Source organism: Natrix helvetica (genome assembly GCF_964273705.1).
Source record: "Natrix helvetica genome assembly, chromosome: 2".
Taxonomy (NCBI): domain Eukaryota; kingdom Metazoa; phylum Chordata; class Lepidosauria; order Squamata; family Natricidae; genus Natrix; species Natrix helvetica.
Genome location: NC_138552.1, coordinates 297,533,757 through 297,602,598, shown reverse-complemented (window position 1 = coordinate 297,602,598; position 68,842 = coordinate 297,533,757). Strand labels below are relative to the sequence as shown.

General features: G+C 45.7%; 3 protein-coding genes across 3 annotated transcripts in view; all 3 read right to left on the bottom strand.

Moving 5' to 3' along the window:
• Positions 1-13,941, bottom strand: part of LOC309387978 (dehydrogenase/reductase SDR family member 13-like) — a 21,360-nt gene extending 7,419 nt beyond the window's left edge. Inside the window, exons 1-2 of the mRNA XM_081944928.1 lie at positions 13,784-13,941; positions 3,167-3,285 (exon numbers count right to left, since the gene is read on the bottom strand). Of these exons, the coding sequence (XP_081801054.1) occupies positions 3,167-3,285; positions 13,784-13,919 (255 nt within the window). The 5' untranslated portion in view covers positions 13,920-13,941. The remainder of the gene's footprint in view (positions 1-3,166; positions 3,286-13,783) is intronic.
• Positions 13,942-24,143: 10,202 nt separating this feature from the next.
• LOC309387985 (dehydrogenase/reductase SDR family member 13-like) lies at positions 24,144-38,747 on the bottom strand (the record flags this gene model as incomplete). Its single annotated transcript, XM_081944937.1, has 5 exons — positions 24,144-25,156; positions 25,705-26,016; positions 28,502-28,625; positions 31,642-31,760; positions 38,612-38,747. The coding sequence occupies 5 exons, from the start codon at positions 38,745-38,747 to the stop codon at positions 24,897-24,899; spliced, it is 951 nt and encodes a 316-aa protein (XP_081801063.1). The 3' UTR covers positions 24,144-24,896.
• Positions 38,748-44,622: 5,875 nt separating this feature from the next.
• On the bottom strand, positions 44,623-55,100 carry LOC309387983 (dehydrogenase/reductase SDR family member 13-like; the record flags this gene model as incomplete). The annotated part of the gene is made up of 5 exons (XM_081944935.1): positions 44,623-45,525; positions 46,411-46,722; positions 47,593-47,716; positions 50,822-50,940; positions 54,965-55,100. 5 exons carry the CDS (start codon positions 55,098-55,100, stop codon positions 45,266-45,268), a joined length of 951 nt encoding a protein of 316 aa, XP_081801061.1. The 3' UTR covers positions 44,623-45,265.
• Between the last annotated feature and the right edge of the window lie 13,742 nt (positions 55,101-68,842).

The window sequence follows — 68,842 nt, the reverse complement described above, 5'->3', positions numbered from 1 at the left end:
AGACCTCTCGGCGGCTTTTGATACCATTGACCATGGTATCCTGCTGCGCCGGCTGGAGGGGCTGGGGGTCCGGGGCACCGTTTTGCGGTGGTTCGGCTCCTACCTTTCTGACCGGACGCAGCGTGTGTTGACAGGAGAAGAGAGGTCGACCCTACGCCCCCTTACCTGTGGGGTGCCACAGGGGTCGGTCCTCTCGCCACTCCTGTTCAACACATATATGAAGCCGCTGGGTGAGATCATCCGTGGTTTCGGGGTGGGATACCATCTGTACGCTGATGATACTCAGCTGTACTTTTCCACCCCGAACCACCCCAACGAGGCCATCGAAGTGATGTCCCGGTGTGTGGAAGCCGTACGGATCTGGATGGATGACAACCGACTCAAGCTCAACCCTTCCAAGACGGAGTGGCTGTGGGTACCAGCCCCCCGGTTCAGCCAATTAATTCCATCATTGGCCATTGGGGGCATCTATCTTGCCCCCGTGGAGCGGGCGCGCAATTTGGGCGTCCTCCTAGATGCCCGGCTGTCCATGGATGACCATGTGACAGCCGTGGCAAGGGGGGCGTTCCACCAGGTTCGCCTGGTGCGCCAATTGCGCCCCCTACTGGACCGGGATGCCTTGCGCACAGTCACTCATGCGCTGGTGACGTCTCGCTTGGACTACTGTAACGCTCTCTACATGGGGCTTCCCTTGAAATGCACCCGGAGGCTGCAGTTGGTCCAGAACGCAGCCGCGCGGGTAATTATGGGGAGTACTAGGTACTCCCACGTGACACCGCTCCTGCGCGAGCTGCACTGGCTTCCTGTGGCCTATCGGGTGCGTTTCAAGGTTTTGATAACTATCTTTAAAGCGCTCCATGGCTTAGGACCTAGTTACTTGCGGGATCGTATTCTGCCCCATACATCCCTGCGACCAATTCGCTCGCACAGAGAGGGGCTCCTCCAGGTGCCGTCCGCTAGACAATGTCGTGGGGCGGCGCCTAGGAGTAGAGCCTTCTCTGTGGCGGGCCCAGCCCTGTGGAATGACCTCCCTCCGGATATTAGGAATACCTCTGACCTCCGCTCCTTCCGTATTAAGCTTAAGACCCACCTATTCCAAGCAGCTGGCCTGGCTCAACTTTGATTTAACCATATCGCTCCTGACGGGTTTTTAACTGGGTTTCTTAATTACATTTAATTTCTAGGGGTTTTAAATACAGTATTTTAATTGTTTTTATTAATCGATCTCCTCCTTATATATATGTATGTATGTTTTAGTGTACCTTGTTATATGTTTGTTTTGTTTGCATATTTATTTCGAATGTTTTGTTGTACGCCGCCCCGAGTCCTTCGGGAGAGGGCGCGGCTAAGAAATAAATATATTATTATTATTATTATTATTATTATCTATCTATCTATCTATCTATCTATCTATCTATCTATCTATCTATCTATCTATCTATCCTATCTCTTTCATATCTATCTCTTTCATCTCTCAATCATCTTTTCCATCCATCCATTTTACACACACACACACACACACTGAATATCGAATTACAACATCTATCCATTGAGACTCTATATTTAGCAATAGCATTTAAACATATATACCTGCTTCACAGTGCTTGACAGCCCTCTCTAAGTGGTTTACAGAGTCAGCCGACTGGCCCCAACCATCTGGCTCCTCATTTTACCAACCTAGGAAGGTTTTTATTATGGTTTTTCTCTAATATTTTATCTTGTCTATTGTATTGTCCACCTATTATATATGCACATTTGAATGTGTGTATGCGTGTGTAAGTATATACATATACATACATGTATATATGTATGCATGTATATACACACATACACACCCAACACAGATAGCCTGGCAGCTGCTGCGCAATTCCTCAACAGGAACAAACAATAACAATTTAGTCCCAAAATGTCTTCTTAGGAAATTTCAAGGTAGCTGAGATGATCTCATGCAGTTATATAGTTAGCTTCCCTCGGGCATCGAATTACAACATCTATCCATTGAGACTCTACGGTGCCATATTATAGCAATAGCATTTAAATTATATACCGCTTCACAGTGCTTGACAGCCCTCTCAAAGTGGTTTACAGAGTCAGCCGACTGGCCCCAACCATCTGGCTCCTCATTTTACCAACCTCGGAAGGTTTTTATTATGGTTTTTCTCTAATATTTTATCTTGCCTATTGTATTGTCCACCTATTATATATACAGGTAGTCCTTGAGTATACTAACAATTGAGCCCCAAACTTATCTTGCTAAGGGAGACAGCAGTTAAGTGGATTTGCCCTATTTTACAATCTTTCTTCCCACAGCTGTTAAATGAATCACTGCAATTGTTAATAACATGGTTGTTAAGTGAATCCAGCTTCCCTATTGACTTCATTTGTCACAGGTCACAAAAGGTGATTGCATGACTCCAGGATACTGAAACCGTCATAAATGTGAGTCAGTTGCCAAGTATCTGAATTTTAATCCCGAGATCATCAGGATGCTGTAATGGTCATAAATCTGAAAAGCGGTCATAAGTGCCTTCAAGCTTTGAACAGTCACTAAATGAACTGTTGTAAATTGATGCTACAATGGTCATAAATGTGAAAAGCAGTCATAAGTGCCTTCAAACTTTGCAAAGCCACTAAATGAATGTTGCATGTTGAGGATTACCTATATAGCATCTATCCCATTCTGACTCTGTAGCACCAAATTATGGGAATTTTATCATGGTTTTACAATAACTTAATATTTTATCTCACCTATTGTACTGTCCAGTGATTTGATATACATGTATTTGTTGACACTTTATTTAAACACACATTTGCATTTGTACGTATAGTGTGTTTCATCTGTGTTGCATATCAGGATGGCATACCAGTGGCTGCTTGAAGCAGCAGCCAGGGTACCGGAATGGTGCTTTGGAGGGCTCGCCCGCCTGCCCACATTCCTTTCCTGTATTTAAGGCAACCGGTTGATTTGTGCATGTGCACGGTGGGTGTGCATGTGTGCACAGCGCGCATGCCCATGGTGGACAGCCCCTTCGCAGAGTACCGGTTTGGACGGGATCCAGAATTCATCACTGTGCCGTACACTAAGTAGATGAATAAAAGCCATCAAAAACCACCTGGATGCAGAAGAAATCGGAGGAACAGAGAGAACCGCACGACAGGCACTTACCCGTCTGATGTCGTACATGGCGGATTCTCCTCTCGCTTTGTTGCGGCAGGCCAGAATGACGCGGGCGCCTCTCCGGGCCAGATCCACCGCTGTGGCCTTCCCTATCCCAGTATTTCCACCTAGGAAAGGCCAGAGAAAGGATTCACCAAGATCGCCCAGCAGGAGGGTGGGTGCATTTTTGTGCCTGCAGTTTTTGTGGTGTTACAAAGTGAAGCATTTGTCTGGCAGTATTTCTCAACCATGGAAATTTTAAGATGGGAGGACTACAACTCCCACAATTAAAAGAATGCAACATCTTAAAATTGCACAGGTGGAGAAATCCTTTAACTTTTGCCGGAAGGAACGGAGGTCGGTGGTAGTTCGAATGTCTGGGGGGAGGTCATTCCAGAGGATTGGGCCCATCACAGAGAAGGATCTACTCCTAGGTGTCGCCCGCTGGCATTGCCTAGCAGACGGCACCAGGAGGAGCCCCTCCCTGTGTGAGCGGATAGGTCGCAGGGACGTATGTGGAAGGATGCGATCCTGCAGATAACTAGGTCCTCTGCCATGGAGCGCTTTAAAGATGGTGATCAATACCTTGAAACGCACCCGAAAGGCCACAGGTAGCCAGTGCAGCTCGCGCAGGAGAGGTGTTACGTGGGAGTAACGTGTACTTCCCATAATAACCCGCGCGGCTGCGTTCTGAACTAGCTGCAGTCTCCGGATGCGTCCCAAGGGAAGCCCCATGTAGAGGGCATTGCAGTAGTCCAGGCGAGACGTCACCAGCGCATGAGTGACCGTGCGCAGGGCACTCCGGTCCAGTAGGGGGCGCAATTGGCGCACCAGGCGAACCTGGTGGAACGCCCCCCTTGCCACGGCTGCCACATGGTCCTCCATTGACAGCCGGGCATCAAGGAGGACGCCCAAATTGCGCGCCCACTCCACAGGGGACAATTGTTCGCCCCCTATGGCCAGCGATGGGGTCAGCTGGCTGAACTGAGGTGCCGGTAACCACAGCCACTCGGTCTTGGAGGGGTTGAGTTTGAGTCTGTTGTCCCCCATCCAGACCCCGACGGCTTCCAAACACCGGGACATCACTTCGACAGCCTCGTTGGGGTGGTTTGGGGTTGAAATATACAGCTGAGTATCATCAGCGTAGAGATGGTACTCAACCCCAAAACCACGGATGATCTCACCCAGCGGCTTCACATATGCGTTGAACAGGAGAGGCGAGAGGACCGACCCCTGTGGCACCCCACAAGTGAGTGGCCTCAGGGACGACCTCTGCCCCCCTGTCAACACACATTGCTTCCGGTCGGAGAGGTAGGAGCCGAACCACCACAAAACGGTGCCTCCGACTCCCATCCCCTCCAACCGGCGCAATAGGATACCATGGTCGATGGTATCAAAAGCCGCCGAGAGGTCTAATAGGACCAGGATAGAGGAGCAACCCCTATCTCTGTCCCTCCAGAGATCATCAACCAACGCGACCAAGGCTGTCTCAGTGCTGTGCCCAGGTCGGAAGCCGGACTGGCGTGGGTCTAGATAGTCGGATTCGTCTAGGTGTCGTGGGAACTGCTGCGCCACCACATTCTCGACAACCTTCGCCAAGAAGGGGAGGTTGGAGACTGGACGATAGTTAGCTAGCTCCATTGGGTCGAGCGAAGGCCTCTTGAGCAAGGGTCTCACCACCGCCTCTTTCAAGGCAGTTGGTAAGTATCCCTCACCCAGTGAGGCGCTCACCAGGCCCAGGAGCCAGCCTCGTGTCACCTCCCAGGCTGCCAGTACCAGCCAGGAGGGGCACGGGTCCGTTAAACAAGTGGTGGGTCGCAGCCGTCCACGCAACCTGTCCAAATCCTCGGGGGCAACAGAGTCAAACTCCTCCCAGAATGGTCTCTCAAGACTCGCTGTTGGCGGCTCGTCTGGTCCACTGACGGAGGTCCACCCGCTCCGGATCTGATCGATTTTGTCCTGAAGATATTCCCCAAACTCCTCTGCTCTACCCTGTAAGGGTGTTTCCCGCGCCCCCTGCGATAAAAGGGAGCGAGTCACCCTAAACAGGGCGGTAGGGCGGTTATCCGCGGACGCAATAAGAGCAGCACAATATCTACGTTTGGCCGCTCTTATTGCCACAAGGTAAGTCCGCAAATAGGCTCTTACCTGTGTTCGGTCAGATTCGGAGCGTGAGGACCTCCACCTGCTCTCTAGACGTCTCCTGTGGCGCTTCATCACCCTAAGCTCCTCAGTGAACCAAGGAGCCCGGGTGGGTCGATGCCGCAGGAGAGGTCGCAAAGGCGCAACCCGGTCCAAGGCCCCAGTCGTCGCCCTATTCCAGGCAGTCACTAGGTCCTCGGAACGGGAGCGGGACAAGGCTACAGGTATTGGCCCAAGCTCCGTCAGGAATCTATCAGATTCCATCAGGTGCCTGGGGCGGTACCAGTTTATAGAGTCTGGTTCCGCCTCCTCGCGGTGGGGGATAGCGCCAGGGAAGTCCAGCCGGAGGGATGAGTGGTCTGACCATGACAGGGGCGTGATAGCTAAATCCCCTATTCCCAGATCACTCGTCCACTGTTCAGATACAAAAATGAGGTCCAGTGTGTGGCCCCCTTCGTGAGTGGGGCCCTGCACTAATTGGGTCAGGTCCATGGCCGTCATGGAAGCCATGAACTCCCGAGCCACCTTGGAAGCCGCTCCCGTTGACGGCAAGTTGAAGTCCCCCATGACCAAAAGTCTGGGAGTCTCAACTGCCGTCGCTGCGATTAGCTCGAGGAGCTCGGGCAGGGCTGCTGATGCATAGCGAGGAGCCAAGTATACAATCAGCAAGCCCCACTGCCTCCCTCGGCCCCAGCTCACACCAAGGGACTCACACCCGGGTATCTGAGGGACAGTGAACTCCCTCGGCTCTAAACATTCCCGCATAACCACCGCCACCCCACCACCTTTACCCAGGGCCCGAGGCTGATGAAATGCACGAAAACCCGGTGGGCACATTTCCACGAGGGGTAAACCACCCTCGTGGCCCAACCAGGTCTCCGTTATCCCTGCAAGGTCTAGCTCCCCCTCTGAGATCAACTCATTAATGAGGGGGGCCTTGTTGGTGACAGACCTTGCATTGCAAAGCATCAGCCGCAGGCCCTGGCTCTGTAGCACCTGTCCACCTAGACTGCAGGGGTTGGTACAAGCGACCGGGCGTAACCAGCAGCCACGGTCTCCCAACCGACCTTGGGATCTTATCCTGTCCTCGCATCCCCTCCTCCCCGCGACCGTTGTAATAAGACAACCCTCCGCTTTTGTGACCTTTATATTCGCCCCCTCCACCGCATCCCCGTCCTTCCTGGACTCACCTGTCTGTCCGGCGCTGGCTTTCCTCCCGGTCTGATTAACCCTCCCCCCCCCCCTGGAACCCCCTAAAAAAGATAAAAAACATTTTACTAAAAATCCCCTTAGCTTCCGGTTCCTGCACCTCTCGGGGTCCACAAACCCGTCCTCGAGGCGGGCCCTTGAAAGGGCCAAGGGCCAAGCCTGCGAGAGAGGGTAAGATTTTCACAACTGTTTCAGAGCAGTCTTACATCAATAAAGAATATGTTAAAATTATTCAGGTTTAATACAGTTAGTCCTTGACTTACAACCATTTATTTAGTGACTGTTTGAAGGTACAACAGCACAGGAAAAAATTTCCACAGGGTTTCAAACATATTCAAAAATATTCACGGCCACTGACTTGTTTTCCTGTTATAAGGTTTTATGCAATTCTGGCATACAACAATCCATGGGATGGTTTAAGTACAGATCAGCATTCCTGGCTGAGATGCTTTGAGTCCTTGTGGTCTTTGAAAGGGCCACTTTGTAGCAGGATGGGTGGCAAATATGTTTAATAATAATAAAAATTTAAAAATGAAAGGCATTTCAAAAAATGCAATTCTTCAGTCAGACCAGAAGATGGCGCAGGTCTCCCAACACTGGCTCTGCAGGATGTCAATTTAACAGAAGTTGCAAAACAACTTGAGGCCAATCATGAAGGCATGGATGAGAGACCCTCCTTTCTCTGTCTGATCCGGGGACAAATAGAGATACTTAGCAAGACACAAAAAAAGCCAAGTTAATACAGACCTATCCCTGCGTCCCCATTGTCACATGAGGGAAACTGCCTTGTATTTATGACAGTTGCAGTGTCCTGGTGTCATGTGTTCCACTTACAATATTAGACAACCCGGTATCAACAGTAGAGACCTTCAACCTCCTGGATTCCACCACCTCCAAGGACTTGAAATGGACACCTAACATTAGAGCCATCACTAGAAAGGCACAACAAAGAATGTTCTTCCTGCGCCAACTCACAAAGCTCAGACAGCCCAAGGATCTAGTGATCCAGTTCGGCAGAGGAATTATTACGGAGCCTGTCATTTGCACCTCAATAACTCTCTGGTTTGGCACAGCAGCCACGCAGGACAGGTGCAGACTACAGCGGATAGTTAGGACTGCAGAAAAAAAATTGGTTTCTTACGATTTATCAATTGTTGTTTGTAACTTATGATTAATGATTGTAGCCATGATTATGACCTATGACTTATTACTTGCTGATTCTATTCCATTGCATTCAAAAGACACTTTGGAGGTCTTCTAGACCAACCCTCTGCTTCAGCAGGGAAGACCTTATATCATTACAGACAAACAGTTGTTCAGTCTCTTTTTGAAAGCCTCCAGTGATGGACCACCCACAACTTCTGAAGACAAGCTGTTCCATTGGCTGACGGCTCTCACCATTAGGAAGTTTCTCCTTAGTCCTAGGTTGCTTCTCCTCAGTTAGTTTCCATCCATTGTTTCTTGCCTTGTCTTTTGGTGCTTTGGAAAATAGATTAACCCCCTCATCTTGCCAAGCACCTGAGGGTAGAACAAATCTTGCCAAGCACCTGAGGGTAGAACAAACCAAGCACCTGAGGGTAGAACAAGAAGCAATGGGTGGAAACTAATCAAGGAGAGAAGCAACTTAGAACTGAGGAGAAATTTCCTGACAGTGAGAACAATTAATCAGTGGAACAGAAGTTGCCTCCAGAAGTTGTGAATGCCCCAACATTGGAAGTCTTTAAGAAGATGTTGAATAGCCATTTGTCTGGAACGGTATAGGGTTTCCTGCCTAGGCAGGGGGTTGGACTAGAAGACCTCCAAGGTCCCTTCCAACTCTACTATTGTATTGTATTGTATTGTATTGTATTGTATCTTTGTAAGAGCCCCATAAATATTGGAATCCTGCTATCATGTCCCCCCACCCCTAGTCCTTCTTTAAATGAATCTAGACATACTTAATTCCTATACCTGTTCTTCAAGCCTTTTAGCTTCCAGCCTCCTAATAATCTTTGTTACTGACCTCTGCACTCTTTTCAAAATTTCAACATCTTTTTTGTATTGTGGTGATCAGAATGGGATTCAATATTCCGAGTGTGGTCTTACTAAGGCTTTGTAAAGCAGTATTAGAACTTCACATGATCTTGATTCATTCACTCTATCAATGCAGCCTAGGATTGGCTTTTTTGGTAGCTGCTGCACAGGGCTGGCTCAAATTAAAGTAATTATCAACTAGGACTCTGATCCCTCTCACAGTTACTGCTACCGTGTTTTCCCGAAAATAAGACATGCCCTGCTAATAAGCCCAATCGGGCTTTTCAGAGCATGCGCCATAATAAGCCCTCCTCTGAAAATAAGCCCACCCCTGCAACCGGACCCCGCCATTACCACTGTACCACCTACCGGTGGGGCAAAAGGAGGGTTCGCTGCAAAAACAGCGGCAGGTGAAGCAAAGTGCTTCCACCTCCCGCCCTTCCTTCCCATGCAAAAAAAGCCCATCGCAAAAACAGCGGCAGGCCAGCAATGCGATCACCCCCTCCCGCCTGTTCCTTCTTGCACAAAAAAACACCGTCCACCCCAATGGTAAAGGCAGCCTGTCTGGTTCCCTTCCCCGCCGTCCCTTTAGCGAGGGGTGGCAGGTGGGGAGGGGAGAAGTGAGGCGCTCCTCTTACCTTTCCAGCTCCATCGCGTTCCTCGCCATTGTGTTCAGGGAAGCCCCTGGTAAAAAAAAAAAAACCTCGCGATTTCAAGATGTTTGATTGAACTTGCGAGAAGGTTTTTTTTAACCAGTCGCTTCCCTGAGCACAATGGCGAGGAATGCAACGGAGCTGGAAAGGTAAAAGGCGCGCCTCGCTTCTCACCTGCCCCAGAAAATAATAAGCCCTCCCCTATAATAAGCCCAAGGCCATATTTCATGGGGCAAAAGAAAGTAAGACCCTGTCTTATTTTTGGGGAAACACGGTATTAAGCCATGTTTCACCTAGTATACACCTGTACAGTTGGTTTTTCTTACCTAAGTGTAAAACCTTACTTTTATCTACATTCAATTTCATTTTGTTTGTTAATTGATTAGCAAAAAGTCCATCTATTTCTTCTGCTTGGTTGGAATAGAATAGAATAGAATTCTTTATTGGCCAAGTGTGATTGGACACCCAAGGCATCTGTCTTTGGTGCAGATGCTCTCAGTGTCCATAAAAAGACAAGATACATTCGTCAAGAATCACAAGGCACAATAATTAATGATAGTCACGATTTCCTCTTCCATTTTATGCTTCAGGAGAAATTTATATATTCTCCCTATCATCTTTCTATCCAAGCTATGAATTATTTTATCCAATTCGTGTGGTTCTGTTTCGATGTCATATATTTTAGTATCATTATTGTGTTTAGTTTTGATTTGCAAGTAGGTTAGCCAGTCAACTTTCATGTTTTGTTCTGCCAATTCTTCAATTGTTTTTAAATTTCCCTGTCCGTCATCCCATAGGAATGTATGCCAACCTGCTTGCAAATCATGGCCTTCTAAGGTCAAAATTCTTTTATTCTTTAGCTCTATCCAATCTTTCACCCATGTTATTGTTACTGCTAATGTGTATAATTCCCAATTTGGTAATGCTAAGCCTCCCCTCTCCTTGTTATCTTGCATTGACTTTAGTTTAATCCTCGTTTTTCGTCCTTGCCAAATGAACCTAGCAGTTATTTTGTTTAATTCTTGAAAGAAAGTTTTACCCGGGTTAATAAGTGCGGCTTGCAACAAGAATAAGATTATTGGTAAAATATTCATTTTGACTGTGACTATACATCCCATTAGTGATAGCTGAATATTTTTTCCAGCTTTCTAAATCTTTATTTGTGTCACTAGTTTATTATAATTATCATCCTTAATTGTGGAACATTTTCCAGACACCCAGATGCCCAAATATTTAACTTTCTTAGTTATTTGCATTCTAGTTGCTAATTCCAGTTCCTCTTCTTGCTTTTTTGTCATATTCTTGGTTATCATTTTTGTTTTGCTTTTATTGATTTTTAATCCTGCCACTTCGCCATGTTCTTCTAATTTTTTAATTAATTTCAGACTGGATTCTAATGCATCTTCTACAACAAATACTAAGTCATCGGCATAAGCTTGGGCCTTATATTCTTCGTTTTTGAGTCTCAAACCTTTTTATTCCCTCATCCTTCCGAATTTCATTTAATAAAATTTCCAGGGTTAATATAAACAGCAAAGGAGAGAGGGGGTACCCTTTTCCCCTTTTATGTTGACCCATCTGGATCCTAGGAGGTTTTCACCCTTGGTTTTGTGCAACTCTTTGGGGAGAGGGGGCGGTATAAAAATCGAAATAAAGGTAAGGTAAGGATGTGTCCTTTAACATATGACGCAGCTCCCCCTCCTCTTTTGTTAGATCCCTTTTGTGTGAATAGTTTGCATTTTTTTATCAGTACATTCCTGTCATGAGCTTCATCCCACAGCTTTCTCTAATGGCAACTATATCCTATTTACCTTCATGTACTAGTACAGTGATGGCGAACCTATGGCACGCGTGCCACAGGTGGCACACGGAGCCATTTGTCAGGGCATGCGAGGCGCTGCCCTGTCAGCTGGCCAGCGCGCATGCGTGCACTGGGGAGCTGAGTTCACCTTTTTAAAAGCCATTTTTTGCCTTCCCCAGGCTCCAGAGGCTTTATAGGAGCCTGGGGAGGGTGAAAAGAGCCTCCCCCGCCCTCCCAGAGGGCCTCCGGAGGCTTCAGGGATCCTTTTGAACGCTCCGAAGGCTTCAGGGAAGCTTCAGGCTTCAGGCTTCAAGCCCTCTTTGCTTAGTAGGTGTCCAAAATATGTCACTCCTCCTACCCTAATTTGCATTTTATTTGGATTGAGTTTCTCTCACAACATCGATTGAGCAAAGCAATAAGGTTTCTGTCGTGCTCTACTTGATCCTTTCCATAGACCAACAAATCATCAACTATTACTTCAACACCCTGTAGACCAGCAATCAGTTTGTGTGATTTCTTTTGAAATATCTCCTGTGCCGATGCTGTGCTGAAGGGCACCCTTGTGAAGCGCCATCGACCCGCAGGGGAGTTGAAAGTAGTGAGGTAACTTCTGGCTTCATCAGGACTCAATTGCCAGTAACCAGACTGGGCATCTAGTACACTGAACACTGTTGCTCCTACTAGCTTGTGTGCTATGTCCTCCATGGTGGGGAGTTTGTAGTGTTTTCTCATTATTTGTTCAAATCACGTGGGTCAATGCATATGCAAATTGCACCTGTGTTCTTCTTCACCACCACAACCTTAGAACTGACCCATGCCAATGGTTCAGTGACTCCCAACTTCTCCATCCTAGTGAGTTCCTGTCTAACTTTATCCACAAGAGTTAGAGGTATTTTCCTTGGGGCACGGATGACAGGCTGTGCACCCTCCTTTGTACGTATGTGGCTTATGCCTGGGAGACACCCCAGGCCCTTGAACAGATCACAGTACTCACGTTTAATGTCAACTTCCGTCAGACCTCTATGCCCACCATCCACAGTCATTATGATCTTCACAAGTCCAATCTCCTTATTTGTTTTGAGACCTAGCACAGCTGGGGCCTGCATTTCTATCACAAGCAATTGTAAGACCCTTTCTGATCCCTTGTAGGCATTTTACATGACAGCGACCCATTACTTTCAGCTTTTCACCACCATATCCCATTAATTTCGGTAGGTCCAGAGTCTAAGGGGGATTCATTCCTGAGATGTTCCAGATATGTGTGGCTTGGCACATAATTTACTTGTGCTCCAGTATCTATTTTGAATGTGACTGGAGTTTTATTGGCCCCATCTGTAATGTTACATTGGCTTCATCTGCAGACTGATGTGCTTTCTGTATCGCTGCAAGATATATCGGGGAGCAGTCCGAGTTTGACTATGCCTTGTCATCATTGTCCTCTATGGCATATACAGCCCGTGTTTGTGGCCTTCCGGTTCGCAAAGACAGTTTACACACCCTGGCAAAGTGTCCTCTTTTCCTGCATTTGTTGCATGTTTGCCCCCTTGCAGGACAGACACTGTTTTTATGGTGCATATTTCCACAATATCCACAAGCTGCTTCTCTGTTACTTGTTCCAAAGCCATAGGTGCCTTTTGTTCCTTTGTGTGCCCTTTCTTGACCATATCTACTGCTTTGAGTTTCTATAGCATTAATCTGGTGCTGTGTTCCTTCCAGTATCTGCATGTCTTTTCTTGATATTTCATATACTCTAGCAATCCTTATGGCTTTCTCAAGATTTAAGTCTTCTTCCTGGACATCCTTAGACTTATTGCCCATCAAAATACAGTCTTTAATCATATCTCCAGCATCATAAAAAGTACAGTCTTTGGCAAGCAAGCGCAGCTGGGTCACCCATTCATCCACAGATTCACCTCCACACTGCTTTATCTCATAAAACAGTTTTCTCTGCACTGTGGAGTTTTTTCTTGGGTTGCAGTATGCTTCAAACTTTGCAAACAGTACCTCTGTTTTCTTTTTCTCCTCTGCAGTGATCTACCCACTTGCTTGCCAGGCTCTGCACACATCACATCCTTTCTGTCCCACACATATTAGAAAGGGTGCTGCTTTGTGCTGATTAGTCCATTTGTCTGCATGAAGTCCTGCAAACACAAGCTCTATCAGCTCCCTCCACTTTGACCAGTTTTCAGATATGTTCCGTGACTCCCAATCCAGGGAAGGAATGTTCTTGGCATTGCTGTTTGCTGCCATAACTCTTCTCACCCCACTCCTGGTACCATGTGATGATTTTTGGCATGAAGTAAAGGCAGAGAGCAGGGAGCTTGTCTTTATTCAGCGCCAGCCATCTTAAAACTTCCTTCTGCCCCAGATGACTGTCATTAAAAAACTCTTTCCTAACCTTCCTAACCAGCTCGGCATACCAATTGAACTTGAAATATAGCATAAAACATTCACATCATTACACCTACGGTCCCTCTCCTAATGTTTCTTTTTATTTGTATCCATTTCAGGTCTCCAAAATCATGTTTATACTTATATATGTTATCTAACACATGCTTGACAAAATAAATAAAATAATAAAAATATTTTGGGTCAAGCTGGACCAGGATGGGGCAGAAACTCCGCTCGCGTCTCTCTGGGACCTTCGCGCTGCGTTTTTGCTCCGGGAGTTTGATCTGCGCGGAGCCCCTGAGGTGGGAGGGGGGCTTATGGAAGGGAGGAAGAGGGAGAGAGAAAAAGAAAGAGAGAAAGGAAGAAAGAAAGAAAGAAAGAAAGGCACTGCCCCCCCTTTTCCTCCCTCCAGCTGACCTGTGATGAGCACCGTCTTGCCCCGCAGGCTGACCGCGTTCTGACACCGGGTGGCCGCCCCGAAGTTGTAGTAAATCAGCGCGTAGAGCCCCAGCAGCAACGCCGCCGCCGCCCCCAGCGCCCCCATCGCCTCCATGGCCCGATCCCCTCTGGACTCGCGGCCCCTGCCGCTTCCCTTTTATCCGGACAAACCCTCCCTGCCGCCCCGCCGCCCCTATGGTACAGGCATGGTCACCAGGAGCGCTGCCCCTCCCTTCGCCCTTCCCTCATCCCCTCTTGGGCTCTGAGGGTGGAAGGGAGAGAAAGAAAGAAAAAGGAAGAAAGAAAGAAAGAAAGAGAGAGAGAGAGGGAGGAAGAAAGACAGAGAGAGAGAGAGAGAAGGAAGGAGGAAAGATGGAAGGAAGGACGGACGGAAAGGAGAAGGAAATGAGAGGGAGAGAGGCAGGCAGGCAGAGAGGCTCCTCAGAGGGAGAGGAAGGGCTTCCCTCCAGAAGTTATGGGTCTCATCACTGGAGATTTTAACGAAGAGACTGGACAGCCATTTGCCTAAAACGGTATATAGGGTTTTCTGCCTGAACATAACAGGGTTTTTCAATAGAATAACAGAGTTGTAAGGGACCTTGGAGGTTTTCTACCAATAAAATAGGTCTAGCATGATCTGTTTTTGACAAACTCATATTGGCTTTTGGTTAGGACTTTCTTTGGCTCTAGATTCGTTGCTTGATTATCTTTTCCAGAATCTTCCCAGGTATTGTGGTCAGGCTGATAGGTTTGTAGTTTCCTGGATCCATTTCCCCCACCCGTTTTTTTAAACAAAGTTTTTTTTAAAAAAAATTGTTACATATTTTAACTTCTTTTATAAACCAAGTGCTGCCTGGGTTTTCCCCCTTCACATCCTCTTATGCACAGTTCATTTTACATCATATTCCCATTTCAAATTTCAGTCATCTTACTTTCTTTCCATCTTTTCCAATTTAACTTTAGTTTCTTCTGAATATATAAACAACATCATTATTTGCCCCTCCAAGTTAATCAAATTTAACATTTCCTTTCTATCTGTTATTCTGTTTTATTATAGATAACATATATCCTCAAATTTAATTTTGTGTGATAAACATTTCACTTGGTTAATTATCCACAATTAATAGTATTGATCGGAATCCCTCACATCATATTAACTACATACCATTAGCAGGGTTAACATATTTCGTTCTATTCTACTAGTAAATCCTTTTCCTTCTTTCTTCTTTTTAACCATTTTCTCTTAGTCTCTCATGAACTCCACTTCTCTTCTCTTCTTTTCTTTTCACCCATTCACCTAGCTTTTGCTTTTTCTTGTTTTTGTAGTTTCTATATTTTTTTCTTCCCACTCTTTTTTCTCCCTTTTGGTTCTGGTAACCTTCCCCAGATTTTTTCCCAGTCTCTCCCCACTGTTCCCACCTTTATTGTTTAGTTTTCCCTTTTGGGGGGGGCAATTCCCCCTTGTCTACTTTTAGTGTGTCACTGTAAATCCCAATATAATCATCTGAGTATTTTTCTTTTTCAATCTCTTTTTCTTCTGTACTATTTACTTGTTCTTCAAGTAGAAGCCTAGAAGCAAACAAAGTAATAGCCAAAAGCCAACATGGATTTGTCAAAAACAGATCATGCCAGACTAATCTTATTGCATTCTTTGATAATGTGACAAAATTAGTGGACCAGAGGAATGCCGTTGATATAGTTTACTTGGACTTCAGTAAGGCTTTTGATAAGGTAGACCATAACCTACTACTAGATAAAGTAGAAGAATGTGGGTTAGACAGCATCACCACCAGATGGATTGGTAACTGGCTGACCAACCGCACTCAACGTGTAGTTCTCAATGGAACTGCATCTACATGGAGGGAAGTATGCAGTGGAGTACCCCAAGGCTCTGTTTTAGGCCCAGTACTCTTCAACATCTTCATCAATGATTTGGATGAGGGAATAAATGGGGAACTCATCAAATTTGCAGATGATACCAAGCTGGCAGGAATAGCCAACACTCCAGAAGATAGGCTTAAGATACAGAAGGATCTTGACAAACTTGAACATTGGGCACTATCTAATAAAATGAAATTCAATGGTGAAAAGAGTAAGGTTCTACATTTAGGCAACAAAAACGGAATGCACAGGTACAGTATAGGTGATACCATACTCAGTAGTAGTAACTGTGAAAGGGATCTTGGAGTCCTAGTGGACAACCATTTAAATATGAGCCAGCAGTGTGCAGCAGCTGCCAAAAAAGCCAACACAGTTCTAGGCTGCATCAACAGAGGGATAGAATCAAGATCACGTGAAGTGTTAATACCACTTTATAATGCCTTGGTAAGGCCACACTTGGAATACTGCATTCAGTTCTGGTCGCCACGATGTAAAAAAGATGTGGAGACTCTAGAAAGAGTGCAGAGAAGAGCAACAAAGATGATTAGGGGACTGGAGACTAAAACATATGAAGAACGGTTGCAGGAACTGGGTATGTTTAGCTTAAGAGAAAGAAGGACTAGGGGAGACATGATAGCATTATTCCAATATCTCAGAGGTTGCCACAAAGAAGAGGGAGTCAAACTATTCTCCAAAGCACCTGAGGGTAGAACAAGAAGCAATGGGTGGAAACTAATCAAGGAGAGAAGCAATTTAGAACTGAGGAGGAATTTCCTGACAGTGAGAACAATTAATCAGTGGAACAGCTTGCCTCCAGAAGTTGTGAATGCCCCAACACTGGAAGTCTTTAAGAAGATGTTGGATAGCTATTTGTCTGAAACGGTATAGGGTTTCCTGCCTAGGCAGGGGGTTGGACTAGAAGACCTCCAAGGTCCCTTCCAACTCTACTATTGTATTGTATTATTATTCATTTAATCCCTTTTCTATCTCCTTTTCTCCTCTATCTTGTTCTAAGTGCTCCCTCTGGGTTTCCACTTTCTCTTTACCATTTAGCGTTTCACATGCATTTTTTAACATATCAAGTAGTTCATTATACATCCAAAATTCCATAATGTCTGCTTAGTTAATTTAACAAATAGTTTAAACTTTTTCTACTATAGCACATTTACTTAAAGTTCATTAATTATTTTTGTTTCCTTTCTTGTTTTCAAATTCTAAAGTTCAGTTCCAATTTCATTTTGTTTTTTCCCCTTCCATCACGATAGTTAGTCCAATCCACAGCACTGTAACGAAAACAAATCCTCCTTATTTCTCACTGTTTCAAAGTATCTTTATCTTGCTACAGTCAACGTCAAAACTGCAGCTGTATTTTTTCTGTTATTTTCTATTAAGTCTTGTAGTATCCCCTTCTCACCAGTAGATGTCTCCCTCTCCACAGTAGCAGTATGCTGTAATCAGCTGGCTGTCAAAAGCTGTCAAAATCGTATTTAATTCACACAAAATAGAAAAAGGTAGAAAAAGAAAGAAACCCCCCCCCCCGAGGTCTTTTGTTATTTTTATTGTTTCCAGATCCCAACTTGGGAACAAAAATCTTCTAGGGTTTCTGTTTTAGTCTCCGCTCTTTCTTTTTTCCTCTGTTAAATCCCCCGTTGCCAAATAGCTGCTAATTTCCACTCCTGGTCTCTTTTTGGATCCAATTTTAAAGTGTTGTTTTTTTTTTACCTTGGGTTGATCACTTTTTCACCCAGGTCCAATGCTTTGTTCCAGCACCGCTCCTGCTCAAATAGCTTGGTCCGGTTGTCTGACTTTGAAGCAGCCATTTGCATGGTAACTGCTGCTTCTGCTGTCAGTTTGGAGAGCATTATCTCCGACCTTTTGAGGAACTGCCAGTTCCTCTTTGGTCGTCAAGATGCTTCTCCGTTTTCCCCTGTTCCTCCAGAACAGATCTGACCCGAAGGTCCCCGACAGCGGTTTGTCCGGTTGGGTTTTCGTGGACCCCGACAGAGCTCTGCTATTTCCCAACGGGTCTCATCGCGGAGCTTCCGGCTTCTGCCCCCGCTCCCCCCTCCTTTTGAAGATGGGAATCACATCGGTTCTTTTGCAGCTGTATGTCCCATTCATGGGTTTCACCCCACCAGATTTCTGTAATGGCAACAATGTCATCGTATCTGCCCTCGTTGACATGAATTTCTAGTCCACCTAGTTTATTCCACCTAGAAATGGGAACCTTGGAGATCTTCTAACATAGATGTTAAGAATACCAACCTTGATGTCAAAGAAAACCAAGCTTTCAATAGGGGCCATGCCATGTGCCCTATGTGCACAGACCTATGAGAAGGCTTAGAATTGAAGGATGATAGTAGAAGTTATGTGTTAGTAAAACTAAAACTAAAAAGCATTTTTTATAATAAAAAGTAAAAAAGAAATGTAATTATTAGGAATAATACAAGGCCCATTCTACCTAGAAATAGGAAGGCCCGGGGGGGGGGGGGACCTGGAAAAATTGGGTGATTTTGGGCCTATCAACAGAAGAGAGTGAGTTCTAGTCCCAGTTTAGGCATAAAGGCCAGCTGGGTGTCCTTGGGCTAATCACCAGGTGGCAGTGAGTTCTAGTCCTACCTGCAAACAGAAACTGACTGTGGCAAAGTAAAGGTAGTCCCAACAGTTGCCCTGGGTGCAATCCCAACACATCTGGAGCACCACTTGAGGTCCATTGTCAATGACAGAATCCCCATCAATCAATTGCAAAAGGCAGCATGACTCAAAACAGCTTCCATCGTACGACAAGACCGTCATCACCATCAAACACCCACATCTGCCTATCCCAGGTCCTTGTGAAGGCCTCGAGTGTGGGATAAAATGCCAAATCCAGTCTGAACATCTGGCTGACTATGCAGCTAACCCAAACTCCATCTCTGTCCCTTCCCATCTTAAGCGGTCAGTCCCAGCAGCCTCTCACTGAATTCCCAGAGTTTCTTGGCCAGTTGGTCATCACAGGTCTGTGGCCAGTGTTGTAGCTGGTCACTGAGGAGACGGAGTCAGAATATAATACAACGCGTTTATTAACAAGAGAACTGACAGGAACCAAAGAACTAAAGCCGTCTGACAGCTATTTATACAACGAGCTGTCAGACGGCGAACCAATAGGAACAAAGGGATTCTCCCGCCGGCTAGCCGGCACGCCTGAGCCAATCAGAGGGCTTCTCCACTCGCCTGCCCTCTGCTGGCCAGGTCCACCAGTACACAACACCCCTTTCCCCTGGATTGCGCAGGCGTAATCATCTAAGTACAATGGCCGTCTGCGCAGGCGGGAGCGCCTCAGCAAAGATGGCGCCCCGCCAGAGGAGGAAGGAGTGTCGGTTCCGCTCTTGTGGCGAACAGGCCGCGAAGAGTCCTGGACGGGTCTCATCCCCGGCAAAGCACCAGCGGGTAAAGGTAAGCCTGCCAGCGCACCAGGAATGGCGGGTGAGAGATCGGAGCTAGCGGTGTGTGGTCGGTCGGGCCGGCAGGCGTCGTCGTTAGGGCCTGGTTGATTTTTTGCTGATGGTCTGTCTTCAGGCCCCTCTGGTCGCCGACGCATCTGATTTATGTGCTGCCGCCAATGTCTCCCATCATCGAGGAGGACCCTGTAAGAACAGGGCCCCGTAATGTCAGTTACCCGTCCAGGTAGCCACTTGGGCTCGCCGGTGTAATTGCGAACAAACACCCCCTCACCCACCAGAAAAGACCTGGGGGGAGGAAGAGGAGCAGGGGAGGGAGGGTGGTAGAGGGGTTGAAGGCGGTCGAGAAGGGAACGGAGGCGTCTGCCTATCAACAGCTCCGCGGGACTTTTGCCCGTAGTGGGGCAAGGAGTGGAGTGTTGGGAACGGAGGTAGGTGGCGATGCGGGAAGGCCAGGGAAGGGCAGCCATGCGGGCGAAAGCTTCTTTAGCTGAACGAACGGCGCGTTCGGCAAGGCCGTTGCCCGCAGGGTGGTAGGGAGCGACGGGGGCATGGCAGATGCCCAGGGATGCAAGGTAGGCCTGGAATTCTTCGGACGAAAATTGCGGCCCGTTATCGGAAACGATAACGTCAGGGAGGCCATGAGTGTTAAACAATGAGTCTAGGACGCGGATGGTGGCCGAGGAGGTTGAGCTGGGCATGGGAAACAGCTCAACCCATTTCGACCACGCATCCACCAGGAGGAAGAAAACCCGGCCGCCAATGGAGCCCATGAAGTCGATGTGTAGACGGCTCCATGGGCCCATAGGGGTTTCCCACTCCCGGGGAGGAGAGGTTGGGGGAGCAGCGCGCACTTGCTGGCACGGGGTGCAGCGTTGCACGTAGGCGGCAATGTCCGCGTCCATGGACGGCCACCAGACATAGCCGCGGCCGAGGCTCTTCATGCGGACAATGCCTGGGTGGCCGTCATGGAGGCGAGACAGAACAGCGGGGCGCAAGGAAGAAGGGACGACCACACGGTTGCCCCAAAGGAGGCAATCCTGGAGGATGGATAGTTCCAGGCGGCGTCGGAAGAAGGGAGAAAGCTGGGAGTCGGAGGAGGCCGTGGACCATCCACGAGTGACAGCTGCCATGGCGCGGACAAGAACAGGGTCAGCACGGGAGGCCTGAGCGATGTCCGAGACGGACACCGGAAGGCTGAGGTCGGCAAGGAGGCAGATAGAGTGGGTTGGGGCCGGGTCAGCGACAGGTAGTGGAAGGGGGCAGCGGCTCAACGCGTCAGTGTGGGCGATGTGGCCGCCAGGCTTGTAGGAGAGGGTGTAAGAGTAAGAGGACAGGAATTCAGCCCAGCGGGACATGCGGGGGGAGAGGATGGGAGGAGTGGGACGGTCCCCGGCAATAATGCCCAGGAGGGGCTTGTGGTCTGTGATCAGGGAGAAGGGGCGGCCGTAGAGGTAGTAATGGAAGCGTTTTACTCCCGCAACGGCAGCAAGGGCCTCCTTATCCAGCTGGTTGTAATTGCGCTCAGTCTTGGATAAGGTGCGGGAGTAAAAGGCTATGGGCGCCTCCGACCCATCGGGGTAGGCGTGGCTGAGAACAGCCCCTACGCCGAAGGGGGAGGCGTCGCAAGCCAAGGTCAGGGGAAAACGCTCGTCATACTGGGCAAGGACTGGAGGGGCAGTGAGCGAGCGCTTGACAGCCGCGAGCGCATGCGCCTCGCGGCTGGTCCAAGTCCAGGGGGAGGAGGAGTCCAGGAGGCGATGGAGGGGTTCGGCCAGGGAAGCTTTGTGGGGAATAAAAGAAGAGTAGAAGTTTAGGAGTCCAAGGAAGGCTTGGAGCTCCACTTTGTTGGAAGGGGTGGGGGCTGAGAGAATGGCTTCGACTTTTGAAGGATCGGGGTGAATGCCGTTGGCATCGATCAGGAAGCCAAGGAAAGTGACAGACGGCACGCTGAGCTGGCACTTGGAGGGTTTGAGATGTAGTCCGGCAGCACGAAACTGCTGGAGGACCAGGCATAATTTTTTGACGAGTTCTAATCGATCGGCAGCGGCGATTAGAACATCGTCAAAATAGGGGGTGACCCCGGGGATGCCATGGAGCAAACGCTCCATGAGCCCTTGGAAGATGCCCGGGGCCACGCTGACGCCAAACTGGAGGCGGCGGCATTTGAATGCGCCGCGGTGAGTGATGATCGTCTGCGCAAGCACAGTGGCGTCATCGACAGGCAGTTGCTGGTACGCCTGCGCAAGGTCCAGCTTGGCGAAAATCCGACCCTGGCCCAAAGAGTGCAGGACGTGCTGCACCACGGGCACAGGGTACAGATGTGATTGGAGGGCCTTATTGAGAGTGGATTTGAAGTCCGTGCAGATCCTAATGGATCCGTCGGACTTCAAAGGAACCACTATTGGCGTCTCCCAGGGGGAGAAGTCGACAGGTTCCAATACGCCTTGGCTGATGAGCTTATCCAGCTCCGCGTCGACTTTAGCTTTTAAAGCAAGGGGAAGCTGGCGGGCTTTAAGGCGAATGGGCGGAACGGAGGGGTCGAGATTCAGGGAGATGGGCGTGCCAGTATAGCAACCCAGGGAGGAATCGAAGACATCGGAAAATTCAGAAAGGAGGGAGGAGAGAGAAGGGAGGGGGTCAGGAGGGGAGGGAGAGAGAGAGTGAACTCCTGCGATAGACAGGCCCAGGGCATTAAACCAGTCTAGGCCGAGTAGAGAGGCAAGGGAGTTCTTCACAATGAGGAGGGGCAGTTTTGCTTGCCGGGAGCCGTAGGAGATTTGAAAGGGTCTGCAGCCAAGCAAGTCAATTACGTTGCCCTGGTAATCACGCAGCCGGCAGTCTGCGGCAGCCTTTAGATGGTGGGGCCGGACCCAGGGCAGGAGGGAGCGCAGGGTGGCCCAGGACATTATAGATCGGGCCGACCCGGTGTCCACCTCCATAGGGCAGGGAACACCCTCAATATAGATTGGGAGATGCAGCTTACCCCGGCCCTCCAAAGCTGAGGAGGCCGAGTCAACAAGCCACTCCGGGAAAGCCTCAGCTGGGTCCCCTACAGATAGTGAATGCTGGCGGCGTGAAGGCAAGGACGCCGGGGTGCGGGCAGGCGGTGGCTGAGGAAGTGGAGTGCAGCGATCTTGCGGCGCGGAGAGGCAGACAGCAGCTAGATGGCCCTTTCTGCCGCATTGGTGGCAGAGAGCTTGCCGGAATCGGCATTGGGAGCATTGGTGGCGGCCGCCACAACTGAGGCACTGACGTCCATCCCTGGTGGATAGCGACTGGAGGCGGTCGACGGTCTGGTCGACCTCTGTGCGGAACGAGGAGGCAGTCGAAGGAGCATAGGAGGCGGTGGGTGCCGCGTAGGGAGAAGGCGGCACGTAGGCAGCGTGAGGGTGCTGGCTGAGGTGGCTGAAATCCGGGGTGGATTGGTCAGCCATTTCGTAGGCTCTGGCATCATCGACTGCGATCTTCAAAGTTAGTTCGGGTCTAGCCAGGATGCGACGATGTAGCTTGACGTCGCGAAGTCCATAAATGAACTGCTCCAGCAGCGCCTCTTCGAGGTCGCTGAACTCACAAAGGCTCGCCTCAGCGCGGAGAGCTGCAACGTATTGGGCGATTGTTTGGCCCTCTTTTTGTATACAGCGGCGGAAATACTGCCGCCGGGCAAAGCGAGATGGCGCGGGCTCGTAATGGTGTTTAAGGCGAGTCATTAGGTCGGCCCACGGCAGCGAGTGGGCAGGTTCTGGCGCAGCAAGAGCCCGTGCCGTGGCGAACATCTCCGGCCCGCAATAATTAAGGAAGATGCCACGTTTCCTCTCCTGTGAGAGGCTGACGAGGTCATGGGCTATGAGGAAGCACTCGAATCTTTCGAGAAACGCTTCCCAAGCCTCAGCCTCTGGCCGGAACGGCGAAAAAGCGGCATTAGTAGCCATCGGTGGCACGGTGCAGGGTTCCACGTCGCCCGTCCTCGTCGCCCGTGTTGTAGCTGGTCACTGAGGAGACGGAGTCAGAATATAATACAACGCGTTTATTAACAAGAGAACTGACAGGAACCAAAGAACTAAAGCCGTCTGACAGCTATTTATACAACGAGCTGTCAGACGGCGAACCAATAGGAACAAAGGGATTCTCCCGCCGGCTAGCCGGCGCGCCTGAGCCAATCAGAGGGCTTCTCCACTCGCCTGCCCTCTGCTGGCCAGGTCCGCCGGTACACAACAGCCAGGGTAATTTCATCTGGCAGTCCACAAACTGTTGCCCACTCAGCCTCTCAAGGCCCTCCTCGATGGTACACTAGATGGAGACTTGAGCACCAACGTCGCAGCTTCATGAACCAAAGGGACCAAAATACCCACCATGGAAAACAGCAATTAATTTCAGTTCTAACAACTCCTGAAAACAAGAGAGTTGGTTGTGTGAACAACTCTGGACAGAAAGAAGAACCTTCTAGGGCAGAGGTCTTCAAACTTGGCAACCTTAAGGCTTGTGGAGAACTCTGGGAGTTGGTCCATAAGCCTTAAAGTTGCCAAGTTTGGGGACTCCTCTTCTAGGATGACTCAGATGGAGGAGGAGAAAATCCCGAATGAACCCTTCACATTCGTTGTCCATCTGGCAGCCTTGGGGCAACTTCTAAATATTTTTTGGAAGGCCCAATGCTGAAGAGAGTGTGCAATGATGCAAAAGGAGTGTGTGTGTTTGTGTATACATTTGCGTGCTGCATTGCACACCTAAATCCCTTATCATTGGGTGGCTAATAGATTCAAATAGATAATATTACGTAATGATCTTCGGTCTGTTCCCTGACTTGGTTAAAATAGTCTGTGCGTGTGTGTGTGTATTGTTGCACAGATGACAACACACAACTTGGTGGCTAATACATTCCAATGAAGAATATTATAGATAGTCCTCGACTTACAACCACGGTTAAATCCAAAATTTCTGGTTTTTTATTTTTGTCAGAAGGTCGCAAAAGGGGATAATAATTCAGCGTGGAAACAATGCAGGGTGAAAATAATTTTAATAACACAGAATGAAAAGTGTTCACTTGGACTGTTGCACTGACAGGAATGCAACTTTCCTACTGAAGAGCAAAAGGAATATTTGGATCTGGTACCTCCCCCCCCACCCCCAGCATCGCTATGGATTAATCCAGTTGGCTTCTCCTGGCCTCTTACATAAATCACTTTGGTCTGCCCTGAAATTTGGGGGTGCCCAACCTTGGGAACCTTAAGATGTGGACTTCAACTCCCAGAATTGCCCAACCAGCCATGCTCAGAGAGCACCAAGGATCTCACAGCCTCCTCCTGCTCCTTATCCTGCCTTCAGATGCTTCCCCCATTCGCTCTGATAACCCCTCAAGTATTGGAAGACTGCTATCGTGTCATCCCTCGTCCTTCTCTTCATTAGACAATCCCAGTTCCTGCAACTGTTCTTCATATGATTTAGCCTTCTCCAGTCCCTTAATCATCTTGGTTGCTCTTCTCTGCACTCTTTCCAGAGTCTCCACCTCTTTTTTTACATCGTGGCGACCAGACCTGGATGCAGTATTCCAAGTGTGGCCTTACCAAGGCATTATAAAGTGGTATTAATACTTCACATGATTTTGATTCTATCCCACACTTTAGGCAGCCTAGAACTGTGTTGGCTTTTCAGCCCTGGACTAATTGTAGAGGTATCTAATGTGATTTTGGGGTGATTTTGTGTCTGCTTTTCCATGTGATTTTTCCTGCCTTCACCTCAGAAAAATTAAGGAGTCAAATTTAAAGTGGAAATATTTAGCTGGTCAGTCCCAACAGCCTCTCGCTGAATTCCCAGAGCTTCTTGGCCAGCTGGTCATCACAGGCCAGCGGACTGGGCACCTTCGGCCGGCAGTCCACAAAATACTGCCCACTCAGCCTCTCGATGCCCTCCTCGGTGGCGCAGTAAATGGAGGTCTGGGAGCCAGCTTTGCAATTTCGGATGAAGAGTTTGGCGGACCAAACCAACCAAACTAGCCACCAGGGACAGGAGCGAGCAATTTCGGTTTTAACCACTCCTGAAATCAAAAGCAGAGAGAACAGGGATGGATGGTGGGGAGATCCCAAATGCATAATAACTGTTTCCTACCGGCAACCATGACACTCTTTGGGCAACATATTTCTTGCAGACATTTCATTACTCAACTAGGTAGCATCATCAGTGCTAAAAGGGAGGGGGTTTGCAGAGAGGAGGAGGAGATGTAAGAGAAGGAGGGGAAGAATAAGAGAAGGAGGAGGAGGAAGAGGCGGTGAAGAAGGGGGACAGAAGGAGCGGAAAATGCAGAAGAGGAATAAGAGACTGGGCCAAATCTCATCCCTGTCTTGGGCAGGGGGTTGGACTAGAAGACCTCCAACGGCCCTTCCACAATAGGATTCTAGGATTCTGGACTTTGGATGGTGGGAGACGCCTCCCTCCCCAGCTGAGATCGATGGAGGAAACTCCCGGGGTGGGTCTGCAGAGGGGTCAAGGGAGCTCCTAGTGGGAGAGAAATGCCTGGCAGAGCCCTATCCGGACTTGGGGGGGGGGGCTCCATCTGGGGCACCTTGGAGCCGGACTCCCACTCACCTGGATGAACCGCGTAGCAGGTGACATTGGTTCCTTCCAGCCGCTTGGCCAGCTCCCTCGCGTGGAGAATGTTGGCTAGTTTGCTATTGTCATAGGATTGTCCGGCCTTCATTATCCACATGTTCGGTTTGTTGGTGGGCTGAAAGTCAATCTTCCCAGAGGAGTGCGCACATGAGGACAGAATTACGATCCGGCTCGGGGCGCAGCGCTTCAGCCGGTCCAGGAGCAGGTGGGTCAGCAGGAAGTGGGCCAAGTGGTTGACCTGGAAGGCCTGGTCAAAGCCATCGGCAGTTTGGCCATGCTGAAAGACTCCTACCAGATAAATAAGCGGATTACAGGTAGTCCTTGGTGACAAGGTTCCACTTCCAAGTAATAAGTCCCCAGAATGAAAATTCCAAGGCTTCCGTATTTTATCAAAATCTCTTTATTAGGAACAGAGGTCTTGATTTAATTCTGGCTCTGACCAAACCCCAGAATTACACCCAGTGAAAAGCAAAAGTTGGAAACTTCCCTCCGAGTCACATTCTCCCATCAGCTCACAGTCCAACCGTCCAGTGACTCCACACTCCACCTTCAGCCAACTGCAGGCACCTTCTCAGTTCCCAGGGGAAAGAAGGCTGCCTAGCCATAACCCCCAACCCACCCATCTCTGCAACCCCCCCTTCCTCCTGCTAGAATGTGGCGAGCGTGAAGCCTCCTTTGATCTCCTTACAGAATACCAAGAAAAAGCTTGGAGAAAGAGTAGGAAATAAACTATGATAAAACATGGCTAGATATATTTCAGCTTCAGGGTCGACACTTGGGTTACAATGGATCATTTCCTAATCATCCGAAGTTGCAACAGATACCCAAAAGCAGTGGTGGGTTCCTACCGGTTCGGGCAAACCGGTAGTGGTTTGGAGGCCTGGGTTGCTGGAACTAGCAGTGACCCAGGCCTGCCACACCCCTGAACCAGTTCTCCGGGCGGCATTGTAGGTGCTGCCATCTTGTTTTTTGCTTCTGCGTAATCACATTTGAAACACTCAACAACTGGCCTGTATTTATGGTATTTTGCAGCATTCTTCAGTCATAGGACCAAAATATATGGTTAAAATTATCTGGCAGCATTGTTTTTCCCTGGGGGCGTGGAGCGACTCCGGAGCCCACCTGCGACCCCCTGTGGAAAACATAGGCGTGTGCACACACACTGCACAATTACAGCCCCGGAGAGCGGAGACTCTCAGAGGGAAGCCAGAGGCAATGGGGCAGCCAGGTCCGTCCCTCATCCTGGATCCTTCGTAAGGGCGGGAACTTGTTCTCATTCAGCCGGGCTTGTGCAGAGGCTTCCCTCTCTGGGCCTTAATTGTGCGGGGCATGCACCCGCCTATCTTTTCCATGATGTGGGGCCGCACCCGGAAGACAAGGAACGCGAGGGACACCTTCTGAAGAGGACCTATCCCCGAAGAGGACAGATGTGGTGGCATTGGTCTTGGAATGTTTTGCGGAGCTCCCCCAGGGAAAAACGCCGCGGAGGATGGCTTTTTAACCAGGCGGCTATCAGAGAGAAGAGGGCAGCATGTGCCTGTGGGCTTGTGCAACAGCTGAATCCTCGTCTCCTGCTCCTTCTTCTGCTGCTGCACAAGCCCACGTGGTGTGCGCTGCCCTCTTGTCTCTGACAGCTGCCTCGTTTCCAATTGAGGGGGGGAAGAAATCCATCTTTTCCATCCCTCTCCATGGATCCCCACCCAATTGGAAACGAGGCGGCTGTGAAAGACAAGGAGCGTGACTCGCAGAGCATGTACAAACAGCAAAAGAAGGAACAGGAGGGGAGTTCGGCTGTTTGAAAGCCCCGCGTGGAACCCCTTTCCTGTTCCTTATTTTTCTGTTTGTACATGCTGCGCGGGGCACGCTGTCTTGTCTTTCACAGCCGCCTTGTTTCTAATTGGGGCAGAGATCCATGGAGAGGGATGGAAAAGATGGATTTCTTCCCCCCCCCCCAATTGGAAACTAGGTGGCTGTCAAAGACAAGGGAGCACGATCCGCGTAGCTTGTTCAAACAGCAGAAGAAGGAACAGGAGGGGAGGATTTTTTGGACAAGTCCACAGGTGCGCGCTGCTCTCTCCTCTGACAGCCGCCTCGTTTCAATGAAGGGGGTGGGGAATCCATGCGATTTCCTCCCACTGCGATTTCCCACCCTGCCTCTGTGCGCGTGCCAGCCAAAACCTCCCAGAAGGCTTCTGCTGGTGGGCGGGAGGGAGGCCGGGGAGGGACTGTTCCAGTACCGGGCCTCTGGAAGCCCCGGTATGGGAAGGCACACTAAATTCTTTCAACTGGTATGCGCGTACCGGAGAGGACAGGCTGAAACCCACCTCTGGGTTAAGGCAACAGAATGTTTATGTCAGCTAAGTCAGTTTGATTTATAGTGAAGCCTAGAAAGCAGGAGGCTATGAGTTCAAATCCTGCCTTAGGCATGAAGGCCACCTGGGAGACATTTGGCCAATAACCAGCAGATGGGGAGTTCTGGTCCTGACTTAGGCACAAAAGCCAGCTGGGTGACTTGGCCCAATCTGTCTCTCTGCCCAACTCCCTCAAAGGGTTGTTGTTGTGAGGAAAATAGGAAGAGGAAAGAGTTTTGCATCTGTTTGATGCCTTGAGTAACTCGTAAAAATAAAAAGGCATTATATAAAAAACGAAAACCAAAAAGAGCTGCTCCTTGAGTTATGAACAAATCCCCGAAGGAACAGGAAATCCTGGAGAAGGCCACCATCTTCCCCCTTCTTCACCCGGAGACCCTGGGGAGAGTCTGCTTTGTCCCCACCTGCGTTGTTGATGAGGATGTCCAGACGGGGCTCCGATTCTAAGAAGGTCTGCGCAAAAGCTCGCACGGAGTCCAGGCTGCCCAGATCAAGGATCATCAGGATCACCTCCGAGTTCCCACTTTCCTGAAAAAGGAGAGGAAGGAATCCTGAGCCTCGGGATCGAGTACGGCTTCCAAGGGGGATCCCGACTTACTCACCTGCTGCCTAGGTCTGCTCACCTCCCGTCAATCTCTCTGGGTGGTGCGTAATAAAACAATGCAGGCAATCCTTGACTTACAAGCATTCATTTAGGGACCATTCAGTTACAAAATGTACTGAAAAAGAGATTTACGACTGGACCTCACACTTATGACCATTGCATCATCCCCAGGGGTCACGTGATCAAAATTCAGACACTTGCCAACCAGCAAATATTTACCATGGTGGTGTGTCATGAAAGTCATGTGATCATCATCTCAAGAGGATTGTGACAAACCAAGTCAATGGGGGAAGCCGGGTTCACACAACAACCACATGATTGACAAAACAGCTGGAGTGATTTGCTTAATTAAGGGGCTGCCCCAAAGAAGAGGGGCTCAACTTATTCCGCAAAGCCCTTGAAGGCAGGGAAAGAAGCAACGGATGGGAACTGACCAAGCATGTGATCACCTTTTCTGTTCCGGAGCTCAAGCCACGTGATCCTGTCCACCATTAAAACCATCTTTCCAAGCAGCCTCCATGTCTCCAGTGTCTTTTTCCCCACTTGGAGCCGAACCCAGAAGGACATTTCTTTTAACAGAGGGAAGTAAGCTGGAACTCAGGAGGATTTCCTGACAGTGAGGACAATTAACCAGTGGAACTGTTTGCCACCAGAGGTTTTAAAGAAGGGAATGTTTTGGGGTCTCCTGCTCGAGCAGGGCTTGGACTAGGAGACCTCCAAGGTCTGTAGAGATTCTCCGTCCAACAGGTCCTGGTTGGCCCAAAGGTGCTTTTTCTTTTTCTTTTGAAGTCGTTTCTCTTTTCATCCAAGAAGCTTCTTCAGCTCTTACTGGGTGGAGGGGAAGGGAAGGGTTTATATTTGCAGAGGAAAAAGCTATGATTGGCTGCAGGGGTGAAAAGGGGGTGTTTCCCTTTTTCCCCGCCTCTTTTCTGTGGGCTCTGATGCTGTTTTTATTTACCTCACGATGTTCCTGTGTTGCTGAACTATCTTGTGTTCTTTCTTCTTCATGATGAAAAAGACTTATGCACATTTGAAATACGGGTAACTATCCGTCTATGTATCACCTATCATCACAAATTTCATTGTATTTATATTGTACAATGACAATAAAGACTATACTACTATCTTTCTCTTTCATATCTATCTATCCTTCTCTCTTTCTTTCTCTTTCATATCTATCTATCTTTTCTTTCTTTCTCTTTCATATCAATCTTTCTCTTTCAGCTATCTATCTTTCTCTTTCACATCTATCTATCTATCAATCATCTATCTATCTATCTATCTATCTATCTATCTATATCTATCTATCATCTATCTATCCTTCTCTCTTTCTTTCTCTTTCATATCTACCTCTCTTTCTTTCTTTCTCTTTCATATCAATCTTTCTTTCTCTTTCAGCTATCTATCTTTCTCTTTCACATCTATCTATCTATCAATCATCTATCTATCTATCTATCTATCTATCTATCCTTCTCTCTTTCTTTCTCTTTCATATCTATCTATCTTTCTTTCTCTTTCTCTTTCTTTCTCTTTTATTCTATCTTTTATTTCTTTCTCTTTCATATCTATCTATCTTTCTCTTTCATATCTATGTCTGTCTGTCTGTTTATCTATCTATCTATTATCTATCTATCTATCTATCTATCTATCTATCTATCTATCTATCTATCCTATCTCTTTCATATCTATCTCTTTCATCTCTCAATCATCTTTTCCATCCATCCATTTTACACACACACACACACTGAATATCGAATTACAACATCTATCCATTGAGACTCTATATTTAGCAATAGCATTTAAACATATATACCTGCTTCACAGTGCTTGACAGCCCTCTCTAAGTGGTTTACAGAGTCAGCCGACTGGCCCCAACCATCTGGCTCCTCATTTTACCAACCTCGGAAGGTTTTTATTATGGTTTTTCTCTAATATTTTATCTTGTCTATTGTATTGTCCACCTATTATATATACAAGTAGTCCTTGAGTTATACTAACAATTGAGCCCCAAACTTATCTTGCTAAGGGAGACAGCAGTTAAGTGGATTTGCCCTATTTTACAATCTTTCTTCCCACAGCTGTTAAATGAATCACTGCAATTGTTAAGTTAATAACATGGTTGTTAAGTGAATCCAGCTTCCCTATTGACTTCATTTGTCACAGGTCACAAAAGGTGATTGCATGACTCCAGGATACTGAAACCGTCATAAATGTGAGTCAGTTGCCAAGTATCTGAATTTTAATCCCGAGATCATCGGGATGCTGTAATGGTCATAAATCTGAAAAGCGGTCATAAGTGCCTTCAAGCTTTGAACAGTCACTAAATGAACTGTTGTAAATTGATGCTACAATGGTCATAAATGTGAAAAGCGGTCATAAGTGCCTTCAAACTTTGCAAAGCCACTAAATGAATGTTGCATGTTGAGGATTACCTATATAGCATCTATCCCATTCTGACTCTGTAGCACCAAATTATGGGAATTTTATCATGGTTTTACAATAACTTAATATTTTATCTCACCTATTGTACTGTCCAGTGATTTGATATACATGTACTTGTTGACACTTCATTTAAACACACATTTGCATTTGTACGTATAGTGTGTTTCATCTGTGTTGCATATCAGGATGGCATACCAGTGGCTGCTTGAAGCAGCAGCCAGGGTACCGGAATGGTGCTTTGGAGGGCTCGCCCGCCTGCCCACATTCCTTTCCTGTATTTAAGGCAACCGGTTGATTTGTGCATGTGCACGGTGGGTGTGCATGTGTGCACAGCGCGCATGCCCATGGTGGACAGCCCCTTCGCAGAGTACCGGTTTGGACGGGATCCAGAATTCATCACTGTGCCGTACACTAAGTAGATGAATAAAAGCCATCAAAAACCACCTGGATGCAGAAGAAATCGGAGGAACAGAGAGAACCGCACGACAGGCACTTTACCTGTCTGATGTCGTACATGGCAGATTCTCCTCTCGCTTTGTTGCGGCAGGCCAGAATGACGCGGGCGCCTCTCCGGGCCAGATCCACCGCTGTGGCCTTCCCTATCCCAGTATTTCCACCTAGGAAAGGCCAGAGAAAGGATTCACCAAGATCGCCCAGCAGGAGGGTGGGTGCATTTTTGTGCCTGCAGTTTTTGTGGTGTTACAAAGTGAAGCATTTGTCTGGCAGTATTTCTCAACCATGGAAATTTTAAGATGGGAGGACTACAACTCCCACAATTAAAAGAATGCAACATCTTAAAATTGCACAGGTGGAGAAATCCTGGTTCAGGGTAAGATTTTCACAACTGTTTCAGAGCAGTCTTACATCAATAAAGAATATGTTAAAATTATTCAGGTTTAATACAGTTAGTCCTTGACTTACAACCATTTATTTAGTGACTGTTTGAAGGTACAACAGCACAGGAAAAAATTTCCACAGGGTTTCAAACATATTCAAAAATATTCATGGCCACTGACTTGTTTTCCTGTTATAAGGTTTTATGCAATTCTGGCATACAACAATCCATGGGATGGTTTAAGTACAGATCAGCATTCCTGGCTGAGATGCTTTGAGTCCTTGTGGTCTTTGAAAGGGCCACTTTGTAGCAGGATGGGTGGCAAATATGTTTAATAATAATAAAAATTTAAAAATGAAAGGCATTTCAAAAAATGCAATTCTTCAGTCAGACCAGAAGATGGCGCAGGTCTCCCAACACTGGCTCTGCAGGATGTCAATTTAACAGAAGTTGCAAAACAACTTGAGGCCAATCATGAAGGCATGGATGAGAGACCCTCCTTTCTCTGTCTGATCCGGGGACAAATAGAGATACTTAGCAAGTCACAAACAAAGCCAAGTTAATAGTGACCTATCCCTGCGTCCCCATTGTCACATGAGGGAAACTGCCTTGTATTTATGACAGTTGCAGTGTCCTGGTGTCATGTGTTCCACTTACAATATTAGACAACCCAGTATCAACAGTAGAGACCTTCGACCCCCTGGATTCCACCACCTCCAAGGACTTGAAATGGACACCTAACATTAGAGCCATCACTAAAAAGGCACAACAAAGAATGTTCTTCCTGCACCAACTCACAAAGCTCAGACAGCCCAAGGATCTAGTGATCCAGTTCGGCAGAGGAATTATTACGGAGCCTGTCATTTGCACCTCAATAACTCTCTGGTTTGGCACAGCAGCCACGCAGGACAGGTGCAGACTTCAGCGGATAGTTAGGACTGCAGAAAAAAAAATTGGTTTCTTACGATTTATCAATTGTTGTTTGTAACTTATGATTAATGATTGTAGCCATGATTATGACCTATGACTTATTACTTGCTGATTCTATTCCATTGCATTCAAAAGACACTTTGGAGGTCTTCTAGACCAACCCTCTGCTTCAGCAGGGAAGACCGTATATCATTACAGACAAACAGTTGTTCAGTCTCTTTTTGAAAGCCTCCAGTGATGGACCACCCACAACTTCTGAAGACAAGCTGTTCCATTGGCTGACGGCTCTCACCATTAGGAAGTTTCTCCTTAGTCCTAGGTTGCTTCTCCTCAGTTAGTTTCCATCCATTGTTTCTTGCCTTGTCTTTTGGTGCTTTGGAAAATAGATTAACCCCCTCATCTTGCCAAGCACCTGAGGGTAGAACAAATCTTGCCAAGCACCTGAGGGTAGAACAAACCAAGCACCTGAGGGTAGAACAAGAAGCAATGGGTGGAAACTAATCAAGGAGAGAAGCAACTTAGAACTGAGGATAAATTTCCTGACAGTGAGAACAATTAATCAGTGGAACAGAAGTTGCCTCCAGAAGTTGTGAATGCCCCAACACTGGAAGTCTTTAAGAAGATGTTGGATAGCTATTTGTCTGGAACGGTATAGGGTTTCCTGCCTAGGCAGGGGGTTGGACTAGAAGACCTCCAAGGTCCCTTCCAACTCTACTATTGTATTGTATTGTATTGTATTGTATTGTATTGTATTGTATCTTTGTAAGAGCCCCATAAATATTGGAATCCTGCTATCATGTCCCCCCACCCCTAGTCCTTCTTTAAATGAATCTAGACATACTTAATTCCTATACCTGTTCTTCAAGCCTTTTAGCTTCCAGCCTCCTAATCATCTTTGTTACTGACCTCTGCACTCTTTTCAAAATTTCAACATCTTTTTTGTATTGTGGTGATCAGAATGGGATTCAATATTCCGAGTGTGGTCTTACTAAGGCTTTGTAAAGCAGTATTAGAACTTCACATGATCTTGATTCATTCACTCTATCAATGCAGCCTAGGATTGGCTTTTTTGGTAGCTGCTGCACAGGGCTGGCTCAAATTAAAGTAATTATCAACTAGGACTCTGATCCCTCTCACAGTTACTGCTACCGTGTTTTCCCGAAAATAAGACATGCCCTGCTAATAAGCCCAATCGGGCTTTTCAGAGCATGCGCCATAATAAGCCCTCCTCTGAAAATAAGCCCACCCCTGCAACCGGACCCCGCCATTACCACTGTACCACCTACCGGTGGGGCAAAAGGAGGGTTCGCTGCAAAAACAGCGGCAGGTGAAGCAAAGTGCTTCCACCTCCCGCCCTTCCTTCCCATGCAAAAAAAGCCCATCGCAAAAACAGCGGCAGGCCAGCAATGCGATCACCCCCTCCCGCCTGTTCCTTCTTGCACAAAAAAACACCGTCCACCCCAATGGTAAAGGCAGCCTGTCTGGTTCCCTTCCCCGCCGTCCCTTTAGCGAGGGGTGGCAGGTGGGGAGGGGAGAAGTGAGGCGCTCCTCTTACCTTTCCAGCTCCATCGCGTTCCTCGCCATTGTGTTCAGGGAAGCCCCTGGTAAAAAAAAAAAAAACCTCGCGATTTCAAGATGTTTGATTGAACTTGCGAGAAGGTTTTTTTTAACCAGTCGCTTCCCTGAGCACAATGGCGAGGAATGCAACGGAGCTGGAAAGGTAAAAGGCGCGCCTCGCTTCTCACCTGCCCCAGAAAATAATAAGCCCTCCCCTATAATAAGCCCAAGGCCATATTTCATGGGGCAAAAGAAAGTAAGACCCTGTCTTATTTTTGGGGAAACACGGTATTAAGCCATGTTTCACCTAGTATACACCTGTACAGTTGGTTTTTCTTACCTAAGTGTAAAACCTTACTTTTATCTACATTCAATTTCATTTTGTTTGTTAATTGATTAGCAAAAAGTCCATCTATTTCTTCTGCTTGGTTGGAATAGAATAGAATAGAATTCTTTATTGGCCAAGTGTGATTGGACACCCAAGGCATCTGTCTTTGGTGCAGATGCTCTCAGTGTCCATAAAAAGACAAGATACATTCGTCAAGAATCACAAAGCACAATAATTAATGATAGTCACGATTTCCTCTTCCATTTTATGCTTCAGGAGAAATTTATATATTCTCCCTATCATCTTTCTATCCAAGCTATGAATTATTTTATCCAATTCGTGTGGTTCTGTTTCGATGTCATATATTTTAGTATCATTATTGTGTTTAGTTTTGATTTGCAAGTAGGTTAGCCAGTCAACTTTCATGTTTTGTTCTGCCAATTCTTCAATTGTTTTTAAATTTCCCTGTCCGTCATCCCATAGGAATGTATGCCAACCTGCTTGCAAATCATGGCCTTCTAAGGTCAAAATTCTTTTATTCTTTAGCTCTATCCAATCTTTCACCCATGTTATTGTTACTGCTAATGTGTATAATTCCCAATTTGGTAATGCTAAGCCTCCCCTCTCCTTGTTATCTTGCATTGACTTTAGTTTAATCCTCGTTTTTCGTCCTTGCCAAATGAACCTAGCAGTTATTTTGTTTAATTCTTGAAAGAAAGTTTTACCCGGGTTAATAAGTGCGGCTTGCAACAAGAGTCCGCCGCCCCGAGTCCTTCGGGAGAGGGTGCGGCTAAGAAATAAATATATTATTATTATTATTATTATTATTATTATTATTATTATTATTATTATTATTATTATTATTATTATTATTATTATTATTATTAAGAATAAGATTATTGGTAAAATATTCATTTTGACTGTGACTATACATCCCATTAGTGATAGCTGAATATTTTTTCCAGCTTTCTAAATCTTTATTTGTGTCACTAGTTTATTATAATTATCATCCTTAATTGTGGAACATTTTCCAGACACCCAGATGCCCAAATATTTAACTTTCTTAGTTATTTGCATTCTAGTTGCTAATTCCAGTTCCTCTTCTTGCTTTTTTGTCATATTCTTGGTTATCATTTTTGTTTTGCTTTTATTGATTTTTAATCCTGCCACTTCGCCATGTTCTTCTAATTTTTTAATTAATTTCAGACTGGATTCTAATGCATCTTCTACAACAAATACTAAGTCATCGGCATAAGCTTGGGCCTTATATTCTTCGTTTTTGAGTCTCAAACCTTTTTATTCCCTCGTCCTTCCGAATTTCATTTAATAAAATTTCCAGGGTTAATATAAACAGCAAAGGAGAGAGGGGGTACCCTTTTCCCCTTTTATGTTGACCCATCTGGATCCTAGGAGGTTTTCACCCATGGTTTTGTGCAACTCTGTGGAGAGGATGTGTCCTTTAACATATGACACAGCTCCCCCTCCTCTTTTGTTAGATCCCTTTTGTGTGAATAGTTTGCATTTTTTTATCAGTACATTCCTGTCATGAGCTTCATCCCACAGCTTTCTCTAATGGCAACTATATCCTATTTACCTTCATGTACTAGTATTTCAAGTTCACCCTGTTTGTTCCCTAAACTTTGACCATTTGTAAATAGGTAATTGACCCCTGGTGTGCTTCCTGCTTTGCATCTGAGTTTCCCTTCTTTCTCTTTACTCCCTACTTTCTCTACTGGTGTTTGCTTGAAATTAGCTTCTAAAGGTCGTGAAGATTGGCTCCCCCTCCCCCCTCAATTTTAGTGTAACGCCTTTCAGATATGTGCACCAATGTGTCTACTGTGATGATTTGGCATGCCATTGCACATGGTGAAATTTCTCACATCCATTCACAATGGCCAGCATCTCTTTCTCAATTTGAGAATAATTAGCTTGTTTCGTGGTCAGTGCACGCAAAGCATATGCCACAGGATGTCCTTATTGAGTCAGTATAGCACCTAGCCCAAACTGGGATGCATCCACTTGAAGCACGGTGTCAACATTTGCGGCGAAGTATTTCAGTATTGGCCCTGGATGTTTAGTGATCAGTTTCTTTCCTTTGTCAAAAGTCCTTTCCATATTCGCATCCCAACACCAAATGGCATCCTTCTGCAGCAATGCACTTAACGGTGCTGTCTGTTGTGCAAGGCCCTTCGATAATTTGGATAGATAGTTGAAAATGCCCAATGATGTCTCCAGTTCCTTTCTGGAGGCTGGGGCCTTCATGTTAAGAACTGCTGTAATCTTCTTTGGATCAGGCTTCAAGCCCTCTTTGCTTAGTAGGTGTCCAAAATATGTCACTCCTCCTACCCTAATTTGCATTTTATTTGGATTGAGTTTAAGATTTCTCTCACAACATCGATTGAGCAAAGCAATAAGGTTTCTGTCGTGCTCTACTTGATCCTTTCCATAGACCAACAAATCATCAACTATTACTTCAACACCCTGTAGACCGGCAATCAGTTTGTGTGATTTCTTTTGAAATATCTCCTGTGCCGATGCTGTGCTGAAGGGCACCCTTGTGAAGCGCCATCGACCCGCAGGGGAGTTGAAAGTAGTGAGGTAACTTCTGGCTTCATCAGGACTCAATTGCCAGTAACCAGACTGGGCATCTAGTACACTGAACACTGTTGCTCCTACTAGCTTGTGTGCTATGTCCTCCATGGTGGGGAGTTTGTAGTGTTTTCTCATTATTTGTTCAAATCACGTGGGTCAATGCATATGCAAATTGCACCTGTGTTCTTCTTCACCACCACAACCTTAGAACTGACCCATGCCAATGGTTCAGTGACTCCCAACCTCTCCATCCTAGTGAGTTCCTGTCTAACTTTATCCACAAGAGTTAGAGGTATTTTCCTTGGGGCACGGATGACAGGCTGTGCACCCTCCTTTGTACATATGTGGCTTATGCCTGGGAGACACCCCAGGCCCTTGAACAGATCACAGTACTCACGTTTAATGTCAACTTCCGTCAGACCTCTATGCCCACCATCCACAGTCATTATGATCTTCACAAGTCCAATCTCCTTATTTGTTTTGAGACCTAGCACAGCTGGGGCCTGCATTTCTATCACAAGCAATTGTAAGACCCTTTCTGATCCCTTGTAGGCATTTTACATGACAGCGACCCATTACTTTCAGCTTTTCACCACCATATCCCATTAATTTCGGTAGGTCCAGAGTCTAAGGGGGATTCATTCCTGAGATGTTCCAGATATGTGTGGCTGGGCACATAATTTACTTGTGCTCCAGTATCTATTTTGTTTGCTGCCATAACTCTTCTCACCCCACTCCTGGTACCATGTGATGATTTTTGGCATGAAGTAAAGGCAGAGAGCAGGGAGCTTGTCTTTATTCAGCGCCAGCCATCTTAAAACTTCCTTCTGCCCCAGATGACTGTCATTAAAAAACTCTTTCCTAACCTTCCTAACCAGCTCGGCATACCAATTGAACTTGAAATATAGCATAAAACATTCACATCATTACACCTACGGTCCCTCTCCTAATGTTTCTTTTTATTTGTATCCATTTCAGGTCTCCAAAATCATGTTTATACTTATATATGTTATCTAACACATGCTTGACAAAATAAATAAAATTGATAATATATTAATAAATAAATTGATCTGCCCTGAGCCCCTGGGGTGGGGGGGGAGGGCTTATGGAAGGAAGAGAGAGAGAGAGAGAGAAAAAGAAAGAGAGAAAGGAAAAAAGAAAGGAAGGAAGGAAGGAAGGAAGGAAGAAAGGCACTGCCCCCCCCCTGACACCTCCCCCCAGCTGACCTGTGATGAGCACCGTCTTGCCCCGCAGGCTGACCGCGTTCCGACACCAGGTGGCCGTCCCTAACTTGTAGTAAATCAGCGCGTAGAGCCCCAGCAGCAACGCCGCCCCCGCCCCCAGCGCCCCCATCACCTCCATGGCCCGATCCCCTCTGGACTCGCGGCCCCCGCCGCTTCCCTTTTATCCGGACGAACCCTCCCTGCCGCCCCGCCTCCCCCATGGTAGAGGCATGGTCACCAGGAGCGCTGCCCCTCCCTTCGCCCTTCCCTCATCCCCTCTTGGGCTCTGAGGGTGGAAGGGAGAGAAAGAAAGAAAAAGGAAGAAAGAAGGAAAGAAAGAAAGAGAGTTAGGAAGAAAGACAGAGAGAGAGAGAGAGAAGGAAGGAGGAAAGATGGAAGGAAGGACGGACGGACGGAAAGGAGAAGGAAATGAGAGGGAGAGAGGCAGGCAGGCAGAGAGGCTCCTCAGAGGGAGAGGAAGGGCTTCCCTCCAGAAGTTATGGGTCTCATCACTGGAGATTTTAACGAAGAGACTGGACAGCCATTTGCCTAAAACGGTATATAGGGTTTTCTGCCTGAACATAACAGGGTTTTTCAATAGAATAACAGAGTTGTAAGGGACCTTGGAGGTTTTCTACCAATAAAATAGATCTAGCATGATCTGTTTTTGACAAACTCATATTGGCTTTTGGTTAGGACTTTCTTTGCCTCTAGATTCGTTGCTTGATTATCTTTTCCAGAATCTTCCCAGGTATTGTGGTCAGGCTGATAGGTTTGTAGTTTCCTGGATCCATTTCCCCCACCCGTTTTTTTAAACAAAGTTTTTTTTAAAAAAAATTGTTACATATTTTAACTTCTTTTATAAACCAAGTGCTGCCTGGGTTTTCCCCCTTCACATCCTCTTATGCACAGTTCATTTTACATCATATTCCCATTTCAAATTTCAGTCATCTTACTTTCTTTCCATCTTTTCCAATTTAACTTTAGTTTCTTCTGAATATATAAACAACATCATTATTTGCCCCTCCAAGTTAATCAAATTTAACATTTCCTTTCTATCTGTTATTCTGTTTTATTATAGATAACATATATCCTCAAATTTAATTTTGTGTAATAAACATTTCACTTGGTTAATTATCCACAATTAATAGTATTGATCGGAATCCCTCACATCATATTAACTACATACCATTAGCAGGGTTAACATATTTCGTTCTATTCTACTAGTAAATCCTTTTCCTTCTTTCTTCTTTTTAACCATTTTCTCTTAGTCTCTCATGAACTCCACTTCTCTTCTCTTCTTTTCTTTTCACCCATTCACCTAGCTTTTTCTTTTTCTTGTTTTTGTAGTTTCTATATTTTTTTCTTCCCACTCTTTTTTCTCCCTTTTGGTTCTGGTAACCTTCCCCAGATTTTTTCCCAGTCTCTCCCCACTGTTCCCACCTTTATTGTTTAGTTTTCCCTTTTGGGGGGGCCAATTCCCCCTTGTCTACTTTTAGTGTGTCACTGTAAATCCCAATATAATCATCTGAGTATTTTTCTTTTTCAATCTCTTTTTCTTCTGTACTATTTACTTGTTCTTCAAGTAGAAGCCTAGAAGCAAACAAAGTAATAGCCAAAAGCCAACATGGATTTGTCAAAAACAGATCATGCCAGACTAATCTTATTGCATTCTTTGATAATGTGACAAAATTAGTGGACCAGAGGAATGCCGTTGATATAGTTTACTTGGACTTCAGTAAGGCTTTTGATAAGGTAGACCATAACCTACTACTAGATAAAGTAGAAGAATGTGGGTTAGACAGCATCACCACCAGATGGATTGGTAACTGGCTGACCAACCGCACTCAACGTGTAGTTCTCAATGGAACTGCATCTACATGGAGGGAAGTATGCAGTGGAGTACCCCAAGGCTCTGTTTTAGGCCCAGTACTCTTCAACATCTTCATCAATGATTTGGATGAGGGAATAAATGGGGAACTCATCAAATTTGCAGATGATACCAAGCTGGCAGGAATAGCCAACACTCCAGAAGATAGGCTTAAGATACAGAAGGATCTTGACAAACTTGAACATTGGGCACTATCTAATAAAATGAAATTCAATGGTGAAAAGAGTAAGGTTCTACATTTAGGCAACAAAAACGGAATGCACAGGTACAGTATAGGTGATACCATACTCAGTAGTAGTAACTGTGAAAGGGATCTTGGAGTCCTAGTGGACAACCATTTAAATATGAGCCAGCAGTGTGCAGCAGCTGCCAAAAAAGCCAACACAGTTCTAGGCTGCATCAACAGAGGGATAGAATCAAGATCACGTGAAGTGTTAATACCACTTTATAATGCCTTGGTAAGGCCACACTTGGAATACTGCATTCAGTTCTGGTCGCCACGATGTAAAAAAGATGTGGAGACTCTAGAAAGAGTGCAGAGAAGAGCAACAAAGATGATTAGGGGACTGGAGACTAAAACATATGAAGAACGGTTGCAGGAACTGGGTATGTTTAGCTTAAGAGAAAGAAGGACTAGGGGAGACATGATAGCATTATTCCAATATCTCAGAGGTTGCCACAAAGAAGAGGGAGTCAAACTATTCTCCAAAGCACCTGAGGGTAGAACAAGAAGCAATGGGTGGAAACTAATCAAGGAGAGAAGCAATTTAGAACTGAGGAGGAATTTCCTGACAGTGAGAACAATTAATCAGTGGAACAGCTTGCCTCCAGAAGTTGTGAATGCCCCAACACTGGAAGTCTTTAAGAAGATGTTGGATAGCTATTTGTCTGAAACGGTATAGGGTTTCCTGCCTAGGCAGGGGGTTGGACTAGAAGACCTCCAAGGTCCCTTCCAACTCTACTATTGTATTGTATTATTATTCATTTAATCCCTTTTCTATCTCCTTTTCTCCTCTATCTTGTTCTAAGTGCTCCCTCTGGGTTTCCACTTTCTCTTTACCATTTAGCGTTTCACATGCATTTTTTAACATATCAAGTAGTTCATTATACATCCAAAATTCCATAATGTCTGCTTAGTTAATTTAACAAATAGTTTAAACTTTTTCTACTATAGCACATTTACTTAAAGTTCATTAATTATTTTTGTTTCCTTTCTTGTTTTCAAATTCTAAAGTTCAGTTCCAATTTCATTTTGTTTTTTCCCCTTCCATCACGATAGTTAGTCCAATCCACAGCACTGTAACGAAAACAAATCCTCCTTATTTCTCACTGTTTCAAAGTATCTTTATCTTGCTACAGTCAACGTCAAAACTGCAGCTGTATTTTTTCTGTTATTTTCTATTAAGTCTTGTAGTATCCCCTTCTCACCAGTAGATGTCTCCCTCTCCACAGTAGCAGTATGCTGTAATCAGCTGGCTGTCAAAAGCTGTCAAAATCGTATTTAATTCACACAAAATAGAAAAAGGTAGAAAAAGAAAGAACCCCCCCCCCCCGAGGTCTTTTGTTATTTTTATTGTTTCCAGATCCCAACTTGGGAACAAAAATCTTCTAGGGTTTCTGTTTTAGTCTCCGCTCTTTCTTTTTTCCTCTGTTAAATCCCCCGTTGCCAAATAGCTGCTAATTTCCACTCCTGGTCTCTTTTTGGATCCAATTTTAAAGTGTTGTTTTTTTTTTACCTTGGGTTGATCACTTTTTCACCCAGGTCCAATGCTTTGTTCCAGCACCGCTCCTGCTCAAATAGCTTGGTCCGGTTGTCTGACTTTGAAGCAGCCATTTGCATGGTAACTGCTGCTTCTGCTGTCAGTTTGGAGAGCATTATCTCCGACCTTTTGAGGAACTGCCAGTTCCTCTTTGGTCGTCAAGATGCTTCTCCGTTTTCCCCTGTTCCTCCAGAACAGATCTGACCCGAAGGTCCCCGACAGCGGTTTGTCCGGTTGGGTTTTCGTGGACCCCGACAGAGCTCTGCTATTTCCCAACGGGTCTCATCGCGGAGCTTCCGGCTTCTGCCCCCGCTCCCCCCTCCTTTTGAAGATGGGAATCACATCGGTTCTTTTGCAGCTGTATGTCCCATTCATGGGTTTCACCCCACCAGATTTCTGTAATGGCAACAATGTCATCGTATCTGCCCTCGTTGACATGAATTTCTAGTCCACCTAGTTTATTCCACCTAGAAATGGGAACCTTGGAGATCTTCTAACATAGATGTTAAGAATACCAACCTTGATGTCAAAGAAAACCAAGCTTTCAATAGGGGCCATGCCATGTGCCCTATGTGCACAGACCTATGAGAAGGCTTAGAATTGAAGGATGATAGTAGAAGTTATGTGTTAGTAAAACTAAAACTAAAAAGCATTTTTTATAATAAAAAGTAAAAAAGAAATGTAATTATTAGGAATAATACAAGGCCCATTCTACCTAGAAATAGGAAGGCCCGGGGGGGGGGGACCTGGAAAAATTGGGTGATTTTGGGCCTATCAACAGAAGAGAGTGAGTTCTAGTCCCAGTTTAGGCATAAAGGCCAGCTGGGTGTCCTTGGGCTAATCACCAGGTGGCAGTGAGTTCTAGTCCTACCTGCAAACAGAAACTGACTGTGGCAAAGTAAAGGTAGTCCCAACAGTTGCCCTGGGTGCAATCCCAACACATCTGGAGCACCACTTGAGGTCCATTGTCAATGACAGAATCCCCATCAATCAATTGCAAAAGGCAGCATGACTCAAAACAGCTTCCATCGTACGACAAGACCGTCATCACCATCAAACACCCACACCTGCCTCTCCCAGGTCCTTGTGAAGGCCTCGAGTGTGGGATAAAATGCCAAATCCAGTCTGAACATCTGGCTGACTGTGCAGCTAACCCAAACTCCATCTCTGTCCCTTCCCATCTTAAGCGGTCAGTCCCAGCAGCCTCTCACTGAATTCCCAGAGTTTCTTGGCCAGCTGGTCATCACGGGTCTGTGGCCAAGGTAATTTCATCTGGCAGTCCACAAACTATTGCCCACTCAGCCTCTCAATGCCCTCCTCGATGGTACACTAGATGGAGACTTGAGCACCAGCGTCGCAGCTTCATGAACCAAAGGGACCAAAATACCCACCATGGAAAACAGCAATTAATTTCCTGACAGTGAGAACAATTAACCAGTGGAACAGAAGTTGCCTCCAGAAGTTGTGAATGCCCCAACACTGGAAGTCTTTAAGAAGATGTTGGATAGCCATCTGTCTGAAACGCTATAGGGTTTCCTGCCTAGGCAGGGGGTTGGACTAGAAGACCTCCAAGGTCCCTTCCAACTCTGCTATTGTATTATTGTAATTTCAGTTCTAACAACTCCTGAAAACAAGAGAGTTGGTTGTGTGAACAACTCTGGACAGAAAGAAGAACCTTCTAGGGCAGAGGTCTTCAAACTTGGCAACCTTAAGGCTTGTGGAGAACTCTGGGAGTTGGTCCATAAGCCTTAAAGTTGCCAAGTTTGGGGACTCCTCTTCTAGGATGACTCAGATGGAGGAGGAGAAAATCCCGAATGAACCCTTCACATTCGTTGTCCATCTGGCAGCCTTGGGGCAACTTCTAAATATTTTTTGGAAGGCCCAATGCTGAAGAGAGTGTGCAATGATGCAAAAGGAGTGTGTGTGTTTGTGTATACATTTGCGTGCTGCATTGCACACCTAAATCCCTTATCATTGGGTGGCTAATAGATTCAAATAGATAATATTACGTAATGATCTTCGGTCTGTTCCCTGACTTGGTTAAAATAGTCTGTGCGTGTGTGTGTGTATTGTTGCACAGATGACAACACACAACTTGGTGGCTAATACATTCCAATGAAGAATATTATAGATAGTCCTCGACTTACAACCACGGTTAAATCCAAAATTTCTGGTTTTTTATTTTTGTCAGAAGGTCGCAAAAGGGGATAATAATTCAGCGTGGAAACAATGCAGGGTGAAAATAATTTTAATAACACAGAATGAAAAGTGTTCACTTGGACTGTTGCACTGACAGGAATGCAACTTTCCTACTGAAGAGCAAAGGGAATATTTGGATCAGGTACCTCCCCCCCCACCCCCAGCATCGCTATGGATTAATCCAGTTGGCTTCTCCTGGCCTCTTACATAAATCACTTTGGTCTGCCCTGAAATTTGGGGGTGCCCAACCTTGGGAACCTTAAGATGTGGACTTCCACTCCCAGAATTGCCCAACCAGACATGCTCAGAGAGCACCAAGGATCTCACAGCCTCCTCCTGCTCCTTGTCTTGCCTTCAGATGCTTCCCCCATTCTCTCTGATAACCCCTCAAGTATTGGAAGACTGCTATCGTGTCATCCCTCGTCCTTCTCTTCATTAGACAATCCCAGTTCCTGCAACTGTTCTTCATATGATTTAGCCTTCTCCAGTCCCTTAATCATCTTGGTTGCTCTTCTCTGCACTCTTTCCAGAGTCTCCACCTCTTTTTTTACATCGTGGCGACCAAACCTGGATGCAGTATTCCAAGTGTGGCCTTACCAAGGCATTATAAAGTGGTATTAGCACATCACGTGATCTTGATTCTATCCCACACTTTAGGCAGCCTAGAACTGTGTTGGCTTTTCAGCCCTGGACTAATTGTAGAGGTATCTAATGTGATTTTGGGGTGATTTTGTGTCTGCTTTTCCATGTGATTTTTCCTGCCTTCACCTCAGAAAAATTAAGGAGTCAAATTTAAAGTGGAAATATTTAGCTGGTCAGTCCCAGTAGCCTCTCGCTGAATTCCCAGAGCTTCTTGGCCAGCTGGTCTTCACAGGCCAGTGGACTGGGCACCTTCGGCCGGCAGTCCACGAAATACCGCCCACTCAGCCTCTCGATGCCCTCCTCGGTGGCGCAGTAGATGGAGGTCTGAGCCCCAGCTTCACTATTTCGGACGAACAGTTTGGCGGACCAAACCAACCAAAGTGTCCACCAGGGATAGGAGCGGTTAATTTCAGTTTTAACAATTCCTGAAATCAAAGGCAGAGAGAACACGCCAGGGATGGAGGAATGAGGAGATCCCAAATGAACCATTTGCACAATAACTGTTTCCCATCTAGCACTCTTTGGGCAACATGTTTCTTGAAGACGTTTCATTACTCAACTAGGTAGCATCATCAGTGCTAGAAGGGAAGGGGTTTGCAGAGAAGGGGGGGGGAGGAGTGGGAGAGAGGAGGAGGAGGAAGTGAGGGAGGAGGAAGGAAGGAGCGGAAAAGGCAGAAGAGGAGTAAGAAACTGGGGAAAACCAGGAGAAGAGCAAGGACCACCCCCTCCTGATCCTAGATTACGGAGAAAAGAGAGAAGGTGAGAACAATGCAGATTGAGCCAGCTACGAGGGAGGAGAGTGCGCCGCTCACTTTCACAAGGCACACCTGGGGTTTGAGATGTAAGGAGGTGCCGGTGGGAAGGGTATTTGTCAGGAACAAGTGCTGAATCTGTGTTGCCTCGTGCTAATGCCTGGAGATTGCTGTAGTCTGTCTTGTGGGGCTTCCCAGTTTGCCTGCTTCACTGAACTTCTTGCTCTGGTTACTGTTTAGCTAACCTGGCTTATTGGACTTCTGGCCCTGGTTAATGTTTGGGCTAACCTGGCTTACTGGACTACTTGCATCCCGAGGCTTCTGAAGGTGTGTGTGAGAGCTTTGCTGCAGGACTTGTCGTAAATGTGGGAATGTTTGGGGGCAGTTGGAGCAATATATGAGTTAGACCTGTTCTCTGGTTGCGTTGCTTTTGTGTCACACCCCAGGTCATCACAGGGTCGAGGGAGCCCCCAGTAGGATAGAAATGCCTGGCTTAGCCCCATCCAGACTTAGGGGGGGGCTCCATCTGGGGCACCTTGGAACCGGGCTTCCACTCACCTGGATGAACCGCGTAGCAGGTGACATTGGTTCCTTCCAGCCGCTTGGCCAGCTCTCTCGCGTGGAGTATGTTGGCTAGTTTGCTGTTGGAGTACGATTGTCTGCCCTTCATCATGCACTTGTTCCTTTTGTTTAAAGTCTGAAAATCGATCTCCCCATAGGTATGCGCACTTGAGGACAGAATTACGATCCTGCTTGGGGCGCAGAACTTCAGCCGGTCCAGGAGCAGGTGGGTCAGCAGGAAATGGCCCAAGTGGTTGACCTGGAAGGCCTGGTCAAAGCCATCAGCAGTTTGACCAGCCTTAAGGACTCCTGCCAGAAACGTAAGCAAATTGCAGGTAGTCCTCGGCTTACAATGGGTCACTTTGTGATCATTTGAAGTTGCAACAGAAACCCAAAGGATACTATCACCTGGTTCCTCCAGGGGTCACGTGACCACATTTTAGGCACTTGGCAACTGGCCTGCACTTAGAAATGTGTCCAGCAATCATGTGACCACAATTTACAACATTTTTGTCACTTCCACTTTTCAGCAAAAACACCCAGTAGTGAACAGATGGTTCACTTACTGACTGCTGCAACAGGGATAACCTGCTTTATAACCGTCATGCCTTACAACTAAAATGGGCAGACTCCCCATCATGGTCATAAGTTGAGGACTAGCTGTAACGTTTGGTCTACTCTAGTGGCTAAGGCAACAGGGTTTTTAGGTCATCTAAGTCAGTTTGGTTTAGTGGTTAAACTTAGAAACCAGAAGACAGTGAGTTCTAGTCTTGCTTCAATCCTGAAAGCCAACTGGATGACTTTGGGTCAATCACCAGGTGGTGAGTTCCAGCTCCACCTTAATCACAAAAGCCAGTGGGGGACTTTGGGCCAGTCTCTCTCTCAGCCCAACCCACCTCACAGGGTTGTTGTTTTCAGGAAAATAGAAAGAGGAAAAAGTGTTGGATCTGTTTGCTGCCTTGAGTAAATACTACTACTACTACTACTACTACTAATAATAATAATAATAATAATAATAATAATAATAATAATAATAATAATAATAATAATAATAATAATAATAATAATGGCAGCATATGAAAAACAAACAACCACAAATGGGAGAGAAATGCTGGAGACAGCCACCATCTTCCCCCTTCCTCGCCCGGAGACCCTGGGGAGAGTCTACTTTGTCCCCACCTGCGTTGTTGATGAGGATGTCCAGACGGGGCTCCGATTCTAAGAAGGTCTGCGCAAAAGCTCGCACGGAGTCCAGACTGCCCAGATCCAGGATCATCAGGATCACCTCCGAGTTCCCACTTTCCTGGAAAAGGTGAGGAAGGAATCTTGAGCCTCGGGATCAAGTACGGCTTCAAAGGCGGATCCCGATTTACTCACCTTCTGTGTCGGCCTGCTCACCTCCCAGCAAACTCTCTGGGTGGTGCGCAATAAAACAATATAGGCAGTTCTTGACTTACAAGCATTCATTTAGTGACCATTCAAAATGATTTATGACCAGTACTCAAACTTTCGATGATTGCAGCGTCAGGTGATCAAAATTTAGGCGCTTGGGAACCAGCATATATTTACCATGGTGGCATGATCATCATCTCAAGAGGATTCTGACAAACCAAGTCAATGGGGGAAGCCGGAGTCACATAACAACCACATAATTCACAAAACAGCTGTAATGATTTGCTCAATTATAAGGTACTGCCCGAAAGCACTTGAAGGCAGGACAAGAAGCAACAAATGGAATGATCAAGGAGAGATTCAACCCGGAAATAAGGAGGAATTTTCTGACAGTGAGAACAATCAACCCCTGGAACAGAAGTTGCCTTTGGAAGTTGTGGGAGCTTCACCCCTGGAGGCTTTCAAGAAGAGACTGGACTGCCATCGGTCAGATATGGTGTAGGGCCGTGATGGTGAACCTATGGCACGCATGCCACAGGTGGAACATGGAGCCATATTTGCTGGCACGCCAGCTGTCAGCTCCCCCACCTGATTTTTCGCCCTTCCGGAGGACCCGGGGAGGACAAAAAGCAGCCCCCATGGACCAACTGGAAGTTCAGAAATGATCCCTTTCCGACTCCTGGAAGTCCGCCATGGGAGGCTGTTTTCGTCCTCCCCGGGCTTCAGGAAAGCCTCTGGACCTAGGGAGGGTTTGTGCGTCCATAGTTGGGGCGAGTCGCACGCACGAGCGCAGGTGGGCAGGGAGGAGTGAATTGTGGGCACGCATATGTATGCAATAGCGCGTGCACAATTTTGCCACGTCATAAGACAAAGGTTTGCCATTACTGGTGTAGGGTCTACTGCTTGGTTGGGGGATTGGACCAGATGACATTTGTTGCATAGTTTCCTGACCCAGATCCAACAAAACCACTTCCAGGAATGCGGCTGCCCTGAAAAATATGGAGCTCCCTGAACAGAACCAGGAGAAGCCATGCCAGAATTCAAGGCCAAGCTCTTTAAGTGGGGAACAGCTAAGAATCCGCAATGCGACTGGACTGCATCGGAACTGTTAGGATAGTGAATTCAGTAGCTGCAACAGTAAAGTGTACAGTTGTAGTTGATTGGTTGGAAATTGTGGGCTCCTGCATGAGACAATCTAAGCTATGTTTGGTTGCCGGGGTGTAAAGGGGGAGTTTCCCTTTTTTCCCGCCTTTTTCTTCTGTGGGCTCTGCTTACTGTTTCATTTACCTCATGATGTTCCTCTGTTGCTGACTATCTTGTGTTCTTTCTTTCTGCATGATGGCAAAGACTGATGTACATTTGAACGTGTGTATGTGTGTGTATGTATGTGTGTGTGTGTGTGCGTGTGTATACACAGTATATATGTTTTCGTAGTATATACTGTACACACACACACACACATATATATACACAGTATATATATATATTTGTTTTCGTAGATATACAGTATACACACACACACATACATACATACATAGACACACACACACAAACTGATGAAATATTGAATTATATCTTTCTATTTCTATCCATCTATCATCCATATATCTATCATCTTTCATTTTTCTTGTTCATCTTTCTCTTTCCTCTCCCTCCCTCCCTCCCTCTATCTACACACTCACCCACCCACATTCATCCAAGCGTGTGTTAGTGTCTCCAAATTCATTTAGGACAGTTGCTGTGCAATTCCTCGACAGAAACCAACAATAACAATTTAGTCCCAAAATGTCTCCTTAGGAAATTTCAAGGCAGCTGAGATGATCTCATGCAGTTATATAGTTAGCTTCCCTCGGGCATCGAATTACAACATCTATCCCATTGCAACTCTACGGTGCATTCACATCCCAGTTACAGAAATATGAGACTTCAGCCAGAGGGGAGGGGGCACAGGGGTAAAGTTCAGACGCCATTAAGTGGGAGTTAGTTTTGGCTCTCTGTGAAGTTTCCAAGAGCTGACCTAATTAATTTACGAGCCTCACAAAGTTCAAAAAAACCCATTCATTTATTAGGACTAACATCTTGGCAGGACTTCTGTGGAGCCGAAACTAACTCCCACTTAATGGTGTCTGAACTTTACCCCTGTGCCCCCTCCCCTCTGGCTGAAGTCATCAATCACATTCTCCAACAGGAGGTTACGGCAGGGTTCTGGACATGCGCATTCACATCCCAGTTACAGAAATATGAGACTTTTACTCTGGCCAAAAGTATGCATGGCATTTCCCCCCCTTCCCAAGTTGATAGTAGTCATGGAAACGCTTTAGACGTTGACAGCCATATTATAGCAATAGCATTTAAATTATATACCGCTTCACAGTGCTTGACAGCCTTCTCTATGCAGTTTATAGAGTCAGCCGACTGGCCCCAACCTCATTTTATCAACCTCAGAAAGATTTTATTATGGTTTTTCTTTAATATTTTATCTTGTCTATTGTATTGTCCACCTATTATATATACAGGTAGTCCTTGAGTTATACCAATAATTGAGCCTCAAACGTCTGTTGCTAAGGGAGACAGCAGTTACTAAGTGGATTTGCCCTATTTTACAATCTTTCTTCCCACAGTTATTAAGTGAATGAATGTAGTTGTTTAGTTAATAACATGGTTGTTAAGTGAATCTAGCTTCTGTATTGGCTTTGTCACATGTCACATCTCTCCCTCTCTCCCCCTTCCTCCCTCCCTCCTTCCTCCCTCTGGAGTCTGGGGAGGCCAAAAATAGGCCTATTTTTGGCATTCTCGGACTCCAGAAGGTGGGTGGCTTCTGGTGGGTAGGTGGGGCAATATGAGTGGGGCAGCCTTGTAGCCCCTCATGGGCTTGTTAATGGCTTTGGCGGGCCATATCTGACCCCTAGGCCATAGTTTGAGGACCCCTATGCTAAATAAATGAATAAAAACCATTAGGAAAACACCTGGATACAGAAGATGGAGGAACAGAGAGAACTGCATGGCAGGGACTTACCCGTCTGATGTCGTACACGGCAGATTCTCCTCTCGCTTTGTTACGGCATGCCAGAATGACCCGGGCGCCTCTCCAGGCCAGATCCACCGCTGTGGCCTTCCCGATCCCAGTATTTCCACCTAAGAAAGGCCAGAGAAAGGATTCACTGAGAGTGGTGTGGCCTGAAGCTCAGCAACAGGACATGTTCTCGGGGGGGGGGGGGGGGAGCTCTCCAAAGAACCGTCAGATTTCTTGCTGTGCTGTGGGGTGTTTAACCATAGCTGCCCTGTGGAGGCAGTAAAGAGGGGGGCACAAGTGGTGTGGTCAGGAACGCACAATTCCCCTAAAACACCTGCAAGTACACAGAAAGTAACAGGCATACCAACGCAACAAGATAGAGCTACCTTAGAGTTAAAAAGTATGCTGCAAGCCATACGCACGGATCTTAAGGATCTTAAGGATCTTAAGGAGCAAGTAAATAAAGTAGAAGAGAAAGTGGCCAAGGTGGAAGATGAATTGAAAGAAGTCAAGGAAATGAGGGGGGGAAACGAGCAGAGACTGCAGAAGGTGGAAGAAAGAGCAGAAATAACAGAGAAAAAAGTGGAGGAGATGGATTATAGATTACTAACAATTGCTAAAAAGCAAGATGAATCCACCATATTCTGGGAAATGGAACGATCTGAATTCTACCTAAGATTTCAGAACATTGAAGAAGAGAAAGGAGAGAATTTAGCAGAAAAGATTGCAGAAATTCTTTCAGGTGTCACAGAAATGAGTAAGGAATATATTTTAGGTGGAATGAACAAGACATTTAGTGTATGTAGAAGATATGCAATGAGAAACAACCTGCCCAGAGAGGTACATGTAAGATTTATTTTTTAAAAACTCTAAAAAATGAAGTATTGCAAGCAACAAGAAGTACCATAATTAAATACAAGTCTAGAGAGATAGTGGTATTGAAGCAAATTCCAAGGAAGGTCAGAGAAATAAGAAAAGAATACCACTTCCTGACTAAAAGTCTGATTAAGAAAGGGGTGAGTTTTAGATGGCTGGTTCCAGGAGGGATTTTGGTAAACTGGCAAGAACAAAGGCACAGATTAGATACAATAGAGAAAGTAGAATTATTTTATGAACAACATATAGCAGCACAGGAAGGAATGCTGGTAAGAGAAGAGGGAAAAGCCAAATGCCAGGATGCTAAGGGGAAAGATCAAGGGAAGATGGAGAAAGAACAGGAAGAGAAAGCACTAAGAGAAGGAGCAAGGGCCAAAGTGACAAAGGAGCAGAGGGACCTAAGAATGACTAGATCAACTAAACCTATAAACCAATGACATAGAGGAAGAAATAAAAGTAAACTCAATAAATATAAATGAACTAAACTCGGCAATAAAAAGAAAAAGAATATCCAACAAATTAGAGAAATTGAAACTGGACATTATATGCTTACAGGAAGTACAGATTAGAAAGAAACACAGGAAATTTTGGGGACAGGTAAAACTAGGGAATTTATACACAACTCTGGCTGACCAAAGTAAAAAGGGAATAGCATTATACGTTAACTTTTATTTAATTTATAAACCGCACCCTCTCCCCGAAGGGACTCGGGGCGGTGTACAGTCATAATAAAAACACAATATAAATACATATAGATACATATAGATAAGAGGAGGCGACATAACAAACTGTACAATAATAATTAAAATTAAAAGCAACATTAAAATCTACCCCTAAAAAACTTAGAAAGACATTTCAATCAAATATAATTTTTGAAGACGGGGAGGGGAGAATACTGATGGTGGAGATAATGAGTTTGAGAAAGATATTATTAGTGACAATATATGCTCCAAATGATAAACAAGAATATTTTTTTGGAAAACTACACAAAAGATAATACAATATGAATATGATAGCAGAGTTCCAATATTTGAGGGGCTCCTATAAAGAGTTCAATCAATTTTCCAAAGCAGGAAAAAGGCAGGAGAAGAAACAATGGATGGAAACTAACTGAAGAGAGAAACAACCTAGGACTAAATATTGGAACTCTGCTATCATGTTGTCCCAAAGGTGCTTTTTTCAAGAGGCAATTGGACTTTCTGATTTTTCTTTGAAGATGTTTCGCTTCTCATCCAAGAAGCTTCTCCAGCTCTGACTGGATGGAGGGGAATGGAAGGATTTATACTCCTTCCAGACAGTTGGACATTTGTATTCTTTTAGGGTTAGGATTAGGGTTAGAACAAGAAGCAATGGGTGGAAACTAATGAAGGAGAGCAGCAACTTAGAACTGAGGAGAAATTTCCTGACAGTGAGAACAATTAATCGGTGGAACAGAAGTTGCCTCCAGAAGTTGTGAATGCCCCAACACTGGAAGTCTTTAAGAAGATGTTGGATAGCCATTTGTCTGGAACGGTATAGGGTTTCCTGCCTAGGTAGGGGGTTGGACTAGAAGACCTCCTTCCAACTCCGCTATTCTATTCTATTTATTCTATTTATGTTGTACCAAAAGTGCTTTTTTCAAGAGGGAATTGGACTTTCTGTTTTTTTCTTTGAAGATGTTTTGCTTCTCATCCAAGAAGCTTCTCCAGCTCTGACTGGATGGTGGGGAATGGAAGGATTTATACTCCTTCCAGACAGCTGGACATTGGTATTCTTTTAGGAGGTTGTTAAGGTCACCCTGAGGTTTCTCTGTGTCCTTCTTGGAACTGCTGAAAGGACTGAGTTGTAGACTGGAGATAGATGAGTTTGTATCCCTCCCTCCCCCTCCATTGAGAGAGGGCTGTTGAAATTTCACATAGAGGGGCCTCTTGGACCCCTCTTTCAAAGCAGCAGTCCTCTCTGTCCAAAAGGTGGACTTGGCTGTCTTCAAAAGAGGGATTTTGTCCTTTAAATGCAGTTGGAAGTGCCGAGTCTTGTGCTGATGTGTTTGTTCTGCTACGTTGTGCCATGCGTTTATGAAGTGGTGGCTTTGTTTCGCCAGTGTACAGATCCCCACATGGCTCACTGCACTGGACTACATATACCATGTGGCTCAGTTTGTGTCTGGGTGTTTTATCCCTGGCGTGGTTATGACATCACCTATCTCCCATCGACTGAGTTCCAGTCCTACCTCTTAGCATCAATGTTAAATGGTGTCCAATTTCCTAACCTTCCCAGCTCCTCCCATCTCCCTTCCAGGACTGAATGGGCTTTTCTGCATGTTTGGCTTCTTCCCTGAATTGCTCCCAGCTTCTCTCCGTGGCGGGGGGGGGGGGGGAGACAGGACTGCAGCCTGTGGGGCAGCCGAAGCAGAGCCAGGGACTAAGAGAAGTGACCCTTGCCCCATGAGCCGCAGGCAGCCTGAAAAGCCGGTCTGGCTATTCCCCAAAGTCCCTGAAGGCAGGACAAGAATCCAATCAAACCAATCAAGGAGAGGAGCAACCTTGAACTAAAGAGAAACTTCCTGACAGTGAAAACAATTAGTCAGTGGAACAGCTGGCCACCAGAAGTCCTGGGTGCTTCATCACTGGAGGCTTTTAAAGAAGACACTGGACGCCATTTGTCTGGAAGAGTCAGAGTGTCCAACTTGGGAACTTTAAGACTTGTGGACTTCAGCTCCCCGAATTCCCCCTCCCCACACAGATTGGATACCCCTGGTATAGGGTCTCCTGCTGGAGCAGGAGGGTTGGACTAGAGGACCTCAAAGGTCCCTTCGGACACTCTTGTTCTGGTCGTCCTTCCGAGGCTCCCCCTGGCTGGTCCAAGCGCACCCCTTCCTCCCTCCCTCCCTCCCTCCCTCCCTCCCTTCCTCCCTGGCCGAGGTCCGAGGAAGCCTCGGGGACGGCCGGCATCTGCGGAGCCTCCCGGGTCAGCCCTGACCTGCTTTGTTCCCGAGGGGCTTTTGGGGGCTGAACTTTCTCGGTTGCGCCTAAAGCGCCTTTGGGTCAAGCTGGACCAGGATGGGGCAGAAACTCCGCGGAGAAACCTGGGTTGGGGTCGACTTTCCACTGGCGTCTCTCTGGGACCTTCGCGCTGCGCTTTTGCTCCGGGACTTTTGCGCGGAGCCCCTGAGGTGGGAGGGGGGCTTATGGAAGGAAGAGAGAGAAAGGAAAAAAGAAAGAGAGAAAGGAAAAAAAGGAAGGAAGGAAGAAAGAAAGGCACTGCCCCCACCGACCGCCCCCCCCAGCTGACCTGTGATGAGCACCGTCTTGCCCCACAGGCTGACCGCGTTCCGGCACCGTGTGGCCGCCACGAAGTTGTAGTAAATCAGCGCGTAGAGCCCCAGCAGCAGCGCCACCCCTGCACCCAGCGCCTCCGCCGCCTCCATGGCCCGATCCCCTCTGGCCCCGCACCCCCCACCGCTTCCCTTTTACCCACACCGCCCCCGCCCCTGCTACGCCCCTGCCTGGGACAACCACCGCCGCTCGTGGCTCTGCCAACCTCTCGCCCTCCCCTCGTCCCCTCATTCTGGCCTCTCCTCATGGTCTTCTGTCCTGCGTCCAAAAGGGGGGAGGGGTCCCTGGCCACCCGTAGCCTGTCGCTCTTTCGCCCTCCACTCCTCCCCTCTTGGGGAGGGAGGGAGGGAAGGAAGGAAGGAAGGAGAAAGCGAGATGGGTGGAAGGAAGCAAGGAAAGAAGGAAGGTGATAGGAATAAGAAGGAAAGAGGGGAGGAAGGAAAGGAAAGAAGGAACGAGATGAGGAGGAGGATGAGACAGAGAGAGGGATGAAGTGAAGGAAGGAAGGAAAGAACGAAGGAAGGTGGAAGGAAGGAAGGAAGGAAGGAAGGAAGGAAGGAAGGGTAGGAAGTTATCACCTAGCCCTCTCCCAGAAAAATGAAATATCCTAGGAAATATTGATAAGGCAGAATATTATATTTTCCTGGATGTGAAAAAGGGAGAAACACATTTTAAACACAGAGTAAATTCCTGCAGCTTCCCCGCTTTGTCAATGGGCCATTAAGAAGGCCAAGCTAGTCCACTTTACATAATAAAGAGTTCTCCTCTTAACTCCAGAGTGATGGGATAAGGCAGGATAATATAAGCCTTTATTCAAGTGACCACATGGCAGCTGAACTCAATCAAACCTGAATTCAAAACAGCCTAGAGGGTTGCCCCTGCATGGGCCCATGTGAGTCTGGCAACCAATCAGAATACATTTCTTACACAGGAACAGGAAACAGATAGGTGGGACTGAACAGGTTATAAAAATCCCTGCAAGCCCTTCTTCACCCCTTCTCTTCCCTTCTCTTCTTCTCCACCAACATTGAAGCATGTGATCACCTTTTCTGTTCAGGGCTCGGGCCATGTGGTCCTGTCCACCATTAAACCATCTTTCCAAGCAGCCTCCATGTCTCCAGTGTCTTTTTCCCCACTTGGAGCCGAACCCAGAAGGACATTTCTTTCAACAATTGGCAACCACGAAGGGACTCCAAGCTAGCCTAACAAATGGATATGGCCCAGGTAAGCCTCCCATGCCGGCACAGACCCCATTGAGTCTGTGGGTGGACTTTATCTTGGGCTTAACCATTTGGATCTAGGCTTTAAAGGGGTTTTGAGTTTGAGCTCAAAGGCTGCCTGGAAAGAAGGTGAGTACCTCTAAATTTTAATTCTCTAAAATTTAATGTTAAAGCATGGCAAAGCGTGGAAATGTGTGTATGCCTGCATGTGTGTGAGTGATGAAATCTTTCTCCCAATCACAGCTGGATCCTGGTTCCTCTGTGTGTTTTACCAAGAGAGCCTGGAAAGCATTAGGGTCAGGCCATAGCATGGACCTTCTGTTAGGGAAAGGAGAGTGTGTGTGAAAATGGATGGAAAAGTGAATGCATTTTGCTGTTGTTGCTGCTTTTGTCCTGTGAAAAAAGCAAAGGCCCATTGTGTGTAAAGAGAGAAGGAGGTGCTAGTACTAACCTGCAGAGGGGCAGAGGTCCTCCCCAGATCACCTTTTTGGATCTGGAAAACCTTAGCAGAATTCCCTACGAGGAAAGGGGCCGAATACTTCGTTGAGGGAATCGAAGTCCTTCCCGGAATTTTTTTTATTTCCGAAAACTTACGGCGGGTGGCACCCGGCTAGGCCAAAGTGAGCCCTGCATGTAAAGGGTTATGGGAAGCGTTAGCTCGTGGGTGGCCAGAAGTGCCCTCGGAGATTTCCTTAGATGCCAAGATTTTGGCTGAGAGCAAGGAAATTGTGTGAGAAATGGGCTTTGCTGAAAGATGACACAGGAAAACTAATTTGGCTACATAGAGGTACTTAAAAGAAAAGGGAAATGTTGAAATGTTTCTCTTTTTTCTCTTGTCTGTCTCTTTCTCTGTCTTTTATGTAACCACGTGGTTTGTTTTTTAAGATTTGTGCCTTCCCCAATTTAACTGAGATTCAGGGTGGGAATGATTTTGTTTGTGAAATTCATGAGTTTTGTTATGCCCTCTTTGTCTCTCTGTGTGTATGTCTAAGTCTTTGTGTGCCCTTGAGGTAATTGTAACTATAAAATGTCTCCAATCCCCCCCCCCCAAAAAAAGACAAGAATTTTAAAGTGTTCAAAGAAAGAAAAGAGTAAGCTGGCAGAAATTGCCTTTGCTCAGTTTGTTGGGCCCACAAAACTGAGTGAAGGTGGAGGGAATCTTTGCTTTGCATCTGTTTTGGCCAGCAGAGACAGAGTAAAGATATTTTTTTTCTTCCTTCCTTCCTTGCCTATACCTTAAAGTAACAACCCAGGAAATGTTTGCAAGAAAAGTTTCATCCTTGCATTTATTGTGTGCTTAAATGATTTTACCTGTTCATTTCTTTCCTGAAGCATGTGAATCCAGACCCCATTTCTCATCTGTGATATCCCCATAATGTTTATCTGTTTATCTGCTGAGTAACTGATGGTTTTATTTTTTTCAAACTCTGCCTGCAAGCTATCTACCCCCCCCCACGCCCCTCCCTTACCTCTAATCCTCCAACAATGCCTTTTCTGTGGGGGAGGGAACCTTGTTCTCATGTCTTTCAGCCCTAGAAGATTGTACTCTTCAGGTGAGTATAGAGTTTTTTTTCCCTTTTGGGGGGAGGAGGAGAGTGTTGCCTTGTGTGTGCATGTATGAAATGAAGGAAATTCCTACTAAAGGTTTGCCTTCAACCTGAGTAAAAACCCTCTGCACATTTTTCTGACCAACCTACTCTATTAGTCCTAAAGTAAAAACCTGGCCTCCAGAAGGCAGTTTTGATTTAGATTTTGTCAACAAATTTGCTGATTTTCTGGCCACCATCAGATGAATCAAGGGCCCCACCCAGATGCAAACAATGTGTTAATGAAAGTTTCCATACATCTTGGTCTTTAAAACTATGCCAGAAATTGCTGGGAGACCAAGATAGGGTTTGGATCTTTAAAAATATGCCAGCGTGTGCTGGGAGCGCCAACCTAGAACCCTGGCTGAATGCAAACAATGTGTGGACAAACATCTCTGTGCATTGTTTCTATACATCTTGATATTTAAAAATGCCAGCGCGTGCTGGGATATCAAGATAGAATTTGGATCTTTAAAAATTAGCCAGCATCCGCTGGCAGGTCCAAATTAGAAACGAACACCCCAGGGCAGAGACAGGCATTAACAATCTAGTGCGTGATCATTTCCAGACCTGGAGGGAAGTTGAGATCCTTTAATAATAGAAAATGGAGCTCATTGGCTTATGTACAGCTCCCTGAAGTAATTGTAATAACTGCCTTGCATGAAGAAAGAATGAAATGGGATTTTTGTATGTGAAATTAATGATTGCAGTGCAAATGTGAGTATGTTGATGGTAAAAGTTGGTATGAATGTAGTTTGATTCCCTTTCATATAAAGAAGCAGTAAGTTACAAGGTTGTTTAATGGTATGTGTGTGTATGCATGTGTGTTATCATTTCCAAACCTGAAGGGAGGGTGAGATCCTCTAATAAAAGAAAATGAAGCTTGGTGGCTTGTGAAAAAAAAGCTTCCTAAAATACCTATGATTGTTTGGCAAGAGCAAGCATGAAGGTCTGATTGCAGTATGAATGTGAGTATGTGTCCCCCATGCCCCAGGGAGTGATAAGTGAATGGATCCAGAGATCCACGTGATTGCCTGTGTGAATTCCCCCCCCCCCCCCACTCTTCCTTCTGGGTCATTCTTTGGAGGGAAGCAGGAAAAGCGGGGAGAATGAGTGTCTGCTCATTTTTACCATGAGTGTGTGTATGAAACGCCCCAGTGATACCTGTGAATGCCTCTGGGCATTCCCCCCTCCTTCTTTCCCTCCTTCCTTTTGGGTCATTAAAGGCTGAAATTTTTTCTCCTCACTTTAACCACTTTCCCCCCCCCCTCTTCTGAGAAATTTGGAGTAAATAGGTGATCTGCTTGTGCACTTTTACCTTTCACTGTTGTGATCTTTCATCTGCATATAAAAATTATGCAGTTACATTTCTTTGTCTGCTCTGAATACAATTTTGATTTTTTTTCTTCTTCTGGAAATTTTTGAGGTTTAAAATGCTTAATTAAACCTATAAAAAGGAATGATTTTGAGATATTTTGCTTACATTTGTAAATGTTTTAACATACTTGATGAGAATTTGCTTCCATCTGAATGGAATTTGACATTTTGGAGTGTTGACTCAAAGTACCTTTTTTTTTTTAATTGCATTTTTTTTAAAGCTGTTTTTCTTCCCTCCCTCTTTTACACCTGTGCATTTTTAAATGTTTATGAGTCAAGGTGCTCCACCCTATGATATTTTATTTGTTTGTTTGTTTGCAACACAAGTTGTTGTCCCTCTTGGAAATTTACTCATCTTACTGCAAAAGTGTTTCAATCATACAGGCAGTGGGAATGTCATGTTCCATGAAATTTACATCGTCTGCCTCCTGAAATAATGTTTGGATTTCCACACTTGCACATAAGACTAAAGATATGTCTGTAAAGAACTGTATTCTTGGCCTCTTTTTTTTTACCTCAGAAACAAAGGACTGCTAGCTCAAACCATAACTCTCCAATTTGCTGCTGGTGATTGCCTCCTGATAAAACCTGACATGAGGAAAAAAAACTTAGCCAAGCCTGGGACAGACTGCCAAGACTGACTGACCACTCTTACCACCAAACCAAGCATGCCACCCTAGCAGACATGAAAGAACCCTGAAGGAGATGAAGAAGTAAAGACCAAAAGACTTTTCAATTCCCAGAAGACAGCTGAAAAGACTATGGGGAGGGTGGAATTTGATAAAGTTTTCTTTCTCTGTTTCATTCACAGAAATTTATTATGCTTTCTTCCTTGCCTCATTTATATTGTAATCAGTTTAATGTACTCATGTAAGAATTGTATTTGAGAGTGGCTGGCACAGCAAGATCTGAACACCTTAGATTCCTGGCTGGTGGGAGGGAAATTTATCCAAAATATCTGTATTTTCTGTATTTTGAAGCACACACACACACACACACACACAAAAGAGAGGGAGAGAGAGAGGCCCCATTCAGAATTAGATTGAAACTATCTCCTTGACTTAACTCCACAAAGCATTTCCTAGGTTGATTTTTGTCTTTGCACAAAAGCAGATATCTCCCTTTTAATCCCATGGGGGAGGGTCAGTTCCCCTCAGGCAATTCCCCCACTTGAAGAGTAGTAAAAAGGATCTTCAAAACTCAAACCCTGACAGTGACTCCCCCCCCCCAAAAAAATGATGTTGCCCAGTAAAGCAGGACATGGTGCACTGGTGGTCTCAGGAGGAGGAATCCCAGGGCTCATTGTGTGTAGTTTTAAAAATACTAAATAGCTTGTATTGCACACTAGCTAAACTCAATTTGGCCTCACTAAAATAAGAGCTAGGGCAGATTAAAGAACCATCCCCTGAAAATGGGTAGCCTGTACTTCTTTAAAAGGCAGAACCATGGCTGTGAAGGATTTTTGGGATTTGTGGTTGCTTGTACCCTGTCTGGAAGCTCACAGAAAGTGATATCAACCATCTGAAAATAATTGGCATGGTAAATTGGATATTGTAAATTTCTTTCCAGAAATTGTGCCCTGGTTGTTAAGACCTTCATGGTTGAAAGCTCTCTGGGAGCCAACTGAAGGGATCCTTCTGCTGTCTCTTTCAATGCCTTTCCATCAGAAAAATTAAGTTTCCTTGATCTGACCAATTTTATCTTTTGTCAAAAACATGTGCGTTCCACTCACATGTTTTGAAAAAAAAAGGAGGGATTGTAGGAAGTTATCACCTAGCCCTCTCCCAGAAAAATGAAATATCCTAGGAAATATTGATAAGGCAGAATATTATATTTTCCTGGATGTGAAAAAGGGAGAAACACATTTTAAACACAGAGTAAATTCCTGCAGCTTCCCCGCTTTGTCAATGGGCCATTAAGAAGGCCAAGCTAGTCCACTTTACATAATAAAGAGTTCTCCTCTTAACTCCAGAGTGATGGGATAAGGCAGGATAATATAAGCCTTTATTCAAGTGACCACATGGCAGCTGAACTCAATCAAACCTGAATTCAAAACAGCCTAGAGGGTTGCCCCTGCATGGGCCCATGTGAGTCTGGCAACCAATCAGAATACATTTCTTACACAGGAACAGGAAACAGATAGGTGGGACTGAACAGGTTATAAAAATCCCTGCAAGCCCTTCTTCACCCCTTCTCTTCCCTTCTCTTCTTCTCCACCAACATTGAAGCATGTGATCGCCTTTTCTGTTCAGGGCTCGGGCCATGTGGTCCTGTCCACCATTAAACCATCTTTCCAAGCAGCCTCCATGTCTCCAGTGTCTTTTTCCCCACTTGGAGCCGAACCCAGAAGGACATTTCTTTCAACAGAAGGAAGGAAGGAAGGAAGGAAGGAAGGAAGGAAGGAAGGAAGGAAGGAAGGAAGGAAGGAAGGAAGCAAGCTCCCCAAAGACAGATCTACAGATCAATGTCATGCTAGTGAGGACAATCAATCAGCGGAAGGGCTTCCCTCCAGAGTCTGAGGGTCTCCATCACTGGAGATTTTTAAGAAGGGACTGGACAGCCATTTGTCTAAAACGGTATCAGGTTTTCGGGGGATTGGACTAAAAGAAGAGAACAGAATAACAGAGTTGGGAGGGACCTTGGAGGTCTTCTAGCAATCAAAGTTGTCTTGCTTGACCTGTTTTTGACAAACCCATGTTGGCTTTTCATTATGACTTTCTTTGCCTCTTAATGTTTGCAGATTTATGGCTGGATTATCTTTCCCAGAATCTTCCCAGGTATTGAGGTCAGGCTGATAGGTCTGTAGTTTCCTGGATCCACCCCCCCCCCCCCGCTTTTATAGATGGGAACCAGATCAGCTCTTTTCGAGTCCTCTGGCAGTTCCCAGGTGCTCCAGGACCTTTGAAAGATATAGCTCAGTGGTTCTGAGATCACATCTGCCAGTTCCTTCAGAACCTTGGGGTGTAATCCATCTGATCCTGGTGGTTTGAACTCATGTAGGTTGGACAGGTGCTCACTTACAATTTTCTTCCTTATTTTAACTTGAGTTCCTAATCTGTTTTTTATTTCCCCTTTGTGTAAAGGCGGATGCAAAAAATGAGTTAAGCAGTTCTGCTTTCTCCCTGTTGCTCGTCACTTTCTTGCCATTTTCTCTCATTGATGGACCAATTGTTTCCTTTATTTTTTCTTGTTTTTTTACATGTGGACAGACAGCTTTTTTGTTGTTGTTATGTTTTTGTCACATTTTGAGTTCATTTTGAGCCTTAGTTTCTTGACTTCATAATTGCAGGCTCAGGCTATTTGCTGATATTCTGCCTTGGTTATGTGCCCCTCTTTCCACTTTTTATATTTGTTCTTTTTGTCTTTCAATTTATCAGAGAATTCTTTCTTCAGCCATGCTGGTTTCTTTTGAGAGCTGTTATTTTTCTTCTTCGTTGGAATTGTGCTAAACTGGGCTTTTATAATCTCACTTTTCAAAATTTCCCAAGCTTCTTGAGTTGTTTTCCCCTTGAGGATTCTTATCCAGGGAATCCTTTCCAAGATCTTCTAAATTTATTAGAATTTATTAGATTTATTTATTAAATTTATTTATTTATGAAATCAGCTCTCTTAAAATCCAAGACTCTAGTTTGACTTGGTTCTATTGCTTGTGCTTGCATAATATTGTAATTCCAATATTACATAATCACTCCTCCACCCCCACCCCAGGTTCCTGTAACTTCAACCCCTTCTATCATCTCAGTGAGAATTAAATTCAATATGGCTGACCCCCTAGTTCCTTTCTCTACTTTTTGGAAGACAAAGTTGTCTGCTAGGTTTGTCAGGAACTTGGTTGATCTTCCATTTGGTGCAGAGTTTGTCTCCCAGTTGATGTCTGGGTAGTTGAAGTCCCCCATTGCTATTGTGATGTGCTTCCTACATACCTTAGTTAACTGACCAACAAAAAGTCCATCTATTTCCTGTGCTTGGTTGAGTGGCCTATTGTATACACCTATGGCAATGTCATATTTCCCCCCTCTTTTATATTGACCCAAGTACATTCAGGATGATTTTCATCATTGTTGTGCTGTATTTCTGTAGAGATGCAGTTATTTCTTATATGTAGTGCAACTCTCTCTCTTCGTTTATTAAATCTGTTTCTTTTAATTAATTTAAATCCCTCAAGCTGTATGTTCCATTTCCCTAACGGCAACAATGTCATATCTGCCCTCATTTACTTGAATTTCTAGTTCACCTGGTTAATTCCTCATACTTTCTTTGTCGATGTGTAGACATTTGAATCCTTTTTGACTGACTCTGTGTTTAATTTCTACATAACCTGTTTTGTGCCGTAGTTTCCCTTTTCCCGTATCGTCTGTTTGATTACGTGATATGGCCCTTCACTATTAAACGCTTGATTTTCCATGACAGCAAGGTTGATGAGCTTCAGTGGCGCAGTGGTTAGAGTGCAGTACTGCAGGCTATTTCTACTGAGTGCCGGCTGCCTGCAATTTGGCAGTTTGAATCTCACCAGCCTCAAGGTTGACTCATCCTTCCATCCATCTGAGGTGGGTAAAATGAGGACTCAAATTGTAGGGGGCAATATGCTGATTCTGTAAACTGCTTAGAGAGGGTTGTAGAGCACTGTGAAACAGTATATAAGTGCTGTTGCTAGTGCTATATTCTTAACGTCTAAGTTGGAAGACCTCCAAGGTCTGTTCCAACTAGAAATGGAAAGGCCTGTGGGGAAAAATGGAAAAATTGGGGAAAAAACAATTTCCCCAGTTTTGTTCCAGGCCTTTTCATCTTTAGTTCCAACTCTTGTTATTCTGTTAGGAATTTCCCAACCGTGAGAACAGTTAATCAATGGAATAGCTCACTTCCTGGAGTATTGGGTGCTCCATTGCTCTTGGTCTTCATTTGTCTGTGATGGTATATAAGGACTCGCGCTTTGGGATGGGGGCTGGGCTAGAGGACCTCTGAGGTCCCTTCCAACTCTGTTATTCTGTTAAGGGTCACTTCCTTCCTCCTTCCTCCTCCCCCCCTTTTTCAACCCCTCCCCCCTCAAGCAACCTACAGCTGGAACCTGACTGGACCTGGAGGCTGCCTGGCATTTCTGCTGCCTGCCAACTAATGGCAAGCAATGACCTGCCTTCATGCCAGCATGCAAGCACACGGAGTGGAGGAGATGCTCGGTTTATCTGCACGGCAGGCTGTGGGGAGCATCAACGCCAGCAAAGCTGAAGGGCAAACAAGCTGAGACGGTGGCAGTGAAGCTGTGCCCCTTGATACGGGCATTACCTGCTGACAAGGCTCCTACTTGGGCTTATTTGACCCTTCCCCCCTGGAAAGTGCATAGGTCCACCCTTCCTTGGGGAGAAGCCGGCTCTCTTGAGCATTATGAGGGACAGTTTGATCTAGTGGTGAAGGCACCAGGTTTCTACCAGGGGACTGTGAATTCTAGTTTCGCCTTAGATAGAAAGCCAGCTGGGTGACTTTGGGCCAATCACCAGGGGACAGTGAGTTCTAGAACAGAAACATGAATGGCAAAGGAAAGCAAAGTAGTCCTGACAGTCTCCTTCGGTGGAATCCCAAAACATCTGGAGCACCACTTGAGCTCCATTGTCAATGACAGAATCCCCATCCGTCAATTGCAAAAGGTGCATGACTCAAAACAGCTTCCATCCTGTGACGAGACCGTCATCATCATCATCATCATCAAACACCCACATCTGCCTCTCCCAGGTCCTTGGGAAGGACTGGAGCAGTGGATAAAACACCAAATCCAGTCTGAACATCTGGCTGACTGTGCAACCAACCGCAGTAATAAATAAATCCTTTGCTTTCCTGAGGCTCATGGATCAGCTTGGAGATTCCTATTTGGACCATTTGGTCACACTTTTTCCACCACACTTTCCTGAAACTCTACGACTCTTCCTAATTCCAGGTGAGGAAATAGCAAAGAGCACAGCCTTGGTTCTTTATGGATACATTTGTTCCTTCCTTCCTTTGTTTACAAGCTGCCCCAGTCTGGTTATAAAGGGATTCAGAAGCTAAGAGAGTCTTAGGGATGCTAACATTTTGCAAATATTTGAGGGACTGCCACAAAGAAAGGCAGTGCCTACTTCTTCTCCAAAGCACCTGAAGGCAGGAAAAGAAGCAATGGATGGAAACTATTCAAGGAGAGAAGCAACCTGGAATTAAGGAGAAAGGATTTGCGCACACAACGGCAAATCAAACAAGGATAGGTGAAAAAACATTAAGACATCCCAGAAAATAGTGCTTATTTATCAGGTAAAAAGAAAATAAAATTGGGTCTTATTTTCGTGGAAACATAGTACTACTACTACTACTACTACTACTACTACTAATAATAATAATAATAATAATAATAATAATAATAATAATAATAATAATAATAATAATAATAATAATAATAACCACATACTCAGCTGCTGTAAAAAAACCGCGCAGACTGACTATAAAATGCGGCACAATTCAGTGGCACAAATGATCCACTGGAATTTGTGCAAAAATTATAACATTAAAACAGCAACAAACTGGTGGGAACATAAGCCTGAAAAAGTCGTCGAGGGTCAGATGGTCAAGATCTTGTGGGATTTTCGCATACAAACGGATAAAATACTGGCGCATAATACACCAGACATCACACTGGTTGAGAAAAATAAGGTTACAATCATAGACATCGCAATACCAGGTGATAGCAGGATCGCCGAGAAGGAATATGAAAAAATCGCAAAATACCAGGACTTAAAAATTGAAATTCAACGATTATGGCACAAACCAGCAGTGGTAATTCCAGTGGTAATCGGCACACTGGGTGCTATTCCAAAAGCACTGGAATTACATTTAAAACAGTTAAAAATTGACAAAATCACCATCAGTCAAATGCAAAAGGCCGCACTGCTTGGATCCGCACACATATTACGAAAATACATTACGACGTCCTAGGCCCCTGGGTGGGGCCCGACTAGTAATCAATGCCAAATCCGGTGAAACAACTGGCCGCTGTGATACAATTCTGTTGATGCAATAATAATAATAACAACAACAATAATAATAAAAATAATTCTGGGACTTTAGAATCCAGACCGACAGGCACTTGGCCCACATAACAATAATTGAAAAGAAAAAAGTGTGGTTCATTGACATTGCAATACCTGGTGATGCACGAATTGAAGATAAACAGCAAGAAAAAAAATCACAAAATACCGGGACTTGCAAATTGAGGTTGAGCAACTGTGGAAAAAGAAATCATGTGTTATCCCGATTGTAATCGGAGCCCTTGGAGCAATACCTAAAGGGCTACCTCGCTATTTGGAAATTCTAAATTTACCTGACTTGAACATTCTGACTCTACAAAAAACCACCCTACTTGGAACAGCTTATATATCCTCCGACGTTACCTTAACAGTTCCTAGGTCCTTGGTTAGGACTCCAGCTGTTGAGTTACCAACCAGCCCCAAAGGCTGTGAATCTCACCAAAGATTAACCACATAATAATAATAATAATAATAATAATAATAATAATAATAATAATAATAATAATAATAATAATAATGCCCAAAGCCAAGATGTACTCCATGACCCACAAAGAGCCCCATTCGAACCATGTCATGGTTCCGAGTAATGCTCCCAACTAGTTCAAAACTGTGAAGCAGTTGCTTTCTCAAAAATCCTGTTTATTGAGTACATCTTATTGGCATGTTCAAATGTAAAGCCAACTCTGATTAATTCCCACGCTTTGGCATAATTAATTGATAGATACTGGCCATCCCCCTTGTTTCACAGGTCACATTAGCCAATCAAGCAGATGATAAGCTTCTTAGCACTTCCTCCAGGCCAGGCGGGCCAGAATTCAAGGCAAAGCTCTTTAAGTGAGGAACGGCCGAGAGTCCGCAATGTGATTGGGCTGCATCAGAACTGTTAGCATAGTGAATTGAGTAGCGGGAACAGTAAAGTGTACAGTTGTAGTTGATTGATTGGAGCTCCTGCATGAGGCAATCTGTGCTGTGATTGGTTGCTGTGGGTGTAAAGGGGGTGCTTCCCTTTTTCCCGCCTTTTTCTTCTGAGGGCTATTTACTGTTTGATTTACCTCATGATGTTCTTGTGTTGCTGACTATCTTGGCTGCTGTGGATTGAGGGCCAAATGGCATGGGTTTTGTTATTTGTTAACTAACATAGATAGTTTGTATTTTAATCTGATTTATGTTCTTTCTTTTAAAGTGATGTTCAAGATTTATTAGCTTTTAACATTTCTAAACTGGTACCAGTGCTCCAGAGGGCCCACCTGCCCGCCGGCGCTCCTTACTGGTATTTGAGCTCTTCATGGCTTCCGCGCCTGTGCCCAAAGCGTATAGCGCCTGAGCAATGCTCCGCCGGGCAGCTGGAGCATCGCGGAGGCATTACGTCGTGTCACAGGTGGTAAATACGCATGCACGTGCTGCACGCGGTTATGCATGCATGCACTGCATACGGGTGCATACGGGCTGCATGTTTTCATGTGGTGGAACCCGGGCCCTGTTGCACCGTACCAATTGCACCGGGATCCAGAACCCACCACTTTATATAAAATTAGAAGTTCGTGTCAATGTCTGATTTCATTTGGACAGTTGCTGCACAGTTGCCTGACAAACTCACAGAATTCCCCAGCCAATAGGATCTCCTGCTTGAACAGGAGGGTTGGACTAGAAGACCTCCAAGGCCCCTTCCAACTCTGCTACTGTGTATTCTGTATTTATATTAAACCCATGTGTTGATTAAAAACCAAAAAACGTGCAATCAACCCAGAAGACAGCATGCTTCGAGCCCCTTCCCTCGAGCAACACCTTTGGGTGGGACCCCGAGTGCCGCCTTCCTTGTGGCGATGCCACAAGTATGTATTCCTACTCCCTGTAAAACAGTGGCTCCCAAACTTTTTCAGTCCACCACCCCTTTGGTGCTACAAACTGATCCTCAGTGCTCCCCACCCAGTGGTGGAATTCATTTTTTTTTTACTACCGGTTCTGTGGGCGTGGCTTGGTGGGTGTGGCTGGGGGGTGTCATGTGACTGGGCGGTTTGCACAACGGAAGGAAGATAGTAACAGTAAAATTCAAAACTGTAACAATTAATTACACATTTATTCAAAATCCAATTTAAAAACCTTTTTAGTGAATGTTAATTCAACAAAATTGTTGAACATGATCCAGTGATACCAGGTTTTCAAAGTCTGATATTCATCAAGAACCTTAGTAACTAGTAACTTAGTAAACTCAGTAAAATTTAGTAACTACTTCACTGTTCAGTAAATACTTAATGTGATGGATGGGCTTGATGAAGTGATACCAGTTTCCCAATGTCTGGTTTTAAGTCACTTAGCAGGAGTCTTAAATCACTACCTACAGTAATCTGCAGTCGATTTCTTTATATCTAGTCACTAGATGGCCTAAGAAGTCCCTTCCAACTCTGTTAAGATCCACCCGAAGATTTGTCGGGAGCAGAACCTTTTTAAAAAGGGGTCTGTTTTAAGGGGCTTCCCCTCTCTACAAAACCTCCCCAGCCCCACAGAGAAATTCACTGGACCAGCAAACTTGGGAGTCGCGTTTCTAGAAGATTAAAACCTTAATTCTTACCTTCTGGGACTGCGCGCCCCCTCCCCCAGAATCCTTTTG